Source organism: Canis lupus, chromosome 3 (genome assembly GCF_003254725.2).
Source record: "Canis lupus dingo isolate Sandy chromosome 3, ASM325472v2, whole genome shotgun sequence".
NCBI classification, from domain to species: domain Eukaryota; kingdom Metazoa; phylum Chordata; class Mammalia; order Carnivora; family Canidae; genus Canis; species Canis lupus.
Window position 1 is genome coordinate 7,239,267 of NC_064245.1, and position 72,089 is coordinate 7,311,355.

The 72,089-nt window shown below is 36.2% G+C and overlaps 1 pseudogene; it reads left to right on the plus strand.

The window, feature by feature from the left end:
• The first annotated feature begins 22,331 nt into the window (after positions 1–22,331).
• Positions 22,332–58,399, plus strand: LOC112654016 (dematin-like; annotated as a pseudogene).
• Positions 58,400–72,089: the final 13,690 nt, after the last annotated feature.

Below are 72,089 nucleotides of genomic sequence, written 5' to 3' on the forward strand. Positions count from 1 at the left end.
CTCCCTCCACCCTCAGCCTAGGTAGTATGAAATCTTTGGAAACCAGAACAAAAGCTCTCCATTTAGCTTGCTAATACCCACACTCTGACTGTGCATTCTCCTGTTGACTTACCCCATCTAACTTGTCCCACTCAGCAGGAGTCCCTCCAAAGTGGCTCCCCTAACACCCCAAAAGTGACCAGCACCACTCCAAAGTGACCCACATCCTGAAGAGAGGGGCAGACTATCGAACTTCCACTGCAGTTGGAGCAGTGGGCTGGGAGCAGACATCTGATCTGACTGCTAGCCCCACTAACCATCAGAAACCTCACAGGGTGCAGCACAAAGGGAGAGCCCTGTAATTTGGGGTAACTGCAACTCCAAAATATAGACTGGGAGCAGATATCTGGTCTGACTGCACACCACAGCCACCAACAAAAGCCTCTCAGAGGGCAATGCAGGGAAAATACCCTACAGTTCCGTGCAACCACAATTCTAGCAAATGGGATGAGGGAGGCATCTGGATGGACCCAACTATAAGCCGAAGGGAGCCATAGGCTGGCAACTTAACAGCACAGGGATCAAAATCTGCCCACAAGAAGTAAAGTGGCTATTAGAGCTGACTGGACTGAAGGCAAATGAGGCTCAACACAACAATGGGACACATTAAACACATATAGGAGACATCCTTGAAGTGCCTGGTTCTGGTGAACAAGAGGCAATGTACTATAGGCACTAAGAACCTCCTCTTCATAAGACCACTACTTTAAAGATCAGAAGATAGAGCTGACTTTCCTAATACATAGAAAAAAAAAAACATAGACAAACAAGGAGACAGAAAAAATATGTCCCAATTGAAAGAATAAAACAAAATCACAGCAAAAGTGCTAATGAAATGGAGATAATCAATATACCTGATAGAGAGTTCAAAGTAATGATTATAAAGATACTTAGAGTGAAGGATCTCAGTGAGGCCTTCAAAACGAAATAGAAAATATATAAAAGAGGCAATCAAGCCGAATAACTGAAATTAAAAATACACTAGAGGGAAACAAGCATAGAGAATAGGAAGCAGAAGAACAGATCAGCAAGCTGGGAGACAGAGAAATAGAAAGCAACCAAGCTGTGCAGCAAACAGAAAGAAGAGTAATACAAAATGAAAATAGGTTAAGGAAACTTGAAGACATTATCAAGTGTTAATACATTCATGATACAGTGATCACAGAAGGAAAAAAGAATGAAAAGGGGCAGAAAACTTATTTGAAGAAATAATAGCTGAAAACATCCCTAGTTTTGGAAAGGAAACAGACATCCAGATCCAGGAGGCACAGACAGCCCTCCAACAAAATCAACCTAAAGAGACTCACACCAAGATAAATAGTAATCAAAATGGCAAAAAAAATAGTGATAAACAGAGAATTTTAAAAGCAGCAAGAGAAAAGATAAGAGTTACATACGAGGGAACCCTCATATAGCTATCAGCTGATTCTTCAGCAGAAACTTTGCAGGCTGGAAGAGAGTGGCATGATATATTCAAAGTTCTGAAAGAAGTGCAACCAAGAATACTCTACCCAGCAAGACTATCATTCAAAATAGAAGCAGAGATAAAGAGTTAGAGGAGATCATAAAATCATGATCAAAAGTTAGAAGGAGATCATCACCATTGAACCACCCTTACAAGAAACATTAAAAGGACTACTCTGAGTGGAAGGAAAAGGACATAATGAGTAGTAAAAAATTTAGAAAAGGAAACATTTTCACAGGTATTATACAAATACAATAAAGCAGTAGATAAGTCACTTATAAAACCGGTAGGGAGGTTAAAGCACGAAAGCAGTATAAAAAAAAAACAATAGAAGGATTCACAAAATAAAGGATCTAAAGTATGATATCATATATACATAAAATGTATGTGCTCTTAGAGTGGGATCAAACTTAAGCAAACAACTTAATGTAGACTGCTATAAGCATAGGATGTTATATGTAAACCTAATGATAACCACAAATCAAAAACCCGTAACCAATATGCAAAAAATAAAGAGAAAGGAAGTCAAGCATACCACAAAAAAAAAAAAAGAAAAAGAAAAAAAGAAAAAAAGCCATTAAACTACAAAGGAAAAGAAAAAGAGAAGAAAGGAACAGAGGAGAACTATAGAAACAATCGTAAGAAAAGTAGTACGGGGCAGCTGAGTGGCTCAGTGGTTGAGCATCTGCCTTTCGTCCAGAGCGTGATCCCAGGGTCCTGGGATCAAGTCCCACATTGGGCTTCCCGCAGTGAGCCTGCCTCTCCCTCTGCCTATGTCTCTGCCTCTCTCTGTATGTCTCTTAAGAATAAATAAATAAAATATTTTTTTAAAAGACAAGTAACATAATAGCAATACATGCACACTTATCAGTAATTACTTGGACTGTAAGTGGACCAAATGCTCCAACCAAAAGATGTAGGGTGACTAATGGATAAAAAAGCAAGAATCATCTATATGTTGTCTACAAGACTTACTTCAGACCTAAAGATACATGCAGATTGAAAGGAAGGAGTAGGAAAAACATTCATCATGCAGATGAAAGTGAAAAGAAAGCTGGGGTAACAATACTTATATTGGTCAAAATTGACTTTAAAACAAAGACTGTAACAAAAGACAAAGAAGGACACTACATAATGATAAAAGAAGCAATCCAACAAGAAGATATCATGACTGTAAATATTTATGTACCCAACATAGGAGAACCCAAATATAGCAATTACTAACAAACATAAAAGAAGAAATTGATAGTTATATAATAATTTGAGGGGACTTTAACACCTCACTTATAACAATGGATAGATAATCCAGACAGAAAGCCAGCAAGGTAAGAGTGGCTATGAATGACACATTGAACCAGATGGATTTAACAGAAACATTCAGAACATTCCATCCAAAAAACAGTGGAATACACATTCTTTTCAAGTGCACATGGAATATACTCCTGAATAGATTACATAAAAGTCCACAAACCAAGTCTATTACATAATAGCCCACAAAACAAATAGTCTTTATAGTCTATACTACAAAACTAGTCATCAAAAACAATATGTAACTGCACAAAAATAGACACATAGATCAAGGGGATACAATAAAACCCCAGAAAAAAATCCATGCTTTTAAGGTCAATTAATCTACAACAAAGGAGGCAATTCAAGAAAAAATCTGAAAAGCACATAAATACGTGGAGCTGAAATAACATGCTACTAATCAATGTATGAGTCAACCAAGATCATGGAAGAAATTTAAAGAAATACAAACGACAATGAAAACAAGACAGTCCAAAATCTTTGGGATGGAACAAGATCTCTTCTGAGAAGGAAGATTATAGCAATATAAGCCTACCTCAAGAAGTGAGAAAAATCTCAAATCAATAATTTATCTTATACATAGGGAAGCTAGAAAAAGAAGAGAAAACAAAGTCCCAAACCAGGAGAAGAAAGAAAATAATAAAGATTAGAGCATAAATAAATGAAATAGAGACTAAAAAGCAATAGAACAGATCAATGAAACCAGGATCTGGTTCTTTGAAATGATAACCAAAATTGATAAACCTTTAGACAGATTCATAAAGAAAGAGAGACAGAGACAGAAAGAAAAATAGAGAAATCAGAAATTAAGGAGAAGAAATAACAACCAACACTACATAAATATGAAGAATTCTAAGAGAATATTATGAAAAATTGGACAACCTAGAAGATATTTATAAGTTCCTAGGAACATTTAACCTTCAAAAACTGAATCAAGAAGAAACAGAATATTTTAATAGACCAATTACTATCAATGATATCAAATCAGTAACCAAAAATTGCTCAACAAACAAAAGTTCAGGAAAAGATGGCTTCACAGGTGAATGTTACCAAACATTTGAAGAAGAATGAATAATTATTTTTCTCACACTATTCTAAAAAGTAGAAGAAAAAAGAAATATTCCAAATCTGTTCTATGAGCCCAGCATCATCCTGATAAAGACATAACACAATAACAAGAAACCACTACAAGACAATTTCTCTAATGCATATAGATGCAAAAATTCTCAATAAAATATTAGCAAACCAAATGCAACAATACATTTAAAAATCATTAAATCATTCACCACAATCAAGTGGGATTTATTCTTGGGATGCAAGAGTAGTTCAATATTCCCAAATCAATCAATGTGATACATCATCTTAACAAGAGAAAGGATAAAAACCATATAATGATCCCAACAGATGCAGATAAAGCACTTGACAAAGTAAAATATCCATTCATGATGAAAACTCTCAACAAAGTAGGTTTAGAGGGAACATACCTCAACATAATTGCCATATATGAAAAACCCACAGCTAACATCATACTCAATGGTGAAAAACTGACAGCTTTTCTCCTAAGATCAGAAATAAGACAAAGATACCAACTCTCATCACTTTTATTCAACATAGTATTAGAAGTCCTAGCCATAGCAATCAGACAACAAAAAGAAATAACAAGTATCCAAATTAGTAAGAAAGAGGTAAACTTTCACTATTTGCAGATGACATGATACTTTATGTAGAAAACCCAAAAGACTCTACCAAAAATTGCTAGGACTCATAAATTAATTCAGTAAAGTCATAGGTACAAAATTAATACACAGAAATATGTTTCATTTCTATATGCTAATAGGTAGCAGAAAGAGAAAATTAAGAAAACAATTCCAGAGGTGCTTGGGTGGCTCAGTCAGTTAACCCTCTGCTTTTGGTTCAGGTCATGATCCCAAAGTCCTGGGATCAAGCCCCACATTGGGCTCCCTGCTCAGCGGGAAGCCTGCTTCTCCCTCTCCTTCTGCCTGCTGCCCCACCTGCTTGTGCTATCTCTCTGTCTAGCAAATAAAATCTTTAAGGAAAGAAAAGGATTCCATTTAAGATTGCACCAAAAAGAACAAAATATCCAGGAATAACTTAACCAAGGAGGTTAAAGACCTGTACTCTGAAAACTATAAAATACTGAAAGAGGGATCCCTGGGTAGCGCAGCAGTTTGGCACCTGCCTTTGGCCCAGGGCGTGATCCTGGAGACCCGGGATCGAATCCCACGTCGGGCTCCCAGTGCATGGAGCCTGCTTCTCCCTCTGCCTATGTCTCTGCCTCTCTCTCTCTCTCTCTGTGTGTGTGACTATCATAAATAAATTAATTAATTAAAAAAAAACACTGAAAGAAATCGAAGGTGACACAAATAGAAAGATGTACTATTTTCATGGATTGAGAGAGCTAATATTGTTAAATACCCATAGTGCCCACAGAAAACTACAAATTCAATGTGATTCTTATCAAAATGCCAACAGCATTTTTCACAGAACTAGAACAAATAATTCTAAAATCTGTATGGACCACAAAAGTCCCTGAATAGCCAAGGCAAACTGGAGAAAGAAGAACAAAGCTGGAGGTATCACAAGCCCACATTTCAAGATACACTACAAAGTTATAGTCATCAAAACAATATGGTAATTGCACAAAAATAGACACATAGATCAATGGAATATAGCAGAGAATCCAGAAACAAACCTGTGCTTTTATGGTCAATTAATCAGCAACAAAGGAGGCCATAAGATACATGAGTAAAAGACAGTCTCTCTAACAAATGGTGGTGGGAAAACTAGACAGCTACATTCAAAATAATGAAATTGGATCACTTACTTATACCATGCACAAAAACAAACTCAAATGAATTAAAGAACTAAATGTGAGGCCTGAAACCATAAAAATCCTAGCAGGAGACATTGGTAGTGATTACCAGACATCAGCCATACTAATATTTTTCTAGATATGCCTCCTCTGGGAAGGGAAACAAAAGCAAAATTAAACTATTAGAACTATACTTAAATAAAAAGTTTTACACAGTGAAGGAAACCTTCAACAAAACAAAAAGGTAGCATACTGAATAAGAGGAGATATTTGCAAATAGCATATCTAATAAGGGGTCAATATCCAAAATATAGTACTTAATATAACTCAACACCAGAAAAACTCCATAAATTATCCAATTCAAAAATGGGTAGAGGACATGAATGAACATTTTTCTAAATAAGACATGCAGATGCCCAACAGACACATCAAAAGATGCTCAACACCAATGAGATATTACCTCACACCTGTCAAAATAGCTAAAATCATAAAGACAATAAATAACATGTATTGGAGAGCACGTGGATAAAAAGGAACTCTCTCAAACTGTTGATGGGAATCCAAACTCATGCAACTACTGTGGGAAACAGAAAAGAAGTTCCTCAAAAAATCAAAAATAGGATTATCACATGATGCAGTAATCCATTACAGGGCATCTACCCCCCAAAAAATGAAAACACTAATTAAAAAAAAGATATATGCACTTCTCTGTTTATTGAAGCACTATTTACAACAGCCAACATACGGAACATACCCAAGTATCCATCGATAGATGAATCAATAAAGAAGAGTAGTATATACATAAAAATGAAATTTTCCTTAGCCATAAAAAAGAATGAAATCTTGCCACTTTCAACAACATGGATAGATGTAGAGAGCATAATGCTAAGTGAAATAAGTCAGAGAAAGACAAATTCCATATAATTTCACCCGTATGTACAATCCAAGAAAGAAAATAAACAGAGAAAAGAGACAAAAAACAAATGCTTAAATATAGAGAACAAACTGGTGGTTGCCAGAGGGGAACAGAGGGGAGGAGATAAGTGAAATAGGTGAAGGGGATTAAGAGTACACTTCTTGTGGTCAGCACTGAATAACATATAGAATTGTTAAATCATTATGCTGTATGTTGATTATACTTAAATAACAATACAAGTAAAGAAGATAATAATAAAAAGCCCTTTCAAAAAATGAGGTAAACATAAAATTTAATATAGATAGCCATTAAATTTTGAAAGATAATTACACACTGATTCTCAATAGAATATCAATTGAAGTATCCTGTAAACTGCATTTCCTCATCAAACACAATACGCACACACACTACTACACATATTCACACCTACATACTTTGTATAGGTGCGACCACTAAAGCAGTAAATCTTGGCACAGGAGTATTGCACAAAGAGCAAGCCAGTTCAAATATCACTGCCTGCTGGATGTAGGATGGAGAGGACTACGTCAACATGAGCATGATTTGTTCAATCCAGATGCTTATGCTCATCTTATCTTTGGGAATGTATAGTGATGAGAGGCAAAAAGGTCGTATATGTAGCAATGCCCTCTTGATTGAGGTAGCACCTGGAAGGTTTTCCCATTCCTATCGGATGGCAAATAAATATTTCCGTGGACTAAAACTTATGCTAAAATGGAAAGATGTAACATTCTGCTGTCTCTGCAATAAGGAAGCTAAGCACACAAGTTCATACAGAATAAAGATCATGTTTAAGAAGCATTCTTTACTCTGACTGAAAATAGAGGCATCTTGTTTATATTGAATCAAGTTTTCCAGGACCAAAACCACTTAAAAAACAAACTAAGCAATCCCTTTGGGGTGAAACGTTCTTATTTGATATACACTATGTTCCTAGCACTCATTTTTTTCTGCCTTTTCATAATTTTCTATATTCTATTTCACCAAGTTTGTTCCCAGTAGTGTTGGTAAATACCTAACAGCAGTTATTAACTAAATACCAATAATTTAAGTCAGGAGGTTGAAGGAAGGTTTTTCTTTTGAGGACTGAAACAAATTTTGAATGCTGAGTCCTACAAAGAATACTCATTCTCTCTCTCTCTCTCTCTCTCTCTCTCTCTCATTCTCTCTCTCTCTCTCTTTTTTTTTTTTTTAGAACACATCCAATTTTTAAAAACTCTATCATAACACCTGTTGGAAGCAAAACTGCACCTTGTCCCAGCTCTCTCAAGCAGATTACATAAAAGATGCAAACTTATGTCAAACAGGCATAAGGCTTGGATGGTAGGAACTGTTTGAACTGCGGCAAAAGTATATTCTTTTTCTTTCTTCTGTTATATATTTTAAAAACACACAGATGTCACTTGAAGAAGAGAAGTCCATGGCTCCATTTCTCATAAAGTAAGCAAAAAGACTTGTATAAAACTGGCTTCAAAAGCGTGATAATTCTTTCTCTAGCTTTTGTCCCTAAAGAGGTACATAGAATAAGGAGTGATTTAATTCAATGTATTTTAACTTCTTGACAAATATAAAACATTTGAATGTGAGCAGTATTTGTTTAATGCAGGCATATGGTTCCCAAAATGTACTAAATCAGAAGACAAATGAGTCTAGAAACCAGCAAGAATCAGAGATATTTGACCAACATATATCCCTGTAACAATATAAATGCACTTTTAGTGTTGCCTTATGTCCCATGAGCTAGGACACTAATTTTACATGCAGGATATGTGGCAGAGATTGTTTCTGCAGGGTGACTAACGTAGCAGTAAGAGGAACTATACTTCTACTGTTACTACTTCCAGAGAAAACTAGTATATGAAAATTTAAAATTTTAATATATTTTTCCAGTTTTTAGTATTTATGGTCTGAGTACTGGGTTAAAATGCCAATGGATGAAAAAATGAATGACTTTCAAAAACAGGAAGGGTGGTTTCAAACAAGGAGAGCAGGGCAGTGGGGGCAGGGCTACGATTATTCACAATTACTTATTATCTACAAAAAAGAAACTATTGATAAGGTAATCATCTTTAGATAGAAGTAGAAAATGTCTATATCCAATTTTGGTTTCCATTTCTTTCTCATCATATAGTTGGACAAACCTAAAAGCAAATATGTCTAACAAATATTACTAAAATGCCTTTGGACCCTCTATTTCATTCTACTCTTACTCATTTATGTATATATGTGTAAGTATATATATTTATAAATATATATTATATATTTACTTATATTTACATTTATATAATATGTATTTATAAATATTTTTATGTATATGTATTTATATGAATCTATAATTTATATTTATAAAATTTATAACAGGAAAAAATATATATGTCATGGATAAAGTTCTAAATTCCTTTTAAAAAGATGAATGATACTCTATTAGCGATTATCCTTTCTTCCTGTTTTTCGCAACGATACTCAAATAAGATCTAAATATAATTCATAGCGGAGAAATGTTAAAGACACAACACAATTAGAGTTACACAGTTTATCAGAGAAATGTAAATCCTGAACAAGTAATTCACTTTCTACCATGTTTTGTGTGATTCATCCACACTACAGAAAACATCTGCCACCACATGTATATGACAGAGGACATGAAAAATAATAAACAAAAAGTCCCGACATAAAAGAGTTGAAGCACATCGAGACAATGGCTGGTTCAACACGAGGCCCCATATAGTTGGGGGCTAATGCACACGTCAAAATCAAGTATGTGTATGCAATTCTCGGTCTAGTGGCTACAGTCAAACTAAAGCAATGACACTCTAATAGATTACCTTGGAGGGGGTGCCCGGCAGTCACAGAACGGCTTGCCATCTCCTGCATTTCAAAGAAAAGTTATAGACAAAAACCAGAAAATAGTGTTGATGAATTAAAATTTGGCCACCTCTGCCTTTATTTTTGTCACTTAAAAATGAAGGGATTGTGGAAGAAAATGTGAAGGAATGAATAGTTTGAAATTAGACCTGGAAATATTGTAATAGCATCATATGGTGACAGATGGTAGCTACACTTGTAGTGAACGTAATATAATATGTAAACTTGTCGAATCACTATGTTCTACACCTGAAACTAATGTAACATATGTGTCAACTATATGTCAATTAAAAAGAAAACAATCAGACCTGAAAAAAAGAAAACAAGGGCACTTGATTCTCAAGCTTGATTTTCTTTATGCTTAGAAAATACATGTCACATTATTAAATACATGCTCCTCTGGTAACATTTGTGAATATTCTTTCTGCCCAATTCAGAGCTATCGTTAACAGACACAATCCCCTCTGGGTGCCAAGGCAGTCTGCTTACTTGATATTCTTCAATTAAGCATCTTAATTGGACCTACAAGGGCACTGGAATTTAGAATATGAAAGCAATAAACCATTTGGGAATAAAAATCTCAAAATAACATTTTACTTAATTATTATCCATATTTCATGCTGTAAGTTACATTCAGGATACTCCTGCATCCGTCTGCATGGTTTACTAAAACACACTTTAGAGGTGCCTAAAAGGCTCTGTATCCTTTAAAGTGTCAGTTCAGGCCTTTCCATTTCCCCAGATAATTGATGCCAGTCCAATGTCCTTAAAAAGTGCACAGGAAACAATTCCTATTTTACAGGAGGTCACGGGTGAATCTAAATGTCATAAGCTGATTTCCCCATTGATCAATTAAGGTGTTGTACTTGACCCATTTAAAAATATATATATGCATAATGTTAGCTTTCCAATATAATTTACATAATAAATACATTGCAATACTTTGAATTCTATCTACTTTTAGTATTTTGCATAGATGACATTGCTGAACAGACTGTCTCTGAGCAAATATTTACTTGAAATTTTTGTCAGTCTAATGTACTTTCCTTTTTGAGAAACTCCTGTCCATATACTTATGTATCAATGCATTATTGCTCAAATATATTTTTTACAATTCATTATATTCTACTTTTTCTCCAAAATTAATAAAATATGAATGTTTAATGTATTAATTTCGGGTTTATATTTTCTAATCTTTTTTTTTAAGTCATCATGCTTTATTTAAAGCCCTTTCAATTTTAAGCATTTCTTGTTTTATCCTTGATATTCATAAAAAGGCAACATAAATGTAGGGGAGGAAAAAGTTTTCCTCAACCTCTTAGGGCTCCTTGCTGGTCTGAAAATTGAACTGACAAGACAAACTGACAGAGGAAAAGCACACAGATATGTTTAATATAATTTTTATGTGACACAGAGCCTTCATAAGGAAATGAAGACCCCATGAAATGAATGAGAGTATTTTTACGCTGGGTTTGATGAAGGGTGGACAGTCATGGAGAAATATAATAGATCCAGGAATATGAAGTAAGTATAGTAAACTGGTGGAGACTTAGCAAGTAAAGTTTATTAGGACTGTCCTTCAGCATCCTTTCCTCCTGGAGTAGGGAGGGCATTTCTCAGATGATGGTTTTTCCAACCTATTTCAGGGAAAAGGTGGGAGAAAGGTCCCACAGTGACCTTCCTGCTTCTGCTCGTTTTCTCAAACTTCTTCAGTTTAAAATAATCAGTGGGCCAAGTTGCCATATTTTGGGGGAGCATATCCTGAACCCCATCACAAATCACAACTCAGATTGTAATGGCATAAGATTCATTTCATAAAGGACTCTAAAGTCAACTAGAATTTTTGAACTAGTTATGTACACGGGGGGAGGACTCGATTGACTGTAAGATTTGTCTTCTAAACCAGACTATTTTAGACTGAAAATGGGTATTAATAATAGTTACACAGCTAGAAAAGTTGTAAACTAGGAAGGAAATAATGATCACTCTGTAATAAGCAAATGGTTGATTGTGAAGCAAAGTGTTTGGAATGCGCAGCAGCATTTCAAGTGGAACCTGCTTTTCAAGGGGAACTTGAAAAGTTAAGAAAAACTAGAAAGTGACAAATCATTGTTTTTTTTCCAGCTTTTAGTGTTCATGACAGGGACATAAAATCAGAACTTTGTGTAAAATGATACAGGCAGTGATAGCATGTCTCATCACTCTGCTCATAATACAGTCTCATTTAGAAACTACTGTAAGGTAAGAAAGAAATCTTCATCCAATCATTTCATTCTTTCATCTTGTATAATTTTACAGGGAACACTGAGGGATAAATCAAAACATCATAAACATTTTAATCACGTAATGTAACCACTAACTGTTCATTCACAGATACGTATAGATAAGAGAAGATTACTTTGTTGGGAATCATAATTATCATAATACAAATTAACAAATAATTATTTTTAACTTTAAACCATCTTTTTCTTGAGAGAAAGAAAAATGAGTCACAAGTAGTAGAAAAGTATCTTTGTGTCCAAAGAGAATAACAAAAGCTCGTAATAACTGAACTTTTTTTTTTAAGATTTTACTTATTTATTCATGAGAGACATGAGACACAGAGAGAAGGCAGAGACACAGGCAGAGGGAGAAGCAGGCTCTATGCAGGGAGCCCGATGCGGGACTCAATCCCAGGACCCCAGGGTCACAACCTGAGCCAAAGGCAGATGCTCAACCACTGAGCCACCCAGGAGTCCCTGACCTTACCTTTCTAAGGTAAATAAACCACATACAACAATACTCAGAACATTGTAAATAAAATATTTGCTTTAAAAATCAAGCTAAAAAAGTAATCTATACACCAAATACAATCAGCCAACATTGAATTTCCTAGAAATCAGGTACTTTGGGCCAAAGACTTCTGTTTTCATTTATCCACGAACATGTAAAAAATAAGTGGAATATTTAAATTAAAATATTATAGATATTTAGGTATCTTTAGCATTTTCCGGGTAAAGGACTTCACCAACATTTTGCCATGTTATTGAAAAAAAAAAACAAAACAGCATATCACATACTAATGCACAAAACCTGTTGAAACAACTGGCCACTCGCCCGACCATTATTGGCAGCAGCAAGGCCGGGCAAATACAAAAATGGAACAGGCATTTTATCAGACACATTCTTTAGTCACAATCTGATTCCTCTTCACCTGCTGACTATTGAATGAAAATGTAAACTTGACATTTCTGTTACAGAGAACAGAGATAAACAGAGGGACCAGGAGTTGCTCACCTCTCAAGTTGTCTGTTCCGTTACAAGGGCTGGTAATTTATGGTGGAGAACTGAAACTTTGGTAAAATGAGCTTTTGGAGTATTCAGTTTAATTATACTCAAATATAATAATGTAACCTTAATCTAGCAGATGAAGTAGTTCTCATAAGCATAGTACACTGCAGATGTTATATATATTTATGGCTCTGCCCCATAAATTCATAAGGATTTCCTTCTGGGTATTAAAAGCCAAAATATGATTTTTGACAGAATATATATTTTGGAATTCTTACTTTGATAGTTAATTTTAAGAGCAGTTATTTCTGCCATTCCTGAAGGAAAATACATCTAATAACCAGTAGGGCATGGTTTTCCCAGAGCATATAGTTATGCTTGCTTGAAGGAAGTCAGCCAGGCATTGCCGACAAAAGTTAGCACTTCTGTTGTGGCTCAAGTTATTCCCGTATGTGGCATTTTCTAACTTTTATGATTACACTATTTAAAAAAAAAAAAAAAACAAAAACATGAGGGATTGACTTTTTGAGGACGTCTATCTTCTAATATCTACAGAAAAAAAATCAACAGGGCACATATAGTGCCTTTTCTTTAACAAAGGCAAATCGATTTTTCTTAAGAAAAATATGATTTTTCTTTGCAACAAGTTCCATGTTCTAAGCCCCAATGAAATACGCAATGAAAACGCAGGTAGCGTATTCTACTATCATGAAAACCTAAGAGTAGTTTGAGAGGGAAAACACAGAGGTACCGCAGTGTTCTATATTTCCTAAATATATTCCCGGCTGTCTACTGAAGTGGGTACTTCAGGGTACATCCTGACTATAATTTAATCACTTTTGGTAAATGAGTACCACTTAGAGTAAATCTGATCATATTCTATTCTGAAGGATTTCGGCAATCTTTTTATTTGCTGTCAGCTCCTTTTGAAAATAAATTTTCCCACTATCGTCCCTTAAAGTCACAATGATGCTTGCAGGGTTCTTCATGAATGAAAACATAAGCTCATTCAAATAGGAGAATGACAGCTCATAACATAAAACCATAAGCATTGGGAAACTTTTAGCTCACTCTTAGGTAGTAATTAATTTCATATGTGGTTATAAATTATACAGTTTTACAAATGACTGAAGAGATTGTCATTAATTATCCACTTGCTGTTGTTTTTTTTCTTACTTTTAATTTTTTAAACATTTCAAATACACAAAAGAAACCAAAAAGAATAAATATGCACATCCCTATCACATAATGTCAACTGTTTTCAATCTATGGCCAATCTCATCATATCTTCTTTGCTTTTACTTCTATATATTTGAAATGATTACATCTATGAATACAACATAAATACTTGAAATGTTCATTTCAAATATATATATATAAAATAAAGATTTCTTTTTTAAATTTAGCCATATTATAATTACATTTCAAAAAGTTTATGATTTGTTAATGTCATCAAATCTCCAGATCAAATTTTTTTGTCTCATTAATGTCTTTATGATTTGTTTTTCCTTGATAAAGATCCAAATAAAAATCCTTAGATAGCTACTGGTTGACATATGTTTAAGTCTCTATCTTTTTAAAGTATATTAATACTAATTGTTACCGGTGGCTTAAATTTATTAAATCTCCTACTATTTTAAAAGCCACTTCATTGAGGTATGATTGACATACAAAAAGCTGTAAGTATTTAAAGTATATAACTTTATGAGCTTGGAGTTAAGTAGACATCTATGAAACCACCGCCACAACTGAGGCTGCGAACATATCTAACACCTCCAGAAGTTTCCTCCTGCCCCATTTATTTATTTTGTTTTTTGTGATAAGAATATTTAACATAAGATCTACTCTCTTAGAAGATTTCAAGTACATAACACAGCGCTGTTAATTTCAGGCTCTATGCCATACAGGTATCTACCACTTACTCATCTTGTATAACTGGAACTTTGTATCCTTTGATTAATACCATCTTGTTTCTCCTCCTCCCCAGCTCTGGAAACCACCAATCTCCTCTCTACTTCTATGAGTTTAACTATGTTAGATTCCTCATATATGTAGTATTGTATTGTATCGTATCTGTGCTTCTGTGCCTGGCTTGTTTCACTCAGCATACTGTTTGTCCTCCACGTTCACCTATGTTGTCACAAATGGAAAACTGTCTTGCCGTCTTTAATAGAGCTGAATCATATTCAATTGTATGTATATATTACATTTTCTCTATCCACTCAGCTGGTGATGAACATTAGGTAGATTCTACCTCTTGGCTATTGTGAACAATGCTGCACTGAACATGGGAGCCCAGGTTCTTGTGTCTTTTCATCTACAGATTTCCACTCCTTTAACATGCATACACTCTCTTCCTTGCAATTTTATTTGTTGAAGATAGTAGATTCCTGGGGGGGCACCTCTGGGTGGCTCAGTAGTTGAGCATCTGCCTTCGGCTCAGGTCATGACCCCTGGGATCCTGGGATCAAGTCCCGCAGGGGGCTCCCCGCAGGGCTTCTCCCTCTGCCTGTATCTCTGCCTCTCACTCTGTGTCTCTCATAAATAAATAAATAAAATTTTTAAAAAAAGAAAGAAAGAAAGAAAGAGAGAGAGAGAAAGAAAGAAAGAAAGAAAGAAAGAAAGAAAGAAAGAAAGAAAGAAAGAAAGAAAGATTGATTCCTGGTATTACCTGATCTCCCATAGTCTGGATTTCACTGACAGCATCACCATGGGTTCCTTAACATTTTCCTCCATCATATTTCCTGTAATTGGAAATTGCATCTAAAAGCTTAATCAAATTCAGATTTAATACTCCATAAATGCTGTTGTGAAGTATTGTTTAACTGGAGAACTATTCACATTTTGACCATCGTAGAGCTGTGGTTAAAAGCATAGGCTCTGGAGACAGACTACATGGAAACTAATTCTGGTTTTGCCTCATCGTAGTGCTGAAACCTTAGGCAAATGAACTAAGCAGTATCTCATTTCCTTCACCTATGAAATGGGAATAATAAACACACCTAACAAATGAAATTTCTATCAAGACTACATAAATAAACACAGTACTTCAAATAACACTTGGCACGTAGTAAGTATTCAATATACTTTAGCTATTATTACTGAAGAGCTGAAATTAATTATGAAGAGGAAGATGCAGAAAACACAACAATTATTATCCATACTGCAGCCAAATCGACAAGTCTAGTAGAGACAGATTTTCAATATCTAATATAAAAGTTGAAATGTGAGTGGACTAAGAGGTCCAAATAAATCAGTGAACTGGTAATGAGAGATGCAGCCTTTTGCTGGTTAAGGTCAATGATTAAAACACCTCACAGGTTACTAGTGATTGAAAGAAATGGCTGCTTTCCAGTTCTGGTAAATGTATTACGTCCTTCCATATGTACCATTGGCTCCCCCTCAGAAAACAACCACGAACATGATCAAGTCACATTTTATTCTTTAAGATAGTTTGATAGCATCAAACTAAACAAAAACAATTATCTTCGCAAGGCAGATGAAATGGGTTCATCTCTTGCTACCCAGAGCAATAGTTTGTGAATAGTTTTCACTCTTTCAGAAGTTGGGCATAAATGTTTAGCACATTCCATCAGTAGTTTATAGAATTTTGAAGGGAGCAAAATCACTTAATATACTTTTTTTTTAAATCACAATCTTGAGAATGGCTATTAACTAAGGATTTAGCAAACATTAAGTTATAAAGTCCGTAAGATTGGAAAATGGGGAAGATTTGAAGTCAGATGAGCAATGGAAAATTTAGGCTGGGTATTTAAGGAAACTGCCTATTAGCAAGAACTATTAGATAATGGAATGGTACTTTTCTTAAGCTCCATAAATTTCAAAAGTAAATTGGAAAACATATTGGAAGAAAATGTTCCACCCCACCAGGGGAATAAATGAAATGGTCTTTTCATCTCCTGTTTCTATAAGCTGGTCTGCAAATTAGATGTATAAAATTTACCTACCCAAACTATGAACACGATAAGTCCAATATTAGGTTTAGTCCAAGTTTCACTGGGAAAAGTTCCATTTCCAGATCCTCAGCCAAAAGCTGAATAATACCAATATGGAAATTTGGAGCAAAATCAATTGTTAAAGTCAGATTATGAGATTTTAACTGCCATTCTAAAACTACTTATACAGCCTTTCTATGTTATTTCCACTTGCCAGATCAACACCCAAGAGTCATTTTGACATTTAAAAAAAAAAAAATCCCAATTACACATCCAACTGCTGATTTACAAAGCAAAAGGCAACCTGTGATTTTGGCTTTAAAACCCAGTTTGCCTTAGGGATAGATGGATGAAAGAAATTCTAGCCTACTGTTTAAGGGCTAATATTCCCACATTTTCATATCCCATTTAGGGCAGGCAGATTTTAGCACTTCAGCTTAAGCAGTATCACTTTATATAAGGTGCCTGAGTGCAGTAGGCAGCACGCAGGAATGGGATAATAAGTGGTAGAGAAGCAGAGGCTGCTGCAGCAGGTAGACTCCTTTACCTATTGCCAAAGGAAAATGGCTGTGAAAGCAAACACATTTTTTTTTTCCATGAGCGAGGGATGAGAATTTAATAGTAAAACAGTAAATTGAGTTTCTGTCCTTTTACCTCTTACTAGAATTTCTTTGTTGTCCTTTGCATGGGGAAGGTTAACAGCTCAACCTAATTCTTCACTCCAAGGAACTTTACAGGCTGTCATTTGGTTAAGGTCTAATGGGCCTTCTGGGATTTGATAGCTGAACACTGTGCTCACCGGAGCAAGCTGCTCCACAGAGGGCCTGGAAAAGAATGTTTGAGTTGGAGAGAAGGTGCTGCTGCTCCAACTGCTTTTCCACCTGCAAAAACAGAACCTTTGGGGACAGTAGCACCGCAGTTAACAGGGGATCTCAGGAATGAGAAAGGTGTTAAAGTAGCCAGTTCTTCTGTTTTGCCAAGGATTTTCCGGTCTTGCTGTTTTTGGCAAAATTTTGAAATATCCCACTTCTCTCACCCTGAGCTTTCCCCTTCCCATTTCTCAGGGATGGTTTTGAGGACTGAGATGACTGGCCCAAACAGAAAGACAGAATTTTAAGAGGATGTGGGAGTCACACTCCTGGGCTCCCCACATGCCTCTCAGCAGCACTTGGCTGCTGTGGAGAGTTGGGGATTCTTGTGAGGGGGAGGGTGGCCAACAGCAATAAAAGGATCAAGTTGCCAACCACCTCAACCTCCATATTGGAGAGGGAGACTCCTAAAAACCCCTGTTGATTAAATCAGATGGAAAATTTCAAAACGTTAACAATTAAAAACGCCAGTAACTCAGAGGACTTCCAAAAGTCAAGTTCACATTCAACCATGTTGAACTGGGGAAAACGTTCTCAATGACGGCAACTTACAAACTATTTCTTTTCTAAAATTTCAAATGAAGACCTTGAATCATCAATACCAGCCAGTCGTGATATAGAGGTGGTCTTTGGTCTCAAGCCTAATGTTTCTAAATGTTATTTTGATGACAAAACACAGAGCTTAACTTTTTTCTTGTATTTTTTAAAGTTTTATTGTACTAAAAAATATATAGGATAATATATGTCACTTTAGCCATTTTTAAGTGCCCAAAGCCCTGGCATTAATTACATTCATAACGTTGTGCAACCAACACAACTCTATTTCCAAAACATTTTCACCACACCAAACAGAAACTTGGTAAAGTGAATTTTTTTTTTTTTCAAGATTGGTTCTTGCTAGCATGGCTGCCATAAGTTATCGTCAATGCAACCTCAGAATAATATGATTGGTAGTCATATATGTATTTTCTAAAAGGAAGTGAATTAGCTTAAAATAATTATTGGAAAAGTGTAAAATCATTGCCAACTCACCACTAAACTTGCAAAACTATGTAAGGTAGTGTTGATAAATTCATCTAACTGATCACACGTTTTTGTATAATATAAAATTTGAATAATTAAGATAATAATAATTAAGATAATAATTAAGATTGATGACCTCAAAATCATACTAATTATTGAAAAAATAAACAAGGGCAGAAAGCTTTGTCAAAGGCTATAAAAATGTAGAAAAAGAAAGATGAAGTCACAAGGCTAGAAGAATCAAGGCATTTTTAAAATCTAGAACTATAAAGCATTATTTTAGAAAAATATTTCCAAATAAATAGATTTCAAAAAAATTCAGATGTCCTTTGAGGTGATTTTGGGTAAGGATCCAAGATACAAGTTTTGGAGGTTCATACATAATGTTATCTCCACCACTGATCAAAATTGCCCTGTCTTTCAAAAGGCAAAAGTAAAATATGAAATATAGATTTACCAGTTTTAGGCACAGCTTCTCATTTCAGTCAATTCTTGCTCATTGATTAGTAAATCCAATCAATGGCAATGACAATTTGAGAAGTAAATCCCTCCATCAAATCTTAAATCGTGCACATTTCACTTTTGAAGTTCACCCTTTCCGTTTATCACCAGGAATTTCAATGCTATGTAAGGTAAGGGCATCATTTATTTTAATCCTGTTGAAATGAATGGATGAACTTAAATAACAATGCAGGCCTTTTCCATAGAGTGCTGTAATTCACTTTGAAGTGATAGCACTTTCAGGATTAAGATGTGTACATTTTGGTTCTTTGACTAGTTGTCCTTTCTTTGTGTACTATGTTAACAAGAATTTAAAGCAAGACTAAGTCACATCTGCCTTCTAATGCAAGTCTTAGAGTCTTAAATAAAATTCTACTAGAGTAGCCAACCAAGATGAATAATTATTCTGAAGACAATCAAACTATCATTTAGTAACTACAGACTATGGTTTTCTACTTAATCACTTGTTAGAGCAGTTACCAATGGAATCAGTCTTGTAAATATTTCCATTTATTTCCACATTGCCACTATTAAAATGAAAGAGGTTTGAGATACTATTGCAGAAGAAATTCATAACTATTTAATTCTTAGCTCATGTTAACTTTATGCTTACTACATTCTGCAACGAATTCATCCAATACTTCAAAAAAATTATGAGACATTCAAAATAGATTATCAAGGAGATATGCGTAATAGGAAATACGCAAGTTATTTATTTAGAATATCTGATAACAAAGTAATATAGCTTTCTGAAAAGATGGTTGTTCTAGAAATAGTTATACACAAAAATAGTATATACAATAGATATTAATATGTTGTTTATTGTAGATAAAATTGAAATGCTCACAGTTTCCATTATAGAAATTGTTGAAAAGAAAATGTCAAAATAAGGAAATCTTCTCACATAGTAGCACTTAAGGATTCTTAATATTTCAGAGTATTTCTTACCATATTTTCCTTTTATCCTGTTATTCATCCTCCTAATTCAAAAATAATACATACCAAAATATGAAAACATGGATAAATCAAATGACACAAGGTAAAATAATAATAATAATGGAATGTTTTTAAAACCCACATATTTCAACCACCTAAAGATAATCATAAATAAATTGGTATATGGTCTTTGAGTCCATTTTTTGTGTCTAGTTTTATATCCTTTTCTCCAAAGATTTTTTAACAGCAATAGTTTTGGTTTCCACAAATGAAAAAATAACTAAAGTGCTTCATGCAGAACAACTGGCAGAGGGAGAAAAAGAAAAAAAAGCAATAAATTGTAACTTTAACCAAAAGAAAGAAATTTACAGATAATTTTGTTCACATACTATCAATATACTTTGAATCCTATATATCTCCATAATCTATAAACAGATGCTAATTTTTTAATATGTCTCAATATCTCAAAGCATATCCAGGGGTTTACTTATGGAAGAAAAATCAGAAATATTCTCCGAGGCTGTCAAGCCAAGTCGTGATAAAGGGTCATTCTCATTCTTAGCTACCAAGGCCCTCTGGTGTCCCAGTGCCTTTTCTGACAAACCATTTCCTACCTCATCATTTCTACCCCTCTCTTAGCAAGTCAGCTCCCTTCTTGCCCTTCATTTCCACCTTGTTGATTCCACACAAGCTACTCCTCATTCCTGCAATACCGCCTTTTTGTTGCCATTGTCATTGTTTTGCTGTTATCCTGTGTGTTAAAATAATCCAGTGTCTAGTCTTTCTAGAGGCTTGGACGAAGCTCTTCTTAAGCAGTATGTCCTTTTCTACAGCTCTGGGATTATATTCCCTAATAAATATCCCAGGCAAGGACTCAGGGAAACAAGAAAGTGACTTAGTCATCAGAATAGGCCAGGCAATGACAACAAACAAGAGAAAAGGTACAAGGTTCCTAGAACCTGACTACAAGATCAGAAAAGGATCCAAACACCGCTGACCTTTGCAGATAGACTGAGTTACTGCTTTCAAGCTTTGGCTGGAAATAGGACCGATTTCTAATCAGGCCTGGTGTTTATCTGAAAGATGGCTAGCAACCCCAGCAATAAAAATGGAATATGTTGGCATATGAAACCAGGCAAGGCATTACTCTGACTTAAGTCAGTGGAATAATGTGATAATTAGGGATGGATCCAGATTTTGGGAAACCTGAAGTTTGTATAACTTGTAGTGCTCTCTATGGAAAAGAGTATAAAATTACACATGCAAAAGCAGGTATGAAAGTGATCACGGCTTTTAGAATAAGAAACGAATGCCAATTTTTAGATCTCTTTAGAAAATTCACAAATGTGATTACATATACATGCTTCCTGATAGCAACCTGTCTCCATTCTCCACTAGAACATTCCTCAACTCACAGGGGCCTGTTCAGTGAGGGGCACTGAAGCTGAAACTTTGTTAGCTTCACAGCAAATCCGCTTCTGGTTTTAATTGTAAAACTTGAGGCAATAGGAGCCAGATGGTGAGATCACTTTAGCAGGCAAGCGGTCCTTCCTAATTTCCTAGAAGGGGCACCAAACAGAATTCTGAGTGCTATAAAGGTATAAACAAAGTACTGTACTATGGAAATACAGTGGTTTAGTAGAGGAGGGAGCCTAAATGAAGTCTAAGGGACAGGTGTGAGGGGTTAAAGAAGCTTGCTTCCCAGAGCTGGGCCCTGAACAGTGCCTTGGATTTCAACAGAGAGGAAGAGAGCCTTCAAGATGGGAAAAACAAGTGTGAGAGAGAACAGGGCAGCACAGGGAAAAGCAAGAATTTCAGGTGGAGTTTGACTTATACTGGGGTTTGGAGTGAGAAAAATGAGTGTAGCCATAGATTACTTCAGAATTTCGGAGGATCTGGGGTCCTGGGTTCAGATGGCAAGCAGAACAACACAGGATAAGAACAAGGTTTATTTTGTTGTACTTGTTTGTTGTAAAGAAGACGAGAAATCTTTAATGATATGCTTAGGTCACCAAGCTAATTAGTAAACTGAATAATCAGAAAATTGTCAGAGAGTTTTATTATGATAACACCTTAGATCACAGGAAAGAACATTTTGTACATGTGGGAGTGGAGATGGGAGTAGATGGGCTACGAAAAGTCCTCCAAGCTCACAGTGCAGGTAAACTGAAGACCCTGGCCAACGCAGAATCAACGGTGTTAACAGAGAAGCTCTACCCAGAGGACTAAAGAAGGCGAGCCCTACAGTTAGACTCTGTGAGTTTGAATCTTGGCTCCAGTGTGATTTTAGGCATGTTGCTCAGCTATGGGCCTCAGTTTTGTCCTCGATAAAATGGACTTGGTAATATCTGCCCCTGTTGTGCTGAAGATCCACAAATGGTAGGTTATGAAAGCCTGAGGCTGCGCCTGAGGTTAATGGCTTGGTCAATGTGGGCTATAACGGTAGGCAGAGTTCTCATTATTCCTGTTTCTTGTTCTACTATCACTTTGAATACTGAGACAATCTCCTTTCTTCAAGATTGAATCCCCTAAGTCCATTCTTATTCTTCTCAGTTCAGTCTCTAAACCACAGCCAGTGGACTTCCTGCAATTCCAATCTGCCCCAAACTCGGGACAAAGCCCAAATTTCTTATGTGGCCTGGTCTCTATCATTGCAGTTAATTTTCTGTCTCTACACCTTACACTTTAAGATCCAGTCCTCTTGAATTTTTCAGGCCATTTGATTTCTGGCCTCTAGGATTCAGTAGAATAGCTTGGTCTGTAGTTCTCCTACCTGGCTAATTCCCCCCCAGCTTTTATGTCTGGCATAGGTAGACTCTTCCACTGGGATGCCTTACTGAGTGTCTAAGCTGGATTTAGCAGCTCTTCCTAGGAGTTCCCAGGGAACTCTCGTCTTACCCAGATTCATAGCCCCTAACTCAAAATATTGAAATTTCCTGCTTATAGATCTAGGTTCTCTACAGTAATTTTCTTGGAGGTAGGGACACGTTGTTCATTTCTAGCAGGTAGCACAGCAGTTAGCACAATAAATGCTCACTGTATAAATAATTAAGAGTAAGAGTGGTGGTTATCTCTGGGGAGGAGATGAATATGGACAGGAAAGGGGCAGGAAGAAACCTTCTTGCATGACAGGAATCTGAATCTTGACCTGAAGAATGGTGACATGAGTATGTAATATGTATAAACATTTGCTAAGCTGAATTAAAAATTCTTGTATGTTCTTCGCCTGAATGAAAATTATTTTACTCCTCACTTTTCAAAACTGAGAAAAATCCAAATAAAAAATACTCCAAAACAAAACTCATCTATGTTATTAGACACTAGGATAGTGCTTATCCTTGTGATGAGCTGGGACTGGAAGGAAACAAGAGTAGGCATCTGGGAAGTTGGAAATTTTCTTTTACTTAACTTAAGTCCTAGTTACCTGGGTATTCTGAGTTTGTGAAAATCCATCGAGCTGCGCACTTATGACATATGCACATTTATCTAGATATATTATAGTAGACAAGTTAAAAGAATGAGAATGAGAATAAGAATGAGAATAAGTGAATAACATACACACACACACACACGCACACACACACACATATATATGATGACATAAGACGTCCCTGTATTTGTGACAAGATAAGTCAGTTTCTTTGAATTATGCTCCCTAGACCCACATCAGAATTAGCTAAAATGAAATTACAAACAAATCTTCCTTTCTCTGTTATATGGCCCATTTGTGTAGATGAATGTATATAAGGACAGTGTGGGGGGCACCTGGGTGGCTCAGTGGTTGAGCATCTGCCTTTGGCTCAGGTCATGATCCCAGGATCCTGGAATCGAGTCCCCCATCTGCCTATGTCTCTGCCTCTCTCTGTGTTTCTCATGAATAAGTAAATAACATCTTTAAAATAAGAAAAGGACAGTCTGGTATTATGTACACATGGAAGCAAAACATTTATTAGTAAGTTTTGCACATTGATGAATTGTAAATCTTTTCTGCAATGCAAATCTTGTAGAGGCTACTTTTAAAACGTGGGTTTTAAAAACAATTAGCTAGAATTGCTTCTGGTGTAAAGTGTTTTTTCGATTATTTTCTTAAAGATCTTCTTAAAGTCACAAAAATCTTTACATATTCCTCTTGCCTCAGATGAACTATTGTTTAAAACAAGATTTATTTATTTATTTTTTTAATATTTTTTAATTTTTATTTGTTTATGATAGTTACAGAGAGAGAGAGAGGCAGAGACACAGGCAGAGGGAGAAGCAGGCTCCATGCACCGGGAGCCCGATGTGGGATTCGATCCCGGGTCTCCAGAATCGCGCCCTGGGCCAAAGGCAGGCGCCAAACCGCTGCGCCACCCAGGGATCCCTAAAACAAGATTTAAATAGAAATGTAATTTAGTTGCTTTACTAAAGATGTTCTTAAAACATTCCTAGGACTTAAAAAAAAAAAAAAAAAAGAAGTTTCACAGACTTTGCCCAATTTCCCTGTAGAGCATTTATGTATGATTTGGACTCCATTTGGTATACCTATGCTAACAGCGGGAATTCTTAATACAGGTGTACATTTAGCAGCCACATTGTGAACAGCATGAATAGAGGAATGAACATGACCTCGAATCAAAATATCAGCACAATGCCCCTAGCACCCACAGGCAAGGAGGGAGCCTTTGGCTCTACCTTCCATGAATGGAATTCAGCAAGATTTCAGTTAATTAATTGCAGTCAAGTTTGTGCTAAAGAGCAAGCCCATGGGATAAAAAGGTACCAGACCATAAGGAGAAGGGAAAATTTGGGATTCAATCCACCCGACACTACTTACTGCACATCATTTTAACGAGCAGCCTAAGCTGCAGTGCTTTTAAATAAAATAGTATTTATCATAAACATGTTTATATTATTGTAGACTTCAACATGCCTAGACTATATTTTATTTAATTAAAAACATTATTATTTTCTTCAAAAGTTTTGTTCCCATGTATGATTTATTTTTCCAAACACAGATTTCAACAACTTAGAAAATACTATGTTTGGAGGAAGATTCAAGGGCAGCTTTCCTCTTTCCCAGAAGGCAAAGTCTAGAAATACATCAGTCACTGGTGTCAATCTGTGACAGTTCACATTGCCAAAGGTGTTTGGTAAACTTTAATCACTGTCACAACTGTAAAGGTTACTGAGCAGCTTCAATGCAAATCAATGACAACAGTGTTACACAAATGTGAAAGTGTGTGTGTGTGTGTGTGTGTGTGTGTATGCCCTTGATAGTTAAATCTTCTGCAGTAGGTAAGTTCAGCAACATGCAGCAAAAACAATAACACCACAAACAAAAAAGTACAAACAAGGTCAACATTTATTTTCATTGAGTACTAGATTTAGGCAGCCCAGAGCTGTTTTGCAGCTTCCTGCTACTTTACCATCCTCACTCTGCTGCCTCATTTCACAAGACGGCTGCTTATGCTCTGGTCATCATGTCTACATCCCAGGAATAACGAAATAGAATCAGAAGGGAAGCCTCATTTCTTTTGAGGATACTTCCTGAAAGTTGCAGATAACACTGAGTTTCCATTGGTCAAAATTTACTCAGAAGGTCACAACCATTTCAAAGGAAATATAGCTTGTGTGCTGGACAGCAAGGTAGTCAGCTAAAATTTGGGGTTCTTATTAATACAAAGGGCAGAAGAATTGATATTTGGAATGGACAGAATTTTTCTCTCACTTTAAAATAGTTAAAAACAGATTACTAGCCTTCTGGGGATGGTGGAGGAACTACTAGATGATTAGGTCTAATTAAAATGAACACAGTCTATTATTTACCTTAATGTAAACAAAAGCTAATTAAACTTTCATTTTTAAACTGAATATTTCACTGACGTTCATAAATACAAGTGAAAAAAAAGAAACATTTCCATATATCAGAGAATGCCCAAACTTAAAAAAAAACAACAACAACAAAAAAAAAAACAAACAAAAAAAAACTGTATAATTCTATTCTATTGGTTGGGGAAAGAGAAGAAGAGGGGGCTGATTAATTTCTCTTAAAAGGGAAAAGTTAACTTAGAAATAATTTCATCCCACTCCTAAATCAGAATTAATGCTCTCAGTTGGGAGTTATGCTGTCACATTTGAGAACCCCTGATTTGAACATACTATTTCTGGAAATGATTTCTTTTAGTAATTACTAACAGTTTATGAAAAGATCTGCAATTTTATTTTTCCAAGTGTTCAAGTAATCTTAACTCATCAAAATGCTAAAATCTTTTATAGCAAAGTTGTCTAAGACTTACTCATGTAAATGGCCTGCCTATTCCCTGGCAGCTGGAACCTCTTAGAGCAGATCTGCAGCCTCAGCCCCACCCCAAGCGCTGGGACTCATCTGGGCTCCACGCAGGAATCCATAGCTCACGTCCAACGCGCAGCTCCACTCTGACCTGGCCACCAGGTCTTCCCAGCACAGCCTCTGCACTTTGCCTGATGCCAGGCCTTCCTCATTCCAGGCTCTCAAGGAACCACAGTAGACTAGAGAGTCCCTGTCAAAGACTGTTTGTGAACCTCACATGAATAGAACTCCATAATCTCCTCATTTAGCTCTTTATATCGTTTTTGAACACCCATTCATGTAGTGAGTACACCTACACTGAAGTTGACTGTAAGTCAGGCACATTGCCAGGCATTTAGTAAAAAAAAAAAAAAAAAAATCAAAAGCACAGTTACCTGCCGTCTTGGTGGGAAGGACAGCTCAAATTGTTAAAGCGATATTCCTTCCTTATACCCAGTTAGATGTGGTCTCCCAGGAATTTTCATCCCTTGTTCTTAAGTCTGAACTCCATAGTCACATGGAACTGATTCCCGTTCAGACTTCTGCAAATCCACACTCCAACGTGGAATATTTCGAGCAGGATTCCATTCCTGTCAACGTCCTCAAACGCCACTGCAAACCCCACATCCTACAAATAACCTTCCTTCAAAAGCATACTCACACTGTTTCCTTTTTCTTCTCCTAGCTCTTAAAAATCCTACTATGATGACCCTTAAATGAGATGGGTTTTAGTTTCTTCACTCTCTGTGGGATAAATCCCAATATGAAAATATCCTTCTTAGAATTAAGCCTTCAGAAATAAACATAGTACAAGGAAACCCCCCAGTATGTCTTACTTGTACTTTAATAGAACTTCATTATTTCCTCTAGCATGGCATGTTGGCCATAGCTTGGCATAGCACAGGCATTCTTGGCCAAAACAAAAAGAAGTGGGGGGAGAGCTGTAAGTGAGTTTAAGGACTTTCTCAGATCACTTTTGAACTGAATTGAGGGGTGATTTCAAGTTCTGGAAGCTCTGTTTTCTCATCCTGGTGCCTCCCTTTAGCTGGTGCCCTCTGTGCGGTATTCTGGCGTGATGGTTATACATGTCAGAACTGGTTCCACATGTGGTTCCCCACTTGCTCACGACATGAACTGGAGAATACTTTAAGATAAATTCGTGAAAATCAGGGTCCTTACTCCCTAAGGTTTCTGAAGGTGATACCAGCCCGTATGTATGAAGCACACTGACTGTTAAAGAGTAAGGACGGGCCATATGGGAAAGACCAAAATTAATAGTTAATTTATTAGTGGTAGTGTTTCACATATAACTTAAGAATCATTCCTCAAAAATAGATTTCAAGTAATCCTAAAGTAACCTAGGATAACCCTGTCATTCAAGTCAAGAACCCCTTCATTACCACCCCATTTTTTATCACATTTTGTGCTAGTTGCCAGTGATCTAAACTATCTTAAACCTCAAGAAGCCCAATGTTTAATGAAAAATTGGAGATTCACAGAAATAGTTATTCCATGAATGCATGAATTGTGCTTGCTAGAGGAATACTCCTACCATCCCAATACATCCCATTTCATTCTAGGGCATAATGCTCTCCCAGCACACAATGAGATTTCAAAAAATGTTGGCTGATGTTTCATACTCAAATATTTCAGGGAAATAATAATGGTAGCCTTGTTCACACAATACTTTGATCTAGAGCTTTATAAATTAAGTTCTCTCCATCTCAGAGTAGATTTACATAGACTGCTATTTCCTATTTTGGGGGATATAATGGATGAGTGAAAAGACACCACCACCATCTTCGAGAAGAAACCTCTGGAAAGTTGATGATAATGAGGTTAAATATGTATTTATATAATCTTATACAAACTTTTAAAAGTGTAGGGATAAAAAAATTATTTGAAAGGCATACTCCAAAATATTTAAAAAGCATATCTCTGGATGGTGAGATATGAGAGAATTTAAAAATATCCTTATACCTCTAAATTTTTAAAATATTCCTCAGTGATGCATATCAAATGTGCATATTAAAGCAGATACACAAGAAACTCTACTAGGAAGGATGCCTGGGTGGCTCAGTGGTTGAGTGTCTGCCTTTGGCCCAGGGTATGATCCTGGAGTCCTGGGATCAAGTCCCACATCGGGGTCCCTGCATGGAGCCTGCTTCTCCCTCTGCCTGTGTCTCTGTCTCTGTCTCTCTCCCTCTGTGTGTGTGTGTGTGTGTCTTGAATAAATAAATAAAATCTTAAAAAAATAAAAAAGGAAACTCTTAATAGGAGAAAGCAAACAGATATGTGATGGAAGTGCAGGGATATGGATGGCAGAAAATTAAGAAGCCGTATGGGCGTCCCAGGTATTAAAAGATTCTAAGTTAAATAATAAAAGCACAAGTAGGAGGGATTAGAATGATAATAAAAATATAGTTTTACCATTATTATAGTCTCCAGTTCTCTTTACATTTGGGCAGGTTGTATCTCCAATTTTACTGCTGAGAAGGTCTATTGACCAATGGAATGACTGAAGCATAATGACATTTCCTATCTGCCCAAAATTTAAGTAAAAATATAAGAATGAATCTGGTTGCACCTTTTTAAAAAATAGGTGTGTGTTCTTCTCAAACACACTAGTCTTAGTAACGTTTCACAACAGACCAAAAAAAAAAAACTCATCAATAAACCATCAATGCACAGCCTTGATTTATTAACAAAGTAATGCATTTTCTCAATGCAAGACCTTTGTTTTTAAGTATAAGAATCAGGATAAATGTTAGTGGAATAAATGAACCAAATTAATCTTTTTATATTGCTGTTGCTACCTTAAATTCTTCTCTCAGAAATAATTCAGTAGATAGGTAAATAGGCAGATAGATAGATAACGGATAGATATTGGCAAAACTGTACCACTTTAATTAAAAGCATTCTTTGATTTCCCCTGATGGATGCAATATCTCTTCCTCCAAATTCCCTAAATATCAAATCAATATCTTAATCATGTAACTTCCACATTGTCTTCTGTAGTACAGATATTTTACATAGGCGTTGTATCATACTTCCCCAACTATTACTTCTGTGAGTTTATTATTTGTGTCCCATTCATTTTAAGCCCCTTATGAGCAATTTCAAATTATTCTTAAGACTGATATTACGTAAACAGGATAAATCAAAGTGTTCCCCAAAGTTCTGAGAATATTTTGTGGACTCAATCAACATCTATTATTTGAATAAAAATCCTGTGTTTTTGAAACTGTGGAAACTGCCCAACTGAATTCCAAATCTACTTCTCACATGAGTGGCTGTCGATCTTGTATCTATTCTCAATCTTTCTTTATGAATTCTATGCTTTGTTTTCCTGTGCAGTGGGTTTCTGTCATCATCCCTCTGCGCATTCAGGATGGAGTGGGGAGCCTGCATGGAGAGAGTCTTATTCTGAACATTCACCACGCTGATAAGTTCTATAGTGAAGATTATTTCTTCTTAGATTTTGTTGAGTTTTAGTTTTCTTTTTAATAATGATATAGTCAATCCATCAAAATAATGTTACACCAAATCTGATTTCATCTATATTTTTTCTTCCTGAAGTAGAAAACTCTCAAGCTGCTTAGTGAAGTGCTAAATGCTTTATATTGACAGACTACCGCTGTTCAGCAATCTATATTTGCAGCCTGCCAAAACGAAAGCCATAGTTGGATCTTCTTTGTTGTTCACAGTATTTTAAATTACAAATGATGTTGATTTTAATCATCTTTGCTCTATTCACTTGCAAAGCTCCATGCTGCACAAATCGGCTCTCAGATTCAGTATAAAATACTTTTTATTGGGTTTAGCACTTTGCATAGCACTTTACACCTTCAAAATACTTTGTAAACATTAACTAGTCAATCCTCACCAAGGAAGAAAAAAAGAAAAATACTGTGATGTACCGAGAGGTATGTGTAAGACAGGTCTTAGGAAAAGAGTTGTCCTATAGACTAAATTTGAAGGCAAGATACTTATTTAGCTGTTTATTTTTAGCCAATTGAGTATATTTCAGGAAGCAATTGTCTGTTCTTCAGTTCTTCACTTTCCATTGTGAAAGAGCACATAATTTGTGAGCAGAATGTGAATAGAGCATGCAATTCCAATTTTAGCGATCATATGAATTACAGAAGTATTAATATTATTAACAACCGGTAGAATTTTATGCCACATGAGGAAATCTTAACCTACTGAATGCTGCGTTGTACACTATATCAAGCAAATGTTTTGTGATAAGTGAGTAAGACTCAACTAATCTCAGAGAACTGACATGTATAAGTTATGGCTTCTCCTGCCTGTCCTGTAAGTTGCAGCAACTTCACTTGGTACAGATGCAGGTAAGATTAACTTGGTCCAAATATAAATGAGTCCCCAAGTCCACATTAAATGTATGAAATTATATAGCACAGCAGGAGTCAAACTAACATATTATTTAAAGAGTGCACTATAAATTCTGTTCCTGGTTTTCTAAGTAAAATATAGCTTGTGCCTTCCTTGGCTCTGCTTTTCTTTCATTATTCCGTTAAGGGTCTCTCATTTTAACCTACGCTGTTAAAGGGAAGCACTGTATATTCCTCTTGGAGAAAGAAACACCTACACTGATCATGAAAAAACTCCATGAAGAGCCTAAGATGTTATTAATGCTACATGTTGTATTGGATATTGATTAGACTTTTTTTTTGACCATGCCATCATTCAAAGGAAAGCATTTGCTACCATAGCTTTTTATAAATTCAGAAATCTAAAACAGAAAGAAAAGGGTTGTATCAGAAAGAAACTTCAAGGCTTAGAGTGATAGATAATTTTATATCCAATTAATATGGGACCATAGCTCAGAAACTGAAAGATGTTTATGAAATACATGTTAAGAAAAGGTCTGCATGATATTTTCAACAATTAAACAATCATATGCAACATACTGTAGCTACGATTAAAATCTGTATGTTTAGGGACACCTGGGGGGCTCAGGTGGTTGAGCACCTGCCTTCGGCTCAGGACATGATCCTGGGGTCCTGGAATCAAGTCCCATATCGGGTTCCTACAGGGAGCCTGCTTCTGCCTGTGTCTCTGCCTCTCTCTCTGAGTCTCTCATGAATAAATGAATAAAATCTCCTTTAAAAAAACAAATAAATAAAAGCTATATGCTTAACAGTTTAGATTTCAATTAGGAAAAACTGCAAATTGACTAATTTATTGAAATCATGTTTCCAAATTCTTCAAAGTTTCTTCATCAAGGGTGACAATTAGGGACTAAAATTTGAAATAAACTACTAAGTATTTCAATTTAAAAGTCATAAGTAAAACCAAAATGATCTCACAATCTTCAAGCTCCTGCCTCTTGCGTAAGAATCATAAGATTTACTTCAAATAAATTGATGGAAATACTGTGCACATCCATCAGTTTATTGACATATCTAGGACAATCTTTAAAAAATGCAAAGCACACTCTCTTAACCATATGGTAATGCCACAGAATTGTTACATTGGATTTTATATTTAATTAAAACTTTCGATGTTATTAGCAGCATTTTAATCTTGCTCAGGTACCACTGCAAAAACACTGATCTCTAAGGTGAGGTCTTTGATCATGCACACATTCAGGAGCCTGATGTTCCAACTATAAAAAAAGTAGATCTAATAAACTTCAATATTAAAATTCAAGAGAACAACATTGGATTTCTGTAAACTAATGTGTTTCTATGAGTTCATTATATGACCTCTAATGGCAAATATTTTAAAATCCCTTTAAACAATATTTCATGTCCATGTCAATTCCTAAATAGCTATTTTAATCTTTTCCTCCAGAAGGTCATTCTTTATCAGATGTCAGCTCTTTACTATGTATTCAAGAAAGAGGTTATATAAGTCTGATAATAAATTTAGAAATAAGAAGAAAATGAAGGATGGGGTTCCTATAACCCCTAAAAAAAGTAAATAGATATGATATTCTTCTCCTGTTCTTAAAGACCTGAAATTCAACAATTTGCAGCTTCTGGGTTGGTATTTAATTGAGTAAATATTCTCAGAGAAAACAAAGCTTTAAGCTAGTAAACTCTAAAGCCACCAAAAGCCATTATCCTACCTGACAGATTCTTCTGGTATCAACCTAGTTGTTACCTAAACTATAGATAAAATGTGACCACTAACAAAGGCTGTTTACTCGAAACCTGGCCATGTCTCATATAACTGGTTGTAGTTATGACAATTTCTATTTTATAGCTTCCACATATACTTTGATGAGAGATTGGCATTGACATAATAAAATGTGAAACAGCAGGGAAATATTATAAGCCAAAGAGATAGCCTATTCTAACAACTTAATGTCAGGAAAATTTTCCTCACATCAAAACTAAATCTCTCCATCACCAGCTAAGTACATTTAAGGACAGTCTCAGTTGTTCTAGGGTTTGGCTGATTTCCTCTTTTTCTTATGACTAGGACTTTATATTTTCACAGTGCTTTTCAACCACATTTACTAGTTTTTCCTCACAAATATGCCTGAAGTTTAAGACTTTTTTCCACTGTTTTACAGATCCTGATAGGTAAGCACAGAGATATTAAGAGACATGTTCAAGGTTACACAGCAAATTAAGAACCCAGCAGGGGATGGGCTATAGGGCACCCGAGTTTCCAGATTGCTACCCAGCCAGCTGATCCATGGGAACTCTCACTGCACAATGAGTTAAGCAAGAGGAAGAAACTCAAACTAGAAAATAAAATAATGAGAAGAAAAATTGCAGTTTCTTTATCGGCAGAGAGATATAAATACCCTATGATGTAATGCTTGCCATCAAGCTTTTAGGTAAATTTACAGACTGAGAAATCTATTCCTATCTGTCCTCATATTTTCTCACTCATTTTCATCAGGACATAAAACATCAGAAAGCAGTTTCTTCATCTGATGACTGAAATGAACATGTTCTGTTGCTTCATCTCAAAGGACCATAAACGTGGGAATTTCCAGATGAATGTCTGAGCTCTTTGGCTCAACGTCTCCTTCCCAGCACTGTCTTTCCCAATTGGCTCTTATGATAGAACTTGGGGAAAGTGGGAAAATATTAAAGGACTTGGAATGTGAGTGTTGAAGATCAGAGCAATGAATTAGGAGATCAAGAGCTCTTGAACTTGCAACTAAATACTAATTTGGATGGAATTGTACAGTCACTGGGGCATGAAGTATGATGAGGTGGTGAGACAGCAAAGATCTCAGTAACTCTCACATAACGATGTATTGATACTTAAGAAATATAGTCTGAGGGACTTCAGAAATCCAATGAACCCTCAGTCAATAAGCATTCTTTGAATGCCCTTAATGTGTCAAGATATGAGCTAGGTGATAGAAAAAGCCATGAAAAAGTACTGTTCAGCAGCAATGACATAATTCTGTCTGGAATGACAGAATGACACTCCAGTGTCCAGAGTGACAGAAGAAATTACATTTCAAGATGAAACTTGAGAGATGAGTAGGAGCCAGATTGAAGAGGTCGGGAAGAAAATCCTTCAGGCCTGGGAGGCAGCGCATGCAAAAACACTAGAGCAGGAAAGAGCGTGAGACATCGGAAGAAGTGAAAAGGGTAAAAAAAATTGCAAAAGGAGACAGAGACATTAGGTGAAGTTTGAGAGGTAGGCAGGGACTAGATCAAACCAGGCTTTGTAGGTAAAGGTAAGTATTTTTGTCCCCACTTTTCTAAATGCCACAAGAAGCCATAACATGTTTTTAAGAGGGAAATGATACGATTGCGTTGGCAATCTAGCAAAAGTACACACACACAAATGAAAAAGATCTACTCTGAAATAGTTTTCAAAGGCTACACTCATAATAGGAGGTCAAAATCTACATAATAAAACAGATAAAATTCCAAAATGCAAAGCATAATTATTATGCAAATGATAGTCAAACTCTTTAAAATACTAAAACTAATAAGATGCTCCCTTAAATAATTTGTCCTCAAAATTATCCCTTATTTCATACCATTCCTTCTTAGCTACAACACAGTAATCACATGAAAGTAGCATTAAATATTTAAATACGAGTAACTAATAACTCCTCCAAGCCAGTACATGTGACAGGTTTTTGGTGTTTGAATTTTCAGTTTCACTCAATTTTTCGACCTTTTCAATGAACACCAAATACGTCAAGCCCAACAACCATGTTGTCAAAGAATCTCAAGGAAAGGAGGCCTCCTCCTTACTAGGTAAGCCTTAATCTGCTAAATATAACTTGACAACAAGAACAACAATAACAAAATCTATCAATTTCTATTCCACTCAGTGACAGAAGCGTAGCTCCAATCAGCGTAGGCCTCGGTCTAACTGTACCCAGGGCAGTGCTGGGTTTAGGTGGGTTATATTCCTCCAGGATTGGGCACATTCCTCCAGGATTGAACCATCTATGCAGGGTCTTCTCTGTACACAGCTCTATCAGGTGTACAAACATCGGTACCTGAAGGAAAATTAAACCATCCCTTCTCCCAACCATGTGGCCTCTACTGAAACCCCTCTTCGCTCGTGATTAATAGAAGTTGGCCAGAGGCAAATGAATTCATTCATTCTGTTATTTGGGAACTTCACTGGAGTGCATGAAACTGCTTTGCTCCCCATCTGTTTCTCCCTGATTAGACCTACCTCACAGCCACTTCCTCTCTGTGTCCGATGCTATTTGAACTCTGTACAGAACGGAAAGGGCAAGTCACCTATGCCCTCAAATTGCCTTGTACCATCAGTGCTCTACTCAGGCCTCTTCCTGGCAAGCAGTGGCTGCAAAGCCTCTTGTTTGGGATCCACCTTATCTATGTATCTGCTCATTCACTTAATCTTTTGTGATACACATTATTTCTCTTCCAGTTCTGCTTTTCTTCTTGGAGTGTAGGATGTAAAAATGAACCATGGGGCACCTGGGTGGCTTTGTCAGGCAAGACTTCGACTCTTGATTTTGGCTCAGGTCATAACTTCAGGGTCCTGAGAAGGAGCCCTGTGTTGGGCTCTACACTCAGCATGGAGTCTGCTTGTGATTCTCTCCCTTCCTCATCTGACCCTTCCCCTGCTTTCTCGCTCACTCTCTTTCTCTCTAAATAAATAAATAAATAAATAAATAAATAAATAAATAAATAATTTTTTTTAAAAAAGAACTATAATCCTTGTTTATTAATTTGAATTAGCAACTTGAATATCAGAACTCAAGAAGTAATGTGCTTTGCCTTCTCTACTATCTGTGCTCTCATCCCTTCTTGAAGCTAAAACACTAACTGCTTAGCTGTCTGAATGAAAAACATTTCATTAGGACAAAGAAATTTAAAAGAAGAGATAGCAATTTGAAAATCATATACCATCACACCATTATTCTCCTCATCATTCCATATGGGTTTTATGTTTCCCCCATCCAGATACATAAAATTTATTACCTATCCAAATTGATTAGTCCTTTTGTTTTCTTTATGGTTTCTAGCTCCGGAGTTTTTCACGGGATCAATCTTTTGGTTTATGGAAAACACTATGAAGTAGGTTGGGGAATACTAAACTGTGTTAGATAATCTGTCTTCCTTTTCATTCTTAAATATTAAGGAATAAAATGCACAACACACACATTAAAGGCCATTCTAAGTAGACAGTGAATGTGAAGGGTTTTGTAAATTGCAATGTCTTATATAAATATTATATTATCATCTAAGCTCCTACCAGGAAGTCATCGTCAATCACCTCAAAGGCAATACCATCAGCTGAGAAGGGATAGGATACATTGACCAGTTCGGATGCAATGAAAAAAAAAAAAATATATATATATATGTATTCTGAAACACTATCTATCTGTTCCCATCAAAAACAGTGACTTCAAAATTGTTCTAAATATCTACTTCTGGAATTTAATGTATAAGAAAATGTTCTATTTTTCTCAGTATTGGGCAATGTAATAAAAGCTGTATGTTGTTTTTCTTTAGCTAGTATTGCTCTCCCAACACTCTCATAAAAAACAGGGGTCCAGCTATTGTTTATCCTTTGTGTTGACATTGTCATTCTGTGTACCAGGATGTCATTCCAATGGTGCTTTTCTAACATGTGAGAAAGCACAGGGCAGCGACAGGAGAGCTCGAGCCCAGAGTCTGGAGCAAGCAGGAGTTTTCACCTACATCTCTGACACTGCGCCTGAACTGAGGACCTGACTCATCACTTGCTACTTCAGGCTTGAGCCTTTCTTGTTATATTGATAAAGTACAAAGCATTAGAAGTGGACACAGTGGGCTTTGGTGCCAAGCCTATCCCTGCAAAAGCAAAACAATAGCTTTATAAATTCAATGTATCCTTAGTTTTCCATGGGTATCATTCACCTACCAATCAGTTGCTAATTCTCAATAAATGCAGGGAAATTGGGATGTCCTTAGCATCCCAAGATATCCCACAAGACATAATTAGCAAAACCACGGCAACTGTGGTTTCTGAAGTGGAAGTAGTCAAATTAAATTGAAACATAGGAAAATGGAGACACCTGGGTGGCTCGGCGGTCAAGCGTCTGCCTTGGGCTCAGGGAGTGATCCCGGAGTCTTAGGATCGAGTCCCACATTGGGCCCCCTGCATGAAGCCTCCTTCTCCCTCTGCCTGTGTCTCTGCCTCTCTCTCTCTCTCTCTCTCTCTCTCTCTGTCTCTCATGAGTAAATCAATAAAACCTTAAAAAAAAAGAAATATAAGAAAATGGCAACATATTTTATTTTTGATGAGATATATATATCTTCATCAGATTGATAAAAAAGATTAATTGTATTACAAATCTAAGCTACATATCTATCATGTAAGATTCCATTTAAATGTCTTCCCAACTCTTTGTTCTGTTCATTTCTTATGTTACCATATTTTTCATAATTTTTATTAAAAAAAGAAAACAACTTTCTCTTTTTTTTTTCTTTTAAGGATGTAAGACATCAAAACCTAACCCAAAGCTGTTATTCTTACGGAAGACCAGTAAACCCATCCTGTAACAAGGGATCTGGCTCTCAAAGATTGTGTTTAACCAACTGAGTGAGGAAATACTGTAAGCGTCAAAAATAAGAGATTGCTTTGAAAGATACAAGGTATAAATAATATTTTTTCCAGAAACACTAAAATTATGTTGGGTTGACTTCTAGCTTTGGAAAAGATCATTACAATGCACTGTTGTGATACAACTTAAGCCTCTATTTATCACTGTATTTAATATTCAATTTCATTTTTCATCATTAGAAATCAACAGTTCTTTCTGGAACAAAGTTATGCTATTTGATGCTGAATTCCTTTTTTTTTTTTTTTTTCCTCACCTTATGGTGTACACCCACATGTGCAGGGTTACTCAAACAAATGTTTACACCAAATGTGCAAAGAGTTAGCCTCTAATGAAAACGGTGAAAATACATTTACAGGAGATTTTAGAATTCCAGGCTGGCCTCCATTTATTCAGTAAAATGTCAAAAATAGAAGAACTTTAAATCTTTCCACTTGCCCATTCTCATTCGCACATATAGAAAAAGAAAAAAAAAGCTACTCTAAACCTAATACATATGCAATGTTTGTTTCCTGATGCTAATGGTCAGTCATAACCAGGCACTTGGTTATGTTACTTAATGTGCTACATATTTGGCAATGCTGCTGCGTTGTCAATGAGCTTTAGGGCTGACAGTAATTTTCTTTTCAGGTTTAGTCATATGATGCTTTCCTATAGGAATAGGTTCTATCACAGGAGCAAATTATTCAAATCTAATTTAACAGACTCAATAATTCTCAGTTTTATCTTGGGCATTCTGTATTCCTTTCCCTACATCTAGTGGCTATGTAACAATTCAATTACCAAAGTTCCTCATCCAGAAAGTGCAGCTGATTTCCGGTAATTCTTATTCTGTTTGATTTCTTTTTTTTCCTCCTAGTTTAACACATGCCAGTTGGTGTTGACTGAGTTAAAAATCTTGAAATAAGCCTGGCACTGTGTCACCATGTAGGTTAAGAAATGAAAAAAATTTTAATAAAATACACACTAGAAATGGAAAATAAGATTAGTGGTGACATTTCTTGTCATGAGGGCATTTTTCGTCTATGCGCACAAAATAAAACAAGCTCAATGCAGCTGAAGAAAAGAGGAATGAGAGAGATGATATAAATTGAAAGATGAAAAGGCAGGGGGTGAGTGTAAAGAAGCATGTTGAGAGCACAGAGAGTCAGCTGGCAAAATAAAGCAGCTCCAAGAGCCTCAGAAGGTAAAACTCCAATTAACAGATCAAGTGGGTAAAAATCAAGTCTCCAAATAAAAGAGCAATAGCATAAGCAATTTCAAGGAAGATTAAAAGTACAGTAAGGTGATGAAAGTACTCAAGTCTTTGAGATTATTAGGAATTTTAGGGAATTACAATAACGAGAAAATTGTAAGGGAAAATCTTATATATTCATTCATAAAAGAGTATCACCTGTCACAATCTGTCTGCATGGACGTTAGAACTAGATTCTTGTTCTTCAGGGATCCCTGGGTGGCTCAGTAGTTTAGCGCCTGCCTTTGGCCCAGGGTGTGATCCTGGAGACCTGGGATCGAGTCCCACATTGGGCTCCTTGCATGGAGCCTGCTTCTCCCTCTGCCTGTGTCTCTGCCTCTCTCTCTGTATCTCATGAATAAATAAATAAAATAAAATAATAAAATCTCAAAAAAAAATTCTTGTTCTTCAAGAACAAGGTATGTCTTCTGGTCAGATTTAGGTTTATTTTTCCTACATTTCTCCAAATAATCTTTCTCTGATAAAATATGCAAATACACACACACACACACACACACACAAATATAAACAGTGGAACTCAAAATTCAGAGTAATTAAAAATAGCCTTAATATCAGAACTTCCTGAAACTTATTAGTAATCTGAAATAGTCTAGCAATTAAATCTGGAAATAAATTCTCATAAATTTTATAGGTATATTAGTTATTTCTACAAATAATAAATTCATTAGCGATCAGTAATTATCTGATTAAATTCTCCAATACCAGAAGTAAATATAGATGAATCAGAAACATATATTTGGAGAGAAGGCCTGAGAAAAGTCCCTTTGTGTTAGTATTGATTAAATGAATCAGACAGTGTTTATTTAATACCTGACCAGTGCCAAAAGATCTTTTTTTTCTGTATAATTTTTTATTGGAGTTTGATTTGCCAACATATAGCGTAACACCCAGTGCCCATCCCACCAAATGCCCCCCTCAGTGCCCATCACCCAGTCACCCCACCCCCCGATCCACCTCCCTTTCCACCACCCCTTGTTCATTTCCCAGAGTTAGGAGCCTCTCATGTTCCGTCACCCTCTCTGATATTTCCCACTCATTTTCCCTCCTATCCCCTACAATCCCTTTCATTATTTTTTATATTCTTGTATGAGTGAAACCATATAATGATTGTCCATCTCTCATCGACTTACTCCATTTAGCATAATACCCTCCAGTTCCATCCACGTCAAAGCAAATGGTGGGTATTTGTCATTTCTAATGGCTGAGTAATATTCCATTGAATACATAGACCACATCTTCTTTATCCATTCATCTGTCGATGGACACTGAGGCTCCTTCCACAGTTTGGCTATTGTGGACATTGCTGCTAGAAACATCGGGGTGCAGGTGTCCCGGCGTTTCACTGCATCTGTATCTTTGGGGTAAATCCCCAGCAGTGCAGTTTCTGGGTCACAGGGTAGCCCTATTTTTAACTCTTTGAGGAACCTCCACACAGTTTTCCAGAGTGGCTGCACCAGTTCCCATTCCCGCCAACAGTGCAGAAGGGTTCCCCTTTCTCCACATCCTCACCAACATTTGTTGTTTCCTGTCTTGTTCATTTTCCCCATTCTCACTGGGTTGAGGTGGTATCTCATTGTGGTTTGGATTTGCATTTCCCTGATGACAAGTGATGCGGAGCATTTTCTCATGTGCTTGTTGGCCATGTGTAGGTCTTCTTTGGAGAAATGTCTTTTCATGTCTTCTGCCCATTTCATGACTGGATTGTTTGTTTCTTCGGTGTTGAGTTTAATAAGTGCTTTATAGATCCTGGATACTAGCCCTTTATCTGATAGGTCATTTGCAAATATCTTCTCCCATTCTGTAGGTTGTCTTTTAGTGTTGTTGACTGTTTCCCTCACTGTGCAGAAGCTTTTTATCTTGATGAAGTCCCAATAGTTCATTTTTGCTTTTGTTTCCCTTGCCTTCATAGATGTGTCTTGCAAGAAGTTGCTGTGGCCAAGTTCAAAAAGGGAGTTGCCTGTGTTCTCCTCTAGGATTTTGATGGATCCTTGTCTCACATTTAGATCTTTCATCCATTTTGAGTTTATTTTTGTGTCTGGTGTAAGAGAATAGTCTCGTTTTATTCTTCTGCATGTGGATGTCCAATTTTCCCAGCACCATTTATTGAAGAGACTGCCCTTTTTCCACTGGATAGTCTTTCCTGCTTTGTCGACTATTTGACCATTGAGAGGGCCCATTTCTGGGTTCTCTATTCTGTTCCATTGATCTCTGTGCCAAAAGACTCTCTTAAAGATTCCCTTTGGGAATCTGCAAGTTAGGTAAGAGAAATACAATTAACAATTTTGGAACTATTTTATACTCTTGTGCTCCATAAAGAGTCTTGATAGACTTCTTTAGAAAGAACACTGTAGATTTAAATATACAGTCATAAGAAATAAAAATTAACCACTATTCAGCCCTTAATATGAGAAAGGTGCCTGGAATGTCCATATTTTACAGGGGCCAGACATTCGTCTGGGAACTAACCTCACTCTTCTATCTTCTTTATGCTTAGATTTTGACTAGATTACACAAAGTACTTCTACATATCAATAAGAAAAAAAAAACTTGACAGAAAAGTGGTCAAAATATAGGGGTAGACAATACCCAGGGAAAATTCTGAACATTTGAAACCTTTGAAAAGGCGATCTACACTCTCAATAATCAACAAGATGGAAAGTGAAATAATCTAATAATTAGTAGAAAATAACTATAATTGATTTGGCACTGTACGGAAACAAATAATCACTTATATGTTGTTGATAGAGAACAGTACTGTAACAAGATGTGTCAAACTCGGGCAGCCCGGGTGGCTCAGCGGTTTAGTGCCACCTACAGCCCAGGGCATGATCCTGGAGACCTGGGATCGAGTCCCACGTCTGGCTCCCTGCATGGAGCCTGCTTCTCCTCTGCCTGTGTCTCTGCCTCTCTCTGTGTGTCTCTCATGAATGAATAAATAAAAATCTTAAAAAAATATATTAAATTAAAAAAAAGATGTGTCAAACTCAAAAGTGAGAATGATGGTGAACCATTAAATCTTTTTCTAGGAACATATCTATTAGAAATATTTACTCGTGTAAACAGACATATGACATCTAAGATGTACTTTAAATGAAAGAAAAGGGAGCACCTGGGGGCTCAGTGGTTAAGCGGGTAAATGTCTGGCTTCAGCTCAGTTCAGAATCTCAAGGGTCCAGGGATGGAGCCCTGCATCTAGCTCCCGGCTTGGCAGGGAGTCTGCTTCTCTCTCTCCTTCTCTCTTTATACCTCCTGCCCTGCTAGTGCCTTCTCGCATGCACACACTCAAATAAATAAATAAGATCCTTTTAAAAAATAAATGAAAGAAAAAGATCGAGTAGTAGTAAATAAATAAGGAAATTGCATCATTACATTGTAGAAGGAGCTAGAAGTGGCTGCTGAAAGCTTAAAAGTAGGCTTGCCTGTTTTAATTCTATACTTCTAGATTTTAGAATAATTTATCAAGTGTTTCTGTATACTCATACTCAAAGAGTAATACAAATATAAATTCTTTATGGGTCCTATATTTCTCTCAAGGAGCTATGGGAATGAACTAGACATCAAAAATTGTTTGAATTTTTATAATCTATTTTGTATATGTGTTTAAAAATGGCTTAATGAAATTAAAAATTCTCTAAAAATATTATAAACCCCACTATAAAGGAAAGAATAGCACATTTAGAACCATAAAATTTTGCACTTACTTTTTATATAAGCTTTTATAAAAATCTCTTAAAATCTGAACCTCAGTTTTCCCTGGTCAAAATCATGTCTTCCCTGCTTGACTTCTCATCTCCATAATCATATCTACCCTAACTCTACTTTCAGAGCTAACGCTAAATACAAAGGAATTCTACAAAATTCACTTTGCAAACATCGCAGCATTTAGTACACCAATTGAGCAGAGTACATATTTAAGACTATTGGGGAAAAATATATAACAACCAACGTTTTTTGTTTTTAATATAACTCACTATGCAGAGCTATACTAGACTTCATGACATAACTTCAAGATTCAGTCCCTTATAATTAACCTTTCAACTCTAAAAATATTATCATCAGAAAAATTGTTATAAACTGAAAAAAAAGCCACTAGAATTGTTTCAGAAGTCAACAATGAAATTTTACTGCCTGTCTATAGTCAAAAAGGCTTTGTAAGACTAAAAGAACATTCAAGTTTTTACTCTCAAAAGATAGAGTCAGTTAGCAGCTTGTTGTAATTATTGTATGAATGTTCAGAGACCAGGTAACTACAATAAACAGAAACTGTATTTCCATGTTACTTTAGAGAAAAATCTATTAAAATCATTCCCAAAACTGAATAAATGTTTCAACTTAAAATTGCTCAGGTTAAAGATTGGATGTCGAATAATTACGATAGATGACAGAGATAGATAGATGCATACATGTAATAAAAATTGCATTATAAAGATTGAAGTTCATAATTACATTAAATTAAATAAAAAATAAATCATTTGTTTCTCTAACATTTACCTAGCATTTTTTCCTTACAAAAAAATAACTTGACTAATAAGTAAGTTCATGGCTTGAAAGTTAATATGCACAAATAGTTCTGATGGTGGAATATGAAATGTTTACTTTAGAAAGTGACAGCCCACAGAAGAAAAAGAAAAGAGAAAGGGAAGACACAGTAAGAAAATGATTTAGATTGAAGGTTATAGCAGCTGTGCAAATAAAGAAAATGGTGCAATCAACAGTTCACATCCTTCTGATGGATCATTGAAAAAGCTCTGTGTAAATAGTTTTGACGTTCAAGCTCCTGTAGAAAATAATACAGTAAAAAAAATGCAAGCAAGAAGCTATAAAGTATGAAGAGTCTTGCAATCACTTTTCCTCCAGCAGATATAGGCCACTGATCAGCTGATTTATGTATTAAAAATATAACTCTCAGGATTAGTGATTTTTAAAAATGACAAGGAACTGCAACCTTTGGTGGAAAGCTTAGTAAAGGTTGTATGGACAATATGTTCTGTTGGAGCGCGGGTACTATGCAAATGACAACACGATGGCCCAGACTTTAGCCTCGATGCTAAATCAAGTCTCCAAATGGAGAAATTTCTCTCACCTTAAGATTTTTTAATAAAATAAAGTAACAAAAGTTAATGGCCTGCCAGATGTTCACCACGGGGAGTTTGCTTCACGGAAATTGAAGAAGGAACTTAATTTTGAATTTATGGGAACATTGCCCCGTTTTTCCTTGTTTGTCCCACGTTGCTTTTCAGCTTTGTTGACCAATGCCAGAAGCGCCACAATGGGACTCTTTCAGTGCTATTCATCTCTGCATTAGAACAAGATGTGTTTAACTTTCCCTTTATTTATTTATTTTTCTCGCCAAGGTACAGCTAGAAGTAGTAGTATTATTATCCTGAAGCTGACAATTGCTCTGACAATTTGTGATCAGCTCAACAGAAAGTGAATCGGATGAATCAATGAAAATATCTTAAAGCATAGTCAGCTATTCAAGCCACAGCATTCTCTGAAACAAGGCACTTTATTTCTCAGCTTCTAGACTTAGAGCATTGTATGTGTATTATTCACTTCTTAAATATTTTTGAAAAGGAAATGAAACCGAAACATTGTCCTTGGGTGGTCTCCGAGAGTATATAAATAGTGGAGGAATCAACTTTTTCATAGTCTTAGTTAAGGAGTTGGGGACCTATGAGTGGTTGCCTTTGGAGGGGGTTGAAGTAAGATAAAGAAAGGGAAAGGAAAGGAGGGGAGCTGAAAATGAAAGAATAAAACCAATTGGCTATTCCTCCAGTTACACACCCATATTTATTATTTAAGGAGCGTGTTTAACATCTATCTTATACATAGAATTCTCCACAAATGCTAGATTCAGTCCCTACTCTTTTCTTCAGTGGTTCCCGGTCTTTGAAGTACAAACAGAAATCCCTCAAGAACTTGTTAAAATTGTGGACTCCCAGACCCCACCTGTAGAGAAGTTACATTTTGAAAGGTATCTCAGGAGACTTCTTAAGATGGTGCATGACCTAATGCTTGCAAAATGCTGCTTTAGATCCTTGCAACAAGAATAATAATAAAATCTATGATAATTTTACTTAACAAATAAACATGGGTGGCTTTCTTATTCTGATATCAACAAAAATTATTTTTTAAATGAATATTATAATAAGTACATTATGGTTAATTCAAAGAGAAAATGGAAATTTAATAAATATTTGTTGAATGTACAAGTGAATGAAGAAACGTGCAAACAAGTTTACCTAACATGGGTTCTCTGGATGCTCAAATTTTGTAACCTGGAATACAAACCCTACTTAAAACTGATTAGTTTTCTTCACAATGTACAATTTCAAACCATATGCTGTGTTACCTTACACCAAAGTAAGCAAAAGAAATGCATCGGCAAACAGTACATACAAGTTGCCAAAGCTCCCTCCATTGAAAGATATTAGTCTAACGCATACACCCTTGTTCATTGGCGGTGAAAGCAACAAAAGGCTCAGTATCCATCACTGAAATAAGACAGAGTGAAAAATACATAATTCACCTAATTTTAAGGGTAGTTTTTCCCAAACTTCAATCACATATAAAATAGCTTCATAATTCTGGCCCTGTCCTTGTAAGACATGTCATATATCAAGGAAAAGAATACAGATATTTGTATAGACCCTGCCTATTTTATTTCATGCTAATTCCAGTTATCTCATGAAATCTCTGCTTTATTGTGTTAGCTGTTATTTTCCTACCTCACATTTAAATTAAAAAGAAAAAATCTCGGCTATCAAAGTTAAAAAGTGTTTGTTTCTCTACTACCTAAAATTAGCTCATATCCTAGGGGTAGTGGATTCCCTGCATTTGGAGAATCCAGGCTCAAAGAGTCTCGGCCCCAGAAGCACATAGCTCCTCAGATAATTTCATACCTGCCTATGAATGGACTGCTCCAAATGTTTCCACATATAGGAAATTCTCAAAATGTTCAAAATACTTTAAACTTAAAGAGCTAAGCGTTCATTAGCTCTTCCCAGTGATCTTGGACAAGGAGAATGAAGTAGTGACTTTAAATGACTTTGTTTCCACCCTCACACACACACACACACACACACACACACACACACACACACATTTCCAAAACGAAGCCCGGGTTGAAGAAAACCCCAGGCACTCCCCAGGATCACTCTCCATGTTATAGAGGGAAAAAACTTAAAACTACATGATTCCATTTGCCAAGGTAACTCCGACTGAAATGAGATGGACATTATTCCTCAATTACCAGCATAATCATCTTTATCCATATGTTTGCCTAAGGACAACTGGCCTTAGCATGATGAGTCACATTTTCTAATTTGGTTAAATCTACTTGTGTGTGATTTGTTTTATTGTGTTAAGTTTTATTTAAATTCTTTTTATTTTATGCCTGATTGGGGGGCTTAGAAGAAAACAGATAATTGCTAAAGTGTCATTAAGTATTAAAGAAAATTACATATGATGCTATTTTATATCAGAGAGAGAGAAATTCAGGGGTAAGAAAAAGAGGATTGCACTCAATATTCAGAACTGTTTGTGAAATTTACCTTAACACTGAAAATATAACTGCATCTTTAGACATGTGAGCATTTGAGCAAAGTTGAATATGGCAGCATTTTGTTTCAAATTAATTTGTATCTAATTTCAAAATAATAAATCAGGTTCATTGAGGAAATGAGTAATATATGGATATTATCAGCACCTTGCCCATATGGTGAATTGGGAAATAAATGCCTAATTGGATCCTGATCTGTTTGAAACTATTGCATTTTTTTTTTGTCTTCCCTTAGAATGGGAATTTAACCTCATAAGTGATCTACCCTTTCTACTTGTCTTTGCAGAGGTACCAACTGTTCTGCTTTGCCCACAATAGACCACGAAATAGAGATGTAAAACTTACATATTACTGGGGGCGCCTGGGTGGTTCAGTTGGGTTAAGTGACCGGTTCTTGATTTCAGCTCAGATGATGATCTCAGGATCCTGGGATAGAGCCTCGGAACAGGCTCCGAGCTCAGCAGGGATTCTGTGTGTCTCTTTCCCTCTGCTCCTCCTCTCATGCTCTCTCTTCTCTCTCTCTCTCTCTCTCTCAAATAAATAAATCTTTTTAAAAAACACTTTACATATTACTTAAATCTAATTAAGAATATAGGGATGCCTGGGAGGCTCAGTGGTTGAGCATCTGCCTCTAGCTCAAAGTGCGATACCAGGGTCCTGGGATCGAATTCCACATCGGGCTCCCCTCAGGGAGCCTGCTTCCCTCTGCCTGTGTATCTTCCTCTCTCTGTGTGTCTCTTATGAATAAATAAATAAAATCTTTTTAAAAACTCAATATAACTTTACCAATTGAATAAAGTATTTTGGTTTTCACTCGGGATGGAAATATACAAATAAAATTTGAGATGAACAGTATTTTAATTTTAGGTTTAGATATGATTTTGCATGAACTATCTCCACTTAGTGTATACTGAGAGATCCACATGCACTTCCAGAATAAGAGCTCAAGAAGCCCACAGTGTCCTTGGAGTAACAAAGGCAACCAAATTATTAAATCACAATGGGAGTCTAGAAATGCATACGGTAATGAAGAAAAGAACACAAAGTTGACACAGCAGATGAATAGAAAAACAACTGTACAAATTAAGAAGTACACTAATAAGATGTTTTAAAATTCACAATATCAAATAGGTTTCTCCTCTTATGACCACCATATAATGCTAATGGCAGGTGTGAATTAATACAAGCAACCATATACGAACCACTAATTATGTGACAGGTTGTACCAAGTATTTTACAGACAATATCTATTTCAATCTTGTAACCACACAGTATTATAATACTCCCATTTTACAGACAGTGAAGTTAAGATTTACAGAAATTAAGTAAATACCAGAGTCTCCCGGCTAGTTAATAATGGAATCTGAACTCAAACTAGATCTGATTCTAATACTTGGAAGGTCTTGGCCACTAAGCTCATATCATTTGTGAGCAAGTCCTCCAGAAATTGCAGGCAGAGTATAAAGCTGCCTATTCCCAACCTTACGTCCTTTGGAAATTGTGAGGTCTATCACTTAAATTCCTGTGAATGCTGCCTATAAACAAAAAACAACAGTAAATGTTTGCTTTAATGCTAAAGCTTTGGAACCTGGCCCCAAAAACTGGAGTAACATTTTCACACTTTCCACAAAAGACAGTGACATTTATCCTCTGGCTTTACGTACCATCATGATGCCTGTAGAGTTTGAGAATGTCAGCTAAATAATGTGTGAGAATTATGAAAACACATATTGTTAAAGAGAAAATAAAGTTTTAAAGACAAGGAATTTTGAAAAGAGGAAAAATAAAGGTGGAATATATGTGAAATCACAAATAAAGTTAGTAAAATGCCTTACCAACTGTCGCTTTACCAATCATGTTTTTGTTATTCTGTAGAATATATTATATACGAACACAATTTTTAAATGGCACACAGATATTTCCACATAGAAGAACAGTCACAATCCCTTTAAGCAAAAGCGTCTACTGGAATTATTACTTCTCCAGTTTTCTGAACCATTTAGAAGAGTCTAGGGGATGCTGCAAGTATAAGGCATCTATTTAAAACCCATATTCTTACTATGTGGAGAGAAGAGTAGCAACACGTGTGCTTCAGGATCTTGGCAATTTGTGAACATGCGAAGCAGTTACACAAGCACTTGGCTGAAACTTGCTAAAAATGCAAAGGAGAATGGAAGTGTGGATATATTAACTTTTGAGTCTGTAAGGGGTGGTTTCGAAAGTTTAAAATGAAATGCACATTGCATAATATAAAAATTCTAAGAGAATCTGCCCTAGCACATTACACCACTTCAGTAATAATTCCTGAACAGCTAACAGTGGTCTCAGAGAAGAGTTATCTATGTCTGTATGCGTGTGTGTTTGTTTAGTGTTTTGGTTTCAATGAGATAGATACGTTTAAGACAGATTTCTATCTCAATACTCTATTTTGGAAGTGGCTTTTTACTAGAATTTTTATTTACTACATTTAATTTTTAAAACTATATTAAGTGAAATTTTTCTGCATTCCCTTGGTCTAGTCAACTACAGTTTTGCCACACACTGTACTTCTCAGTGATGTCATACCTATGGTCACCAGTGCGTGACTGTGCAAAAAATAAATGGCAGGACGACACAGCATGCTTAGCAGATGTGGAACATGTATTTGGATCCAAGATATTTAGAAGGTAATAGATTATAGGATTCACAGTATCCGGGAGAAAATAATAAACCACTGACAGTCAGGACATTCTTTCCCTTCCATAGTTGGTTTCTCATCCAGGCTCAGTGTCTGGAGTCATCACTGACATCTCCCTACTTCAGGTCACATATTTAATAATCAAGTCCCGCGGTTCCACTGTCACAGATCTTTCAAATCAATTTCTTCCTTTCTACTCTCATTGCCACCACCATATTTCAGACTTGCATTACCACAATCTGCTCTGTCACAATCCAGGCTTCACGCTAATCAATTCTGAAAATGCCACCGGGTTAATCTTCATAAAACGCAATTCTGGACATGTCACTCACCTGCTCAGATATTTTCAATGGCTCCCCAATGCCTAGAGAATAAAGTCTATATTCCTGAGCTTAGAATTCAAAGTGTTCCCTGTATTATAATTATGGGTGGATGTTTGGTTTCTTCTTAGGCTGTAGAACCATTTTTTTTTTTACTTGTGTGCATATAAAGTAACAGGCACAGAAATGTACACATAGAAGCACATATTCATTCTTAAAGAGCCTACCACGGCTCACATATCTATCTTTCTCAACTCTATCTAATTATCATTGGATTAAGCTCTCTTATCTTTTAATTTCCTCTGGACTATCATATTCATTATTTCAGAAATTTTTTACCATGAGCTTTTCTGAATTAAGTATCAGAGACCGTTTCTCCAAAGTAATCATCACTGTTTATTCTATATTGTTGATATGAGACAAAGAAGAAAAGATATTCGATTACTTACCTGTGGAGCATAAAGCCCTTGGAGTCAGAGACTGACACTGATCTTTAGTCTTCCTCATCTTTCCATCCTTACTCCCCTTCTCCAATTTCTCAGTAATCTTGTATAAATCTGACAAATTGTTTGCTAATTTCTGAATGCCCTGGCACAGAGAAATTAGGTAAAAGAAAAAAAGGGTCAAGTGAGATTTTTAAAGGCCGTATTTGTCTGAACTAATTATTTTATTTTGCTGTGAGTTAGACTATGCTGCTGCATTAACAGTCCACTTATTCAGGAGTAGTTTATCAACGCTGCCTCTCTCCGCACAGAGAATGATTACAGGTGAATCTCCACACGGGTAATTTAGACGGGAGCTCACTTATCAGACCACTTCTGTTCAAATCAGAACTAAAAATACTTTGGGGGCCCCATAAATGTTAAATAGCACAAAGAATAATAATAACTAACCTCTTCTTAGTACATGTGTTCTTGAGTACACATACTTAAATTTTTCCCAATTATAATTCAAGAACATTTCAGTTCCCTTTATTCAGGACCATTATTCAGGCTCTTCTGGAAATGTTTTATTCAGGTTGCACATCTTTCCTCCGCAGTCTCTGATTTAGAATTCAGCTCTCTGATAATGAGTGGAAATTGGGGTCTGAAAGAGAAAAACATCATTTTCTTAAATAATGCTACAGGCATACATTGTCTTAATCTGGGAAAAAAAATGAAATCCTAAAATATTTTTTTTCTAAACTGTTAAAATGCTTGAGCTTTGAAAACAGAGGGGGAAAAACAAATTACAATACAATTCAACTCTGTTTTTAAATATTTGTGATCACATCTGTGACATTACAGCATAATCATAGGAGTAACGTGAAAAAAAAGTCCTGAAAGCAGTTTAGTGGTGTTCTCCAGGCAAATGTGCAACCTGACTGGACATGCATTGTGGGTATAAGTAAAAAATATTAAAAAATCTCTTTTTTGTGTGTGATGATGATACTTGCTTTTATTGTTGTTGCTGCTGATAATAAATAAAAAGGCCTGATCTCAATAGGACATCCGTGCTCAACCTTTTCCCTGGGCTGTAGTTTCTTCTCCTGTTCACACCTGAGGACAGTTGGGCCAGCCTCTTAAGCACTGTAAGGAGATCTGAGCAAAAAACCTTTCAAAATAAATCAGCCCTGTTTATCCCCAGCTCTGAGAGCTGGAGCAACTCATCCCAACACTTGCCTGTGTTTCACTGTGGAACAGGTTGTCTTGTTTCAGCTCTTTCATAAAACCAACCCTAACACATATCTACTTGGCCATTCTTGGCAAAAACAGAAATAAAAAATAGCCAGTCCTGGAGCATTGGAGTACTGTAAGTTCAGAGTGCTTTGAGGGTCCAGCTGAGGCAACGGGGACCTCACAGCTGAATGACTGCTTGCTAAAGGCATAGTGGAAGGACACCAGGGGCATAGGAACAAAGTCAAACAAGCATCTGAGTGAGGAAATGTGCCTACCCCACAATGACTTGCCCAGGAAATCAGGAGGCATTTAGGACCACCTTCTTTTTAAAGATTTTATTTATTTATTCATGAGAGACAGAGAGAGAGGCAGAGACACAGGCAGAGGGAGAAGCAGGCTCCATGCAAAAAAGCCCGATGTGGGACTCGATCCCAGGACCCCGGGGTCATGTCCTGAGCCCAAGGCGTCTAGACACTCAACCACTGAGCCACCCAGGCGTCCCTAGAACCACCTTTTTTTTTTTTTTTTTAAATGACCATCCTGACAAGAGCTGTTAAGTATTAAACAGGTGTATGCTATCCGTGCTTGCATTCGGATCTCCCAACTTAGTGGTGTCAGTAGAACTAATGACTGAGATAGATAAAGTGGCATACTTCCTGCATGGATTAAGATTCTGTATGAAAGCCAAAATAAAGTGCTGCACACCTGCCACATTTGAGAAAACATAGTCATAATTCCTAAGATGCTTATCTAAACTTTCTGGTCTTAAATTCTCAAATGGATCAGCTCAGAAAGATTTCAGATATTTGGAAGTTAGAGAAAATCACAAAAACTTCTGCAGGCATATATCAGTTCCAAATCTCTTACTCAGGAGAGCATCAAAATTACATTTGCTCTGACTCCTGCATGTGTGATCTGATAAGATCACTGACATATATTAATTGCTGCAAAATGAAACAAAACAATGACCCAGAATGAATAAAGCACTGATTTAAAAATATCCCTCATTCTAATGCTCTATTGTTGAATTAGTTAAATTTAAGAATATAAACATAAACTCTTCTTTGACAGGTAAAATAAAAACTTGCCAATGTTTTGAAATTTCCCCTTAGAATTTTAAGCTACCTTATAAACATTATGTTTTCTTCCTTTTTTTTTTCTTTTTCTTCCATAGGAGTAAGACTGTATTTGGACTTTTTTTGACATCTCAGCTCAGTAATTCAAAAAAAAAAATCATCTGCTCTATTCAAGATGTTTTGTTATACATTATACAGTGTAAAATGATAAATAAGACTTTAGTCTCTATCATCAAAAGATATATTCTATGAAATTTTGTAGGAAAATTACATGTTTAGAAAACACAAATATAGTATAGAAAGTTAAATGCTGTAAGAGGGATACAAAATAATTAGAGGAATGAAAAATTTTAAAATTATATTTTCAAAAATCGAAGATTTTATTATTAAGATAATATTGGACAAATATAAGCATTTCAACAGAAATAAAAGGTAAGGCCTTTTCAGAAAAAGAAAATACTTGAAGTAATATTAAAATAGACATAATAGAATGAAGTTCTCTTTGTAGATAGGTTAGGGGCTCAGATTGCCTAAAACAAAGGGTACATGAAGAGAAAGTAGTTGATTAAAATGCAAAGGACAAAGAATAAAAAAAAATTTTTTTTAAAAAAGCAAAGGACAATGGGAGTAAGATCACAGAAGCCTTTAGCCATATTAATCAGTATGAAATGTGTTCCATAAGCTGTGGAGAATTATTAAGGTGAATTTTTTACTAATTCATTTTATTATTTTATTTGGCAAGCAACACATAACATTATGACATTAGAAAGAACATTACATGATATCTCACCACAGTTAACCTTTCAGGGTATACCATTTTAAAACATTTACAAACATGAGACTATACTAAGGATCATGTTAAGTTACTTGCTTTTTAAATTATATGTGTATATATATTTAATATATAAAGAAAGTTCCTGCATAACACACTTTTCATATCTTTCTTTTAAATAACTCCATAAAAGTTTATTTCTTGAGTGTATCCTCATTTATATCACCATTTCTATATTTTCACACATTAAATTGCTTTTTTAAAAAAATTATTCATTTATTTACTTGTTTATTTATTTATTTATTTAGAGAGCAAGCACATGAACCAGGGGAGGGTCAGAGGAAGAGGGAGAGAGAACTTCAAACAGACTCCCCTCTGAGCACAAAGCCTGACATGGGGCTCAATCTAATGACTTTGAGATCATTACCTGAGCCAAAATTAAGAGTCAGATGCCTAAAACTGACTGAGCCACCCAGCCACCCCACATTAAATTGCTTTTTATCATTATTAAAAATAAGTACAACAAAAATATTTATTAATACCTACCATATGTCAGACACTGTTGTAGATAATTTTCATAAAACAGAATAAAATAGACTAATTCCAAGCTCCCACGAGACTTAACTTTTTGGATATACACTAATATCTCTGTACGTGCATTTTATCATTGATTTACTTATATCTTTAAATGAATGCTGGGTGCCAATAGAATTGAATGTTTTTAAGGGTATCGATGCATACCCCCACAAGCTGTATATAAGAGTACATTTCTGCCCATACCTCTGACAACATACAGTATTACCAAACATTTGTCCTTTGTCAAAAGGGATGTAAATTACACATTTTCATAATGTATTTTTTCTTTAAAAGACTATCTAAAAAAAAATAAAATAAAATAAAAAAGACTGTATCTAGAGAGTGAGAAAGAGAGAGACAGCATGCAAGCAAGTGGGAGAGGGACAGTGGGGGAAGGAGAGAGAATCTGAAGCAAACTCCACACGCTCAGCATGGAGCCCAATGCAGGGCTTGATCTCACCATCATGAGATCATGACCTAAGCCGAAACCAAGAGTCTGTCGCTTAACCGACCAAACCATGCAGGCACCCCTATAATGCATCTTTTTACTTTGCTACTGATTTTCAACATTTTCATTTTTGCTGTTGTTGGTTATTCTTTTGCATGTAGGAAGTGCCTGTTTATCTCTAGCATATTTTCATTTTTATTTTTTATTTATTTGTGATATTTCATCATAAATTAAGAAAATTCTGTTAGTTATTTATTTTTCAACTATTTCCTCAATCTGTCATATATACCATAGATATATTACATATATCTGTAATATATATGTATGTATGACACTTATATATGAGAGAAAAACATCTATTTTTTAATTTTTGTAGTAAATTTTAATAGAGAGGTTTATGATGATTTTGGCTTCTGGTATTGTTTTTAAAGGACTTACTAATGTCAGTAGTTATACAATTTACCTATATTACCACTACAAAACATCTTTTACATTTAAGATGTAAATCTTGTTGATTGCATCAACAACTATATGTTATGTGATATAGGAGTCAAATTTCCTTTTCTAAGAGGTGAGCCTCCTATCTCCATACTATTAATTGACCAATTGATTATTTTCCTCAATGATTAGTTCTCAAATAGTAAATTTGTCTCTATAAAAGCATGATTTCTCTGAGATATAGGGTGCAAAAATTTAAAAATAGCTCAGTAAAACCATTTTCCCCTTATACTTTCCCAATGCTTCCATAACTCCTGTCCAGGATTAAGACAGTAGCTGCCAATTCTTTACTGATATAAGAGAATTCTGAGGCTTCCAAGACTCCCTTCTAATTTATCCCTAAAAGCTGATGATTCCAAAAGCCACTATTTGCTTTTTCTAAATTTCTAAATACCTAACTTTCTAATATCCATGTATTATTTCATTTTTTAGTATGAATACACAACTCAACTCTAACGAGAAAAAGAGACAGTAGTTTCTTATAGATAGATTTCTATCTGTAGTTTAAAATTTATGCTACTTGGGTAAACCCTAGAACCCAATGAGTACCTCCATATACCTCTTAAACAGGGGGCCAGTTCAGCTAAGTCCTGATCTTGAAGAAGCCATTAACAATAGTACCCTCAGATCTCATTGATGGAAAGTAAAAGAATCCCCAAGTGAGAAATGGAACTATTACAACTAGACTGGGAAAATGGAGGCACAGGTAATTGCTTAGCCATTTTCCTCTCTCTCTCTCTCTCTCTCTCTCTCTTTGTAACATCCAAATGATAAGGTCTTTCTTTTTCCCTCCCCAAGTTTTAGGTGTAAAGATTTTTAAGTCGTATTTAAACTGTAGCTAATTTAGGAAGACTTGAAACTTCTGTGCCTAAATTACTGGATCTAGTTCTGAACCTGTATCTCTGTAGAGGAAGATATGAGTTACCTGGGAACACATCAAACTAAATACACCCCGCCTATACACACACGCACACACACACTCTATATAATGGAGATCTCCCTATGCCTCCCATTTGCCATTAAAATCACTACAACATAAGCTCTAGCTTCTAATGGAAGTGGATCGAATTTCTGGGATGTGTTGAGAATCATTTCTTTATTAACCATAAGAGATTGAGAAACACCTTTACATTAACTAGAAGTTTATCATGTAATCATTCAATAAACATTTTTTGAGCAACTACTACCTCTTTAATGCTCAGCCTATATGAATACAACCGGGTGAAGAAGAGGCACAGGATTAAATAAACCAGCAAGTTCAGCATGGAGAGACCAAGGAGAGGTGTAAAACAGAACAACACTATGGAACTATGCAGAAAGAATATCAATTCCATCTCAGCCAGTTAGGGAAAGATGTCCAGTGGAATTAGTATCTATGCTGAAATCTAAATGATGAAATAAATTCGGCAAAAAGCAGAAGAAGAAAGTCTCTGGTAGAGGCAAAAGCTTATATTAATGTCCAGAAATGAAAGATTATATCATGTCTGGAGAAATTTAAAAAAAAATCCGGAATGACCAGAGCATAGAATTTAAGTCAAAGAAAGGAGAGAGGTAAAGAGATAAAAAATGAGGTTAAAAAAGCAAATAGGGTGATTATGAGGCACCCACTAAGCCGGTAAATGTGTTTGAATTCTACCAAAAGAGCACAGAAGAGCAAAATGGTTATTTTAAGCAAAGAGCAACCTAAAATTTTCCTTTGAAAAGAAAACTCTGATTGCAATGTGCAAAACAAGAGAGGAGGGCAAGTCTACAGTCATGGAAATGAGTTAATAGGCAAAAATGTTCCGTATTCATTTCTGAGTAAGAGTTCAAATAAGTATTAAGCAACTAGAACTCTCTGGCTAACCATTGATTACCCTGTGAATTATCTAGTTAAAACACAGTGTCTTAATTGTTATACTTAATAATTGCACTGTTTATAATTTAAGTTGTTTATTATCTAAGGTTTAACACTCAGAGAACTGATTAAATTGGGTAACTCCTCTCTTGGATGGAAGCAATAACCTTCAATGGAATGCTAACTACCTCTGAGAATTATGTTTAACTCCGACTTTCTTTGCCATAGGCAGAAGTAATTGATTTTAGGCTGGGTGAACTGGTTCTTAATACATATGCCCACAGGGAGAATGTCATTTTAATAAGATGCTTCTACAAGCCACATCCTACTTAAAATAGAAGGTTTTCCCTTTGCTTTTATAAGCAAAAACTGAAGGAGTCCTGTTTGCCCTTAAGTTCATAGTAAACAACTGTGAAGTAATGTAACACTGAGTCGGCAGTCTACAAAGTACCTCTTTGCCAATTCAGCTATCTATGTTTTGTTTTGTTTGTAGCTGAAGCTTTCCCAGGAAAATACATCTATGTTTAACATTCTTGAAAACCGCTAATTAGTACACCTAAATCTGCTTGTATTGGCTCTGCAGCAGTTGTTCTCCTGATTTCCTAATCTATTGTTTTGCTCTGCAACCACCATGGCGCAACTAAAATAAAAGTATTCAAATAATTAGAAATTGTGGAGGGGAGATAATAAAATAAACCACTGCACCTCAAGAGATCAAGACAAAAAAATGGAGAGCCTTCAAGAATAAAAAATCATCAGTTCATTGAAACAGTCAAATTTTGATGTTGATTCAGATTTGACCCAATCCTGAGTAGTTCAAAACTACTGAGTTGTAGAGAAAATCGTTCACATGTTTCTTTCAATTCATTATTTATATATCATCTGTTAAAATGTTTAATTTTGGTAAATGTTTTCTAGCTCACATAATACATTAGCATCATGTATGTTATATATAATATTAACTTTATTTATGAATACATCCATGTCATATATGTAGGCCTAAATTATCTATATAACAAAGTTAATTATCATGCAATCAAATTTGTTGCCCATTGTTCTTACATCTAATTTACCAAAATGCCATATGTAGCCTACTTTTAGGCATTTACATAAAATTAAACATTTATATTAAAAAAACAGTTACTTTAAACTTTTCAAGTTATGGTTGGTATTATAGTCCTTCAACAATAACTTTCACAAACTTCATCACAAACCACTGGTGTAACCTGGCTTATTTTATATAATACACAGATGAACTTTTACAACTATTTTATTAGTTGTGTATTTATTCTAATGTCAGTTAGAAAAATTGCACACAAATGCCACGGACATCAAGGCGTTGGGCTACAAGGACTTGGCTGCCACCCCCAAGGACAAACTATCCTTAACATGAGATAGCCTGACCTCATCATGATCTACAAGCGTCGCTATCCCTAATTCCCTCCTGGAACATAGGGAATTACTACTCAGAAGTACTACTCAGTACTCAGAAGCCAAGATCTCGCTGTCACCCAAATCTGCATCTTCCCACCATCCCCAGAGGTGTGGGCAGAGAGCTGGACCTCTGGAACCATCTCCCATGCTTCACCTCAAGAATCACTGGGACCTCTCAGAACACCCTGGCCCATTTCCACCATCATCCTACTCAGATTCTAACATGTACAAATAGCCATGCATCCACAAGCAGAGAGAATCCATGGAAGGCAGCTCTCAGAGCAAGCCTTTCATTGAGGATCTTATCATCAAGTCATCCAAGTTCCCCATAACCCAGTCACTCACTTCGACCCACCCACCAAGATTGAAACTGATTATTGGTCATGCCCTCTGTCACTGGTCATTGCAGAAACAGAAAGACAGAAGCAGAAGGAGCACAGAAAAAGGCAGAAGAAGAGGATAAATCCAGAAAAGAGATGAAAACTCCCAGGAAGAGTCAGAGAAAGGAACTCGGTAAGGTGACTTTCTAACGTAGGAAAGATAATCTTCAAGAAAGAGATGAAAGAGTCATCGCCTACATGAGGAAAACTCAGTCCCTACCGGATCAGACACCCTTTGAAACCTCCCTGCACTCTAGGTCACCTAAGTGTTCTCTCCCTAACTAAGGCAAGACCACGCTGAGCTAGCTACAGTCCACAGACTTCAGCCCGTGGGGAGTGAGATTGGAAGGCCAGGACTGTAGATCTGTCATTATGAAATGCTGGTAGCAACCAATTAAAGGTAAACCGAGTTTCCTCCAGATGTGGATGAGATGAGGTTTGAGATGTGTCTCTCAAGTGAGGATTTATCAGGGGTATTTTCCATATCTCCTGAATAATTTGACAAACTGGCTCTGTTAAAGCAGAACAAACTCAAGATAAAGTATTATCTTCTCTGATTGTCCCCACCATCACTCTCCATGACTGGAGCTCACTGCTTCAGGGCTCTGGAGCTGGGATCACTGATCCCAAGGCTTCCTTTTCCTATAGTGAGCAGGGAGTGATCATCTCTTGGGGAGCAGGGAGGTGGGACAGAGCTGGATTTGGCTCCATTCCTCAAGTGGAGAGGCAGCCAAGAACTTTGCAGCCCCGGGGTTGTGAGACATGGACTTTCTCCCCCATAATGAGGGGGTAGGGGTGCTCTTTCTCATCCCTGGCACTCAATGCACAAGGCAAACCCAGTCTGGGCATAAAGTTATGGTTTTGCCCACACCCACAAGAAGAGGAGCAATTAAGAAAAAAATGAACATGGCTCCTAGTGGTCAGTCCTGTCAGGTTTGTTGACCATTAGGTAAGTACAACCCTTGGCCCTGATTGGTGAGTGTGAGAAGCAGCCAGGCAGGCAAAGAAACTCCAAGACCCTGTGTGCCAAGCTCTTATCCTCATCTCAACTTTTATAGCTTGCCCTACACCTGGGCCTCTACTCTTCTGACTCCAGCAGAAAGAGGCTCCAGCTCAAGGAGATCTCTAGCAGGGAGGCTGCCCTGTTTACCCTCCTTTACTTGCCACCCTCAAGAATGGAAGTCTCTTGCTCCAGTACTGACTTCCTCAGAAGCCTTGGTTTAAGTTGGAGATGTCGTCTATACAAAACCCCAGTCTACATCAGACTCAAGCCCAAGTCAACTTGAACTCTACATTCTAGAACCAACTCAGGTCCTGGGCAGAACCCAAACCTTCAAACTTCTTTGGAGGAGATTAAGAGAAACGGTTACAAGGACATTTCTCAGCATCTTGGCTACCTAGTCCCACTCATATACATGCATCCTCCAACATACTCTTTAAAGAATGGCAATTTATTGGAGCACTTCCCCCTTGCTTTCCTCACCTATCTCCTCTCTGCCCAACATAAATCACACTGTCATTGTTTCATTCTCTACAAATATATACGTGAATATAATTTTACATTTCATATATATACATTTCATATATATTTATATATATTTACAAATACAGGAATATCTGGGTCTCAGTTTTGTTCTTGCCCAGACTCTGGCATCTCTTTCTACTATGTGTATGATAATGCTGGGAAGGGAGGGCTGTGCTTGGAATTAAAGGTTGCAGTGGATCCCACCCCATCCCCAAATTTTATACACATATACACACACACACACACACACACCATATGAATGCTCTATTATTGCCAATATTTAAGTAAAACAAAGTAGTAAAAAAGGTTGTATTTCAAATGTGTGTTTGTAGACAGAGAGAGAACTCAATTACAAATGATAGATAAGGAAAAATTTTGAAGATAGCTTTTTTCCTGCCTTCAGACTTGAACTAAAATATCGACTCTTCCTAGATCTTGACTCTGCTGGCCTTTGGACTTGAACTATACCATCAGCTCTCCCGGGTCTCTACTTTCTGAGTTACCCTACAGATCTTGGGACTTGCCAGCTTCTGCAATTGTATGAGCCCATTCCTCACTTCCTTATAATAAATCTCTTGATACATGGATAAATAGTGAGAGATATAGATAGACACTGATGAAAATATACAAACTAAAAAGTTGGAAAAGAATTTCTTATTGTACTGATGCCATTACTTACACACACACACACACACACACACACACTCCACTTCTCTGCAGTACCCTGAGTAATATACTGTTACATAAAAAGACTGAAGATAACTCTCCATCCTAACATGAGGACCAGGAGATGAGTTCATGTTTCACATGTTATCCAGTAATGGAAACAACATGAAAAAAAAAGTTATCTCCCAGAAAGACATGATGACTTTGATAACACCTGCATATTTTTATAAAATGCTTTCCTGAAAAAATAATTATTATTTTGGGACAGCCAAAAGTTAAGTCAGTCTCCTTAATATTATAATTGTATTTAAAATTTTCTCCTCACCAAGGACTTACTTTCATGTGCTTCTAATCGTGAAAGTGCACTTTACTAGAACTATAGAGTATAGTGTTAAAGAGATGCCACATTTACCATTGAGCAGTAACATAAAATCAATGGCAGCTAGTCATACAGGCTTTTTCAATTTCCATCACACATGGTATGCGGCCCTTGGTTCAGTGGATAATCCAATTGTAAACAGTGACTCACTGTTAACAACTCTAGGAAATAGGATTAGCAATTTCTAATTTAAAAGTAAACCTATTTCATTTTTGTCCTGCAAATAAAAACAATGTGTTCAGAGATTAAGCTTTTCAGCTCTTAGAGCTCCCCAGAAACAAAAATGCTGGAGACAAACTTTTATTGTACTAATGCCATTAATGGAAATCAATGAGTTTATGTTCCTAATAGCTTTTTACAGTTTGGTACTACTACTACTACTACTACTACTACTACTACTACTAGATTGAATTTCAATTAGAGGAAACTTGACGTTTGAATGGAAAGAAAAATGAATTGAACCTCTGGAAACTAAAAATCTTAGACATATCCTCTACTCAATGCAATCAGGAGAAAAAAATAAAAGTTCATGTATCATTATATGTTTGTTTCCACATCAAAAGTTTTAGATGAGATTTTATCAACTTGGTTTTTCTAGGAACACACTTAGATTGAATCAAAGATCTTGTAATTTTTGTGAATTATTTATGGTGCCATTCTAAAACTTCCTTTTCCCTACTTATCTGTGAATATTTTTAGTAAAACATTGCCTTGATCGAAAACTATACTTCCGTACTGAGTTACAGACTCTTCTCAGCTCCCTATTCCAAAGAACAGAGGATTGTAGCTTTTTTTTTTCTGCTTTTAAAATACAAAAGTGTCACTGTGTTAGGCCACTGGGTCTCTGTCAATAATACTCATGTTTGACTTTTTTAAAAATGCCCACGCTTGAACTCTATATCCAGGGATTTCTCTAATTGGTCTGGCCTGGAAACTGCTAATCTGTGATTTTTAAACTCCAGATATTTATAGTATACAGCCATAGTGGGAAACACTGGCCTAGATTAACCAAGGAAGGGTTACACCAAAAGAAGCCTCAGGCTATGTAACTGGGATTTAGAACCACAATATTTATTGTCCAAGTTTGTAGCAAGAAAACTGTACTGAATCCAAAGGGCAACTAAGATCAATCAAGAGACAGAATAAAGTTAGTGGACAGGAAAGTCAATATTGCAAACTGAAGGAGTTTTGTGGAACAGTTTTTATGACTTGTGACCATTGGCAGAAAGCAGATTCAGGAGTTAACTTGAATAAGCCATTCGAGTCTGAAAAGACTAAGAATAAATATCTCCCTAGCTACTTCTGTGGGAAACTTGACTACCTGTCCAGACAAAGAAATTATATTATCCTGACATCGCAAGGCACATTTTTTCCCACCGAACTCATTAATCATCAGCAAACTTGTTCACATCATTCTGATATAAATACATGCTATCTAACGTGAGATTAGAGAAGGTTTGTGTCATTTATAAATTTATGGTGGACAGTAGTTAAAAACAGAGCTCTAGGTCCATGAATGACCAGTCTCACCCACCTTTAAAATCACACTCACCTACAAATTTGTAAAGTATTTTTATAGAACTCATTGGACTTTGGAAGCCACTAGAGTTAATTCATTTATCAGCCTTTTATTTTGTATTAGCTATATCTCAGAGGCACTATACAAGATGCTAGACACTCCGGAAAAGATACAGGTCCTGTCCTCAAAGGTCTCACATTTTCACAAACAAACAGAAAGTTATCAAACTATTAAAATATACTGAGGATACTGCATCATCAGTGATATACTAGCAGATAAAAACAAGGTGTGAGAAGGGCAGCACAAAAGAATTCAGTAGGTGTGGTTGGGAGTCGATTGCTGGGGACCATCAAAATGCTTTTGCAAAATTATATCTACAGTGATTCCTAAAGCAAGAAAGGAAGTATTAAGGGACTATAGCGCAGAGACACAGAAAATTCAAAAAGCATGCGTTAGGGTATGGTCCAAAAAGGGGCTGCATGGAAGGAAAGACATGGGAAGGACAGAACAAGACAAATACATATTTGCTTGTTTGTTTGTACCCAAGATTGTTTAAATTCTATCTTAAATGTAATAAAGAACAATTTAAAGATTTCACACGAGAGTGTGAACAATTAGATCTTTAAGAATAAAGAGAAGCTAAGTGAGAGACAAAAGCATTCATGATAAGCCTACTGAAATAATACAGTTGATATTTATTCGAAACAAAGCTAACACATGGGATCCGTGGGTGGCGCAGCGGTTTGGCGCCTGCCTTTGGCCCCGGGGCGCGATCCTGAGGACCCGGAATCAAATCCCACATCGGGCTCCCAGTGCATGGAGCCTGCTTCTCCCTCTGCCTATGTCTCTGCCTCTCTCTCTCACTGTGTGCCTATCATAAAAAAAATAAAAAATAAAAAATAAATAAAGCTAACACAGCTAAGATAGAGTCTGAGTATGGAGCGAACTGAATTCATTGAAGAGGCATTTAGAAATTGACAGGATTTAGCGAATAGTAGGAATGAGGAGGGCTAGAATAATATAAAAATGACTCCCAATTTTTAGCTCACAAAATTAGATGAAACTGAAGTACCATTCACTAGGGGGGGATAGAATGAAACCGTTAATTTAGGACAGAGATATTATGATGTTTAGTCTTAAACACGTTTAATTTGAGGTACCACTGGCCAGTAAACAGGAGCGATCATAGAACTGTTGGGAGACATGCTAAGAAGCACAGGAGCAAGTCTGTGTTTGAGTCAGGCATTGTGAGTCATTAATCTATAATTCTTTGTTACAGCCATGGGTCTTCTCAGAAACCTGATTCCCAAGCTTTTCCTTCCTGAGGAGACCACAGGATCAGCTGATGGTAATACTCGGGTGACAGAAAAGGTAGCAGAATCCGCACCTTTGTCACTCAGTATACTTTTTGAGAAGGCAATGGGCTTCAGATGAAACCATGGGAAACACAAAAACAGAGAGCATGGTGGAGGATATATCTCCCAAAAGGATGCTAAGATAGACAATTCAAAAAATATGAAGAAAACAAAGAGGCCAAGAGAAGAAAGCACTTTAATGGGAAGAAAATGAAAAAGTCAACTCTACTACCAAATACTACTCAGAAATTAATTATATAAATACCATAAATCGTTCGATTTTACAATTGGAAGTTTTTGGCAATATTGGCAAAAGTAGTTCCAGCAATTTCCAGGGATGGGATTCTAATAACAGTGAGTTATGCATAAGAAGCATGAGTAAGAGATGAAAGGTATTCTTTTGAAACCCTTGGCTGTTAATGGACAGAATTATATGGTGCGCTGCCTAGAAAAATATACCAGACTGAAATGAGTTCTGGGTTCATTAATTGTTTTCGGTTGGAGAGATGGAAATGTATTGAAAGGAGTAGTTATAGGAATCTTGCAGTTACAAGAGTCAGCCATGATATTTGATGGATTGATGCCCTGAGGAAACAGGGATGATGGCACCCATAGCAAAGTAGGAGGGAATTTTTTTTTTTTTTTTTTTTTTTTTAGCAGAATGTCTGCTTCCTCTGAGAAGGAAAGGAGAGAAGGAGAGAAAAGCTTGAGTGGACACAGAAATGTTGAGAAACTAGAAGAGTCCTGCTACTCTGTTCTGTTTTCTCTGTGAATTCCAAAGCAGAGTCAACTTCTGTGAATCAAAGGATAGGAGCAGGCTAGGGAATTTGAGAAGAATTATCGGAGCCTAGAATAATAACGCATAGAAGAGAGACTGATGAAAAGCTTAAAGGATTTCCAGGAAGATTTAAGTACCCAACTGAAGCTAGAAACTATAAATCTGTTCTGGCCCATCCTTCCACAGCTATGTGATTTCCTTTAGCGGTGGTCGGTTGTCCAAACATAGTTAAACAGATAATCCAGGTTGACGACTAGGTTTCAACGTGCAAGCAGTGAGAAACAGAGGGAGACAAAGCTGCTGAGGCTATTGGAGAAAGGAGATGAAAATGAGGTGCACAGTTTCAGGATAAAATGCAGAAGAAAATGAGGCTGGGATAGAGAAATAGAAAACTAATGGAAAACTAAAAAATCAAGGATATGAAAGTTACCTTGAAATTAATGTATGGGTAGAGTGAAAAAAAAGGAGCTGGAGATTGGAAAGGCATATTCGGCAAGCGGGCTGGGGCAGCCTACTACTGCATACTACAGCTATCATTTTATTTTGTACTATTATCTTCCACAGCCATCCCCGGTACTCAATAAATGTTTGTCAAATTAAACTTATTCTGATATATATAGAAAAGAATTTTTGAGAGATAAACCACAAGGTACTCTACATTGTAAAATACTTTCCTCACACAGACAGAGCACAAAGGTCTTATATTCAAGCTAGTAAACCACTCAAAAGCAATAGCGAGCACTAAGCCTCCAATTTCATCCTAAAACTCAGAGGATCTGATTCAAATACCATGTTTTGGCCACTACGATTTAATTTTAAAACTAGATGAGTCATCCTGTTCATGAGATATTTTAAGTAAAGATTGCCCTGCATGAAGAGACACCCTATCTAAGCCTAAAACTAATACGGAGGAAACACAGCAAATTATACACAATCTCTGTTGCTGGCTTTTTTCCACAGAAAAGTAGATTAGTTACCAGAATTTGACTTCACTCAGCTGAAGAAATCGATCCTGGGGATGCATATGTTGACAATCATTTGTAACCATATCTACCTTTCTCGTTTTAGAGGAAGAAAGTCCTTAGAGATCACTTAATCCAAGCACTTCATTATGCAGCATGAAGAGAAAGGTTAAGTGATGTATCCAAGGTCATACAGGAAGTAAGCAGCTACACTGTAACCAGGACCAAATTCCTCCACTACAGTGAAAATTGCTGGAATATTAAAGAAGCTCTCTAGTTTATTTATGTAAAGTATGTATATCAGTGAAATTGAATAAAATGGCCATCATTTCAATAGAAGCGATTGCTTTCCATCTACCCCTTTATTAGAACACTGTGGGCTAAAATCCTACCTATGAATCTTCTTTTTTGTTGCAGATGAGCAAAAGGTTCAAACAGATGATAACACCCACACCCACATACATTCACAGATTGAGGGGGATGGATAACAGGAAGATCTATGAAAACATAATTCACAAATGGAAGTTTCTCTCCCTGGATAATTAGAAATAGGTTTTATTTGCTTACCTTTTGTTTTTGTTTTTGTTTTCTTGTAATCCCTGATGTGTTTGACTAAAATGGTAATTAGCTATATTTTCCATTTTGGTTGAAGCACATTGTAGATCATGTGTAGTGTAGTTCTGGTCTCAAGGGGGAAATGGATAATCAGGAGAATATTTTTCAATGTCTCCTCTCTGTAAAGATTTACTGAGTTGTCTCTAATGTACACTGACAGCTTCTGCATTAAAATTAAAGGAAAGTAGACATCGATATTGTCAAGCAAAAGAAAAAAAAAAACCTCTACCCTTTCATTTTCATTCTACTAAAATAAATCAGGTCTGTATCTTTTAATATTTTATTAGAATTGTTCATTTCTGAAGGTCAAGAGCAAAAGGACTTTTCAAAGTTTAAAAAAGATTCAAAAAAAGGTGGCAGTTAATTGATAGTCCCCAGACACCAACAAAAGTCTGGACTAGAAGCCTAAAAGCTTTATTAATTTCCTTGTTCAAGTTACTGGTGTTATTTGACTATGCAACTTAACTTCAGTGTGTCCTATATTAATTTGTTTGCAAACAGCAGAAACTCATTCTAAATAAATGTAAATAAAACGAAACTTACTGGAAGAACATCAGGGCACTACCAAGTGGATGGAGTTGTGGAGAAGTGGGTTTATTTATTTTTTATTGGTGTTAAATTTGCCAACATACAGAATAACACCCAGTGCTCATCCCGTCAAGTGCTCCCCTCAGTGCCCGTCACCCATTCACTCCCACCCCCCGCCCTCCTCCCATTCCACCACCCCTAGTTCATTTTCCAGAGTTAGGAGTCTTTATGTTCTGTCTCCCTTTCTGATATTTCCCACACATTTCTTCTCCCTTCCCTTCTATTCCCTTTCACTATTATTTATATTCCCCAAATGAATGAGAACATACAATGTTTGTCCTTCTCCGATTGACTTACTTCACTCAGCATAATACCCTCCAGTTCCATCCACATTGAAGCAAATGGTGGGTATTTGTCGTTTCTAATGGCTGAGGAATATTCCAGTGTATACATAAACCACATCTTCTTTATCCATTCATCTTTCGATGAACCCCAAGGCTCCTTCCACAGTTTGGCTATCGTGGACATTGCTGCTAGAAACATCGGGTGCAGGTGTCCCGGCGTTTCATTGCATCTGTATCTTTGGGGTAAATCCCCAACAGTGCAATTGCTGGGTCGTAGGGCAGGTCTATTTTTAACTCTTTGAGGAACCTCCACACGGTTTTCCAGAGTGGCTGCACCAGTTCACAGTCCCACCAACAGTGTAAGAGGGTTCCCTTTTCTCCGCATCCTCTCCAACATTTGTGGTTTCCTGCCTTGTTAATTTTCCCCATTCTCACTGGTGTGAGGTGGGATCTCATTGTGGTTTTGATTTGTATTTCCCTGATAGCAAGTGATGCGGAGCATTTTCTCATATGCATGTTGGCCATGTCTGTGTCTTCCTCTGAGATTTCTGTTCATGTCTTTTGCCCATTTCATGATTGGATTGTTTGTTTCTTTGGTGTTGAGTTTAATAAGTTCTTTATAGATCTTGGAAACTAGCCCTTTATCTGATACGTCATTTGCAAATATCTTCTCCCATTCTGTAGGTTGTCTTTGAGTTTTGTTGACTGTATCCTTTGCTGTGCAAAAGCTTCTTATCTTGATCACGTCCCAGTAGTTCATTTTTGCTTTTGTTTCTTTTGCATTCGTGGATGAATCTTGCAAGAAGTTACTATGGCCGAGTTCAAAAAGGGTGTTGCCTGTGTTCTCCTCTAGCATTTTGATGGAATCTTGTCTCACATTTAGATCTTTCATCCATTTTGAGTTTATCTTTGTGTATGGTGAAAGAGAGTGGTCTCGTTTTATTCTTCTGCATGTGGATGTCCCATTTTCCCAGCACCATTTATTGAAGAGACTGTCTTTCTTCCAATGGTTAGTCTTTCCTCCTTTATCGAATATTAGTTGACCATAAAGTTCAGGGTCCACTTCTGGGTTCTCTATTCTGTTCCACTGATCTATGTGTCTGTTTCTGTGCCAGTACCACACTGTCTTGATGACCACAGCTTTGTAGTACAACCTGAAATCTGGCATTGTGATGCCCCCAGATATGGTTTTCTTTTTTAAAATTCCCCTGGCTATTTGGGGTCTTTTCTGATTCCACACAAATCTTAAGATGATTTTTTCCGACTCTCTGAAGAAAGTCCATGGTATTTTGATAGGGATTGCATTAAACGTGTATATTGCCCTGGGTAACATTGACATTTTCACAATATTAATTCTGCCAATCCATGAGCATGGAATATTTTTCCATCTCTTTGTGTCTTCCTCAATTTCTTTCAGAAGTGTTCTATAGTTTTGAGGGTATAGATCCTTTCCATCTTTGGTTAGATTTATTCCTAGGTATCTTATGCTTTTGGGTGCAATTGTAAATGGGATTGACTCCTTAATTTCTCTTTCTTCAGTCTCATTGTTAGTGTATAGAAATGCCACTGATTTCTGGGCACTGATTTTGTATCCTGCCATGCTGCCAAATTGCTGTATGAGTTCTAGCAATCTTGGGGTGGAGACTTTTGGGTTTTCTATGTAGAGTATCATGTCATCGGCGAAGAGGGAGAGTTTGACTTCTTCTTTGTCAATTTGAATGCCTTTAATGTCTTTTTGTTGTCTGATTGCTGAGGCTAGGACTTCCAGTACTATGTTGAATAGCAGTGGTGAGAGTGGACATCCCTGTCTTGTTCCTGATCTTAGGGGAAAGGCTCCCAGTGCTTCCCCATTGAGAATGAGATTTGCTGTGGGCTTTTCGTAGATGGCTTTTAAGATGTCGAGGAATGTTCCCTCTATCCCTACGCTCTGAAGAGTTTTGATCAGGAATGGATGCTGTATTTTGTCAAATGCTTTCTCTGCATCTAATGAGAGGATCATATGGTTCTTGGTTTTTCTCTTGCTGATATGATGAATCACATTGATTGTTTTATGAGTGTTGAGAAGCAGGTTTAGAATCAGAGCAAGAACCCAGACTAGAAGTGCTTTTCTGTAAGAAAAAAAAAAAATGCTGGAATGAATGGGTTCTAGCTATTTCTTCTATCCTGTTTTATTCTACTCAAGATTTATAATCCTAGAAGAGGGACTCTATTTGGCTAAATTTTGGTTTCACATGTACCCTGTAAGCATATACAAGTCTTGAGATGTAGGGAACTTCTAGCTTCAGTAAGCCATAAAATAGTGCCATATGGTTAACTCTCCCTTCTGGACTACATACAATGGGAAAGAGATAATGTTTCACACACAAAAATAAGGATATTGTTAAAAAATGGAAATTCATGCTGGGCAGTGAAAAATTTTAAAGACTATCTGCTTCAAGCCAAAAATCTTAGTATTGATTTTGAGAATAATAATAATAATAATAATAATAATAGCAGCTATCCTTTAATGCAAATATGCCTGTTAACATATAAGAAAGTGTATACATTATTCAGAGGTCCCTAAATCAAGACAACAGAGGATACACTGGAAATCTGGGACAAGTACCCTGCTCAAGGGATAGTGTTTATAAATATCTTTTGCTTACCAGCAGCAGTCTAAATGCCTGAGGTGACCAACACTTTATTTTTTCTTTCTAGAGCCACAGATCAGGCTCCACATTTATAGGTCTGGTAAGTCACCATATATCCAACATAGAGATAGCCGGTAGTCCAGCCCAAAGGAAAAGAAGTGGAATCACTGCAGAAATGATTTAATACATGCATCAAACTAGAATATCTATCCTGAAAATCATTCCTGACGGCATGGACACCTGAGAGAAATCTGCATTTAATGGTTCTCATCTGACAACCACAAACGTTAAACCTTAATAACATGTAATGTTGCAGAAGTTTCACCTATCTGTAGTCCATAAGTACTATCTGTTTTGAGGGAAAACAAGCTACCAAAAGCATATTCAAATGGTTTCAATTTAATGTGATGACTAATAAAATAATGCTGAACACTGAGCAGAACTCTAAAACCGACTTCAGCGCTTCTGACAACTTTTCTATTTCCTGAATTAATAATTTTCTTAATACAGACACATCTAATATAATATGGCTGTTTGCTTTTATGTATATTGTGCGTCGCTCAAGAAATACATTCTTAGATTATACAGAGAAAATCAATTAACAAGTTGGAATAATTCCAAAAATTCTGAAACAATTTTATGAACCAAAATGATATTTTAGGACAATTTCTAAATGATGTTACATAGGGTTTTATGAGACATATGTCTTAGAAGGTAATTGAGAAACATTTTAGCCTAAATTATTTATTTCATGAGATTATCAATGCTCTAATAGCATATATTACATAATTAAAATCAAAGACAATTCAATACAGAACATGGGATTGAGTATGAACAAAAAGTATGCTCCTTGAATATAAGCAATATATGGTTCCAAAAACTGATATGAAAGCTGATATATTGCCTATCTTTGACATTTACCTTTATGTCCAGAAAAAAAAATTGTCATCTTAAATATTAACTCTTGCTCTTTTCTCCAGAGCCACTCATTTTCAAATTTCTAATAGAAAATGTACTGCTATATATCAGGTGTCAAATAACTACTTTATTGACAGTCTCTTTGTCCTTCTTCAATATTACCACAAAGAACAAACACGCATCTCAGAACTAGAATATATCAAATAATTTCCCAAAGAGATATGCCAATAAATTCTCACAAATAGGAAATGCAGGGGCACCTGAGTGGCTCAGTAGTTGAGCGTCTGCCTTTGGCTCAGGCCATAATCCCGGGGTCCTGGGATTGAGTCCCACATGGGGCTCCCTGCATGGAGCCTGCTTCTCCCTCTGCCTGTGTCTCTGCCTCTCTCTCTGTCTCTCATGAATAAATAAATAAAATCTAAAAATAAAATGGGATTGCAGGGAGGAAGTGAGGTTTTCATTAAATATTATCTTAAAATAGATATATTTATATAGAGCAAATCATATGTTTAGTCTATGTTGTTAGCAAAACACACACACATACAGAATCAGACTTTTAGAATTATATAAAACTGTACAGATTAGCTAGACTGTTGTTTCATAAATGCAGTAAGATTATTTTGATAGGGGGACATTAATTTTTTAAAAGGCATATTATTTATGTATTAAGAAAAGTAGAACTAGAACATCAACTGCCTTATTTCCTTGATATCTGCTTTAAGAAAAAGCTAAAAGTCTGCTGTTTGGATAGTGTTTGGTTTAGTTCTTCTGCTGTGGGTTGTTTTTTGTTTGTTTCTAAAGACTATTTCAGAATGTTAACAATTTGGGGATATAGGTAAAGGTAACTATGTATTCACTACACAACTCTTGGAATTTTCCTATGTACTAGAAAACTGTTATAACATTAGTTATTCCATGCCTCTATGCACTTTGCATACATTGACCTTCCCTATCTGCTCTACCTAATTCTGATCATCTTTAAGCTCAAATATCATTTCCTAGTCAGATGACCTGCCCGCACAGAGCTAGGCACCCTCCCATCTGTAAGCACACTATATGCTGTCCCCAGGCAATGATATTTGTTGTATAGTACCTATTTGTTTTCAGTGCCATCCCTTCCACTTTCAAGTGCAGATATGCAATAAAATCACACGAAGAAAATTTTTAGGGTACTGATATAATTCTCCAGTCAGACTTGGTGAGGAATAAGAATCCACATTTTTTAAAAGTCCTCGGTTGAGTCTAATGCTCATCTATAGTTAAGAATAAATATACTAACCTGCAAACTTCAAAGTGAAAGAGCTTTTCTTACTTATTTACTTATAGCTTGTTGATTGAAACATGACACATGGTAGGCACAGAGCAATGTTTAGGGAAGCATATAATGCAGTAGTAAATAGCAAATCAGTAATGATGATGCAGACAGCAATACATGGGGAAGTTCAGATTAAGCTGGAAGCAGGCCTGCATAGACCTGATCTTTAAACGAGGTTTGGCTGAAAAGACAAGAATAGTAGGAGGATCATCAGCTCTAGCAGCACAAACTACTTCATGCATTCAGGCATAAATCTGTAATATTAAAGGAAAAATACTTCCTGCTGTGGGGATCAGAGCTCCTGGTTAAATGGTCCCTGTAAGAGCAAAATCTTCTAATGCTCCAAAGTAACTGCAAACTTTCTATTGACAAAGAACTTAGTTGTATTTAAGTATTTTCACATGGTTGTGAGGATATTTTTATGCAATTTTATTATAGGTCATCTTTTTTTTTTTTTTAATGGGGTCCCATGTCTCTTTCTTTGGCAAAAACATATAATTCTGTATTTAAAATAGTTTCCTCAAACTGAGCATTCTGAATACTATAAAGAGATGTTTTAGTACACATAATTTAGATAAATATATCAGGCAGGCAGGAAGCATTTGGTTTACTGAGGAATGAGTCACTATCTGAACTAAAATATAAGAAAAGTGTCCTTGCAGCAAGGAAAGGTCATTCCTGATGGATGAAGCATGAGTGAAGGCCTCATCACT